At 35.9% G+C, this 71,613-nt stretch overlaps 6 protein-coding genes across 10 annotated transcripts in view; 2 read left to right on the top strand and 4 right to left on the bottom strand.

The window, feature by feature from the left end:
- LOC132312550 (large ribosomal subunit protein eL15) overlaps nt 1–205 on the bottom strand; it is a 3,034-nt gene extending 2,829 nt beyond the window's left edge. The window contains exon 1 of the mRNA XM_059810948.1: nt 59–205. Coding sequence (XP_059666931.1) covers nt 59–62 — 4 coding nt within the window. The 5' untranslated portion in view covers nt 63–205. The remainder of the gene's footprint in view (nt 1–58) is intronic.
- Nucleotides 206–10,092: 9,887 nt separating this feature from the next.
- On the top strand, nt 10,093–12,173 carry LOC132314495 (uncharacterized). Its single transcript, XM_059813356.1, has 6 exons — nt 10,093–10,267; nt 10,406–10,778; nt 11,414–11,661; nt 11,743–11,861; nt 11,952–12,013; nt 12,056–12,173. Exons 1-6 carry the CDS (start codon nt 10,093–10,095, stop codon nt 12,171–12,173), a joined length of 1,095 nt encoding a protein of 364 aa, XP_059669339.1.
- An 8,989-nt stretch (nt 12,174–21,162) lies between these two features.
- On the bottom strand, nt 21,163–26,250 carry LOC132312549 (splicing factor-like protein 1). Of its 2 annotated transcripts, none has more exons than XM_059810946.1 (2): nt 23,474–26,250; nt 21,163–21,480 (listed from the first exon to the last, which is right to left on the bottom strand). In XM_059810946.1, exon 1 carries the CDS (start codon nt 26,076–26,078, stop codon nt 23,508–23,510), a length of 2,571 nt encoding a protein of 856 aa, XP_059666929.1. In that variant the 5' UTR covers nt 26,079–26,250; the 3' UTR covers nt 21,163–21,480; nt 23,474–23,507. The 2 variants fall into 2 exon arrangements, with proteins under 2 accessions (XP_059666929.1, XP_059666930.1); XM_059810947.1 differs by lacking the exon at nt 21,163–21,480 and adding an exon at nt 21,487–23,384.
- Nucleotides 26,251–30,178: 3,928 nt separating this feature from the next.
- Nucleotides 30,179–45,879, bottom strand: LOC132312548 (autophagy-related protein 3). 2 transcript variants are annotated; one of them, XM_059810945.1, is made up of 10 exons: nt 45,477–45,879; nt 41,266–41,336; nt 35,858–35,974; nt 35,616–35,782; nt 34,987–35,072; nt 34,796–34,847; nt 33,750–33,815; nt 32,739–32,866; nt 31,822–31,925; nt 30,179–30,460 (listed from the first exon to the last, which is right to left on the bottom strand). In XM_059810945.1, exons 1-9 carry the CDS (start codon nt 45,635–45,637, stop codon nt 31,829–31,831), a joined length of 945 nt encoding a protein of 314 aa, XP_059666928.1. In that variant the 5' UTR covers nt 45,638–45,879; the 3' UTR covers nt 30,179–30,460; nt 31,822–31,828. The 2 variants fall into 2 exon arrangements, with proteins under 2 accessions (XP_059666928.1, XP_059666926.1); XM_059810943.1 differs by having other exon boundaries at nt 30,179–30,489; nt 45,477–45,878.
- Nucleotides 45,880–47,258: 1,379 nt separating this feature from the next.
- Nucleotides 47,259–55,013, top strand: LOC132312547 (8-amino-7-oxononanoate synthase). Of its 3 annotated transcripts, XM_059810941.1 has the most exons (12): nt 47,259–47,580; nt 47,691–47,965; nt 49,238–49,380; nt 49,483–49,590; nt 50,496–50,734; nt 50,841–50,882; nt 51,060–51,147; nt 51,655–51,788; nt 52,766–52,854; nt 53,437–53,587; nt 53,701–53,769; nt 54,752–55,013. In XM_059810941.1, exons 2-12 carry the CDS (start codon nt 47,707–47,709, stop codon nt 54,876–54,878), a joined length of 1,449 nt encoding a protein of 482 aa, XP_059666924.1. In that variant the 5' UTR covers nt 47,259–47,580; nt 47,691–47,706; the 3' UTR covers nt 54,879–55,013. The 3 variants fall into 3 exon arrangements, with proteins under 3 accessions (XP_059666924.1, XP_059666925.1, XP_059666923.1); XM_059810942.1 differs by having other exon boundaries at nt 47,259–47,965; nt 50,598–50,734; XM_059810940.1 differs by having other exon boundaries at nt 47,259–47,965.
- Nucleotides 55,014–59,241: 4,228 nt separating this feature from the next.
- On the bottom strand, nt 59,242–63,523 carry LOC132314494 (protein DYAD-like). Its single transcript, XM_059813355.1, has 9 exons — nt 63,415–63,523; nt 63,111–63,229; nt 62,329–63,014; nt 61,839–62,222; nt 61,539–61,598; nt 61,336–61,447; nt 61,173–61,226; nt 59,699–60,256; nt 59,242–59,445 (listed from the first exon to the last, which is right to left on the bottom strand). The coding sequence occupies exons 1-9, from the start codon at nt 63,521–63,523 to the stop codon at nt 59,242–59,244; spliced, it is 2,286 nt and encodes a 761-aa protein (XP_059669338.1).
- Between the last annotated feature and the right edge of the window lie 8,090 nt (nt 63,524–71,613).

Here is a 71,613-nt window from a genome sequence, read left to right as displayed (position 1 = left end):
AAAAGCTAACTAACGAAACGTTAGGGAAAAATAGGCAAGTAGATCGAGAAATACATACCCATTGTTGTCGAATTGGTGGAACTCTCCCTGGCTTCGGCAGAGAGTTGTTGTGAGGGAAGTAAAATGAGAGTCGGGCTCTCAATTAGGGTTTTAGAGAGCTGCGTATGAGTTTGCTGAAAAGACCAAAACGACCATTGGTTTTTTATGGAAGTTGCCACTGGCAATGGGCTAGGGTTGCTACATTATTAACCGGGCATAGGCTCAAAATGTGGGCCCTTTCTTGACAATTCTATTTCAAAATTTGTAGGCCTAGTTAATTCAGAGCCCACTTCAGTTGGTAAGCCAGCACGGCCCAATCTGACTGTGAATTAGTTGGTGAAGTGACAATTTTACACATCTAAAACGAAGTTTAGGTATTCACTGGGTTAGGAACGAATTTGAATATATATATCAATAACTACTTTATTGTTTGAATTTTGTTATTTTAGTGATTTTTATTGTATTTACAATTTATTTTTTTCAAGGCAAGAAATAAAATTTCATTGTTGAAAAAAATTACATATGATTACCAACAGGTCAGTGGCCTAGCGGTATCAGGCTTTTTACCTATCAAAGGTTCAAGTTTTAGTGGAGGCATGTGTGTGTGTGAGAGAGAGTATTAACTTCAAAAAAAAAAAAAAACTGCTACTTCGAGAATCATTCCAGAATATTATCAGAAAATATTTTAGCACCATTTTCCTTCAACTCAGATGACTCAATAAATGGGTTGCTAATTGAGTTTCCGAGTTAGCTTTTCTACAAACCCAATTCAAAGAAACGTTAAACTAGATAAGTATGAGTAGCTTAGAAGACTCTTAGATAAATTTTTAAATAATGAAATAATTTTTTTTTTTTTTTTTTTGAAGTTTTAGTGGTCGAGCATATCAATGTCATGACATGTCAGGTGCACTCAATAATTTCTCAAATAGAGATTCTCTGTTTTGATTTGTGAATCAGCGGTAATAGTCTACTATTTAAATACTTGGCAATTGTAAGTTTACTAAAGAATCACAATGTCATATTATAATGATTTCCATTTACAAAGTACTTTTGGAGTCATCTTTAGTGGCCCTTTTAGGATGCACGTGATGAAATAAATAATTTTATATTATAAATATATAATTTTTATATATTTAAAACTTTTTTTCTTTTTTCTTTTTTTTTTCTTTTTTTTAAATTTGAATGTAATTGCTAGAATGGTGCACTATACAATTTATTTTCATTTAAAACTTAAAATATTATTTATAATTGTCGAAAGATTGTATTATATACAATTTCTTTGTATTTTAAACTTGAAATATTATTTATAACTCTTAACTATACAACTTCCTTATATTTAAAATTTAAAAATATTATTTATAAATCTTGAAATGGTAAAAAAAAAAAAAAATCAAAATCCTTCTAGAGAAGTCTGGCGGTATACTTTTATCTTTTTGTCCTCCTCTCCAAGTAACCAATGATGACATTCTGGAAGAAACTATTACATGGTAACCATTAATTTTGGCCAATTAATAGTAGATAAGTTGAATAAAACTGATGAAAAATTATCATTTATTTACGTGTCAACAGATGATTGGTCCGAAAACGATAATCCAAAAAATATGTAATAATTTCTCATTGGGACAATATATGCTCAATCCTCACCGTCGGATAAAGTATAACAGCCTTTATTATCTTTGTCATTGGTATCATAAATGCTCAATACTCACCGTCAGGTAAAGTATAATATAAAAGGCTTGGATTTATCTAAAGTAGGTATACAGTAGGTTGGGTTTACCCACACTGATGGTGCGCCCACAAACAAAATCTAACAAATAAATTTTTATTTTAACAGTTTTTTAATCAATGAAATTAATTTCATTTTTTTTGTGAAGTTTTTAGTGGCCAGGCATATCAATGTTATGACACGTTGGGTGCACCCAATAATTTCTCAAAAAGAGATTCTCTACTTTGATTTGCTAATCGACGGTAACAATCTACTATTTAAATATTTGACAATTGTAAGATTCCTAAAGAATCACAATATCATGCTACAACGGTTTCGATTTACGAAGTACTTTTAGAGCCATCTTTAGTGGCCCTTTTGGGATGGTACATCAAAATCTGGGATTTTTTATTTTTATTTTTTTATATATACTAGCATAATGCACGTGCGATCACGCGATGAAATAAATAATTTTATATTATAAATATATAATTTTTATACATTTAAAAATTGTGTTTTTTTTTTTTTTAAAAAAAAAAAAACTTGAATGTAATTGCTAGAATGGTGGCTATACAATTTATTTGCATTTAAAACTTAAAATATTATTTATAATTGTTGAAAGATGTACTATATACAACTTCTTTGTATTTAAAACTTGAAATATTATTTATAACACTTAACTATACAACTTCCTTATATTTAAAATTTAAAAATACCTAATCTTGAAATGGTAAAAAAAACCTAAATCCTTCTAGAGAGGTCTGGCGATATTCTTTTTTCTTTTTGCCTCCTCTTCAAGTAACCGATGATGATGTTCTGGAAGAAACTATTGCATTGTAACCATTGATTTTGGCCAATAAATAGTAGTTAAGTTGAATAAAACTGATGTAAAATCATCATTTATTTACGTGTCAACAGATGATGGGTTAAGAAATGATAATCCCAAAAATCTGTAATAGTTTCTCATTGGGATGATATATGCTCAATCCTCACCGTCGGATAAAGTATAACAACCTGGATTTATCTTTGTCATTGGTATCATAAATGCTCGAGGGATGCTAGCGTCAGTCGACTAAGGCACTGACGCTAACAGTCGTGTGATGTGTCAACAGCCTATTAGCTGCTAACTTTTATTATTTTTTATTTTTTTGTTTTACGGGCCTTTCCCTTTTTTTATTTTTTATTTTTTTAATTATTTTTGCTGTTTGTGTCGGCCATTCTCTCTCTCTCACCCTGCTCTCTCTGCGTTTGTTGACCCAAAATTCCTTCATCTTCCCCTTCTTCCTAACCCAAAAAAACTTTTTCTCTCATACTTTCAGCCTCTTTCTTTCTCTACTCACCGGCGGGTGAAGAACCCTTGCTACTTGCAAACCCATATTTTTCTCTTCCCTGCTGTCTCTTTCTATGTTGAAATCACAGGCGGCGAAGGACCCCGTCAAGCCGTACCACCACCCACATCACAGGCACTATCGATTTTTGGCAAAACATTTGCCTTTCTTTCTCAACCCAAACTTTAGTGGTCACCCTCACTTTTGCAAAATCAAGATCCAAACAAACACACAAAACCTGATCTTTGCAAACCCAATATTTTGTAGACCCAAAATTGTAATACCCCTAATTTTAAAAAGGATAGTCATAGTATTTTGGTTAATATTTAATTGCATTTTTAATAATTTAAATTGTTTATTTTGCTTTTGTATTTGAATATTTGAATTTATTTGAAATTACTGCTTTATTTGCTTGTTATTTAGTGAATTGTATTTTAATTCATTTAATTGTTTAGTTAATTGTATTTTTGGTATTTTAATTCTTTTAAATGCTTAATTGGTTTAATTTAGGGTTTTGTTTTAGATGTTAGGTCTTGGTAGCCGACGTAGATTTTAATTAAGATTCTCCATGGGCCGGTTAGGATTCATTGTAGGGTTTGGCTTGATTTTAGGTTCTGCATAAACCTATAAATATAAGTATTAAGTCTACTTAGGGTTTTTTTGAAAAAAAACTATTCATGACAGTGGAGGCAGAGAGAGAACAGAGGAGGATTTCAGTAGGACGTTGCCGGAGAACGTAGGAAGACGACTATGCAAGGCTAAAGGCAAGTTCTATACCTAACTCTCTCCCATTTGCTCGTGTTCTTTACAGGTCTAATACAACTCCAGGAACATATAATGATTAAAATTAAACTAAGTTGCATGTTTAAGATACTGTAACTAGGACATGTTTTCAAGTTTTGTATTATTTATTTAAATGCTTTCTTGCGTAATTCTTGTTCTAATTCATGTCCATTGATGTGTAAGGAGATTTATTATTCTGGAACACCTTAGGAGAACACTAGATTAAATTTGGGTGCATAGTTGAGTTGTTTGAAACAGTGGGATTACGGTAATGCTAGATTTCTCGGATTAAATTCTTTTTACACAGTGCATGTTTATGTTGATGTTAGGAGTTGTAATAAGAATTAAGTTGTCCCATGGACATTCTAGAACCTAGTTTAGACATCTAGGAACCCTGACCATGGAGGACGGAGGTGGTGGAAGTCGCCGAAGATGAAAACGATGAAGGAAAACAAGCAGAGAGGGAGAAAGGAGGAAGAAGCGGCTCCACGCAAGGTGGAGCCGGCTCTAGGGTGTGTGGAGGCGGCTCCATATGGAGTGGAGCCGGCTCCACACAAGGGGGAGGCGGCTCCCCATGTGGGGGAGGCGGCTCCTTCCCCTTTTGATGCACTTTTCGACGAATTTTGCTTCTGAGTTGAGTTTTTGGTCTGTTTGGGACATTCAGGGACTGTACTTGAGAGATTAAATGAATTATGTGATTATATAAAGACTCCAGAGGGTGTGGGAAGGAATAACAGTTTACTTAGGGTTTATAGGATTGAACCGTAAACAGTTTATAGCAAGATATGCGAACTGTTCTTGAATGCAGGTGGATTAAATTGCTTAAATTGTTGTAAAAACTTTCTGTGGATAATTATCAGTTATTAATCATGTTTTTGTGATATAAATTAAGCATGTTAAAATTGATATATTTTTCCTATGCTTGCTATGGAATGATCGGTGCTTAAATTGTCTTATTTATCGCATCAATTGTTGGACTGAAATTATGAGTACAATAACTGGTCAAGATTTAATACACTTGCTGTGGAGTTAATTGATATAGACTTTCAATCATGTTCTCTCAATTATAAGGATTCTGGGAATAAGTTGATATTTACATATACTGTTGTACTATCAATTGTTGGATTATTTGGTTGAGTAGTGTAATGCCAGTATGTTAAAATACGTAACTTTATTGTGCTCACTTGTGGAACAATTGATGTTTAAATTTACTATGTTTTATTATCAATTGTGGATTTTATGGATTAGTTGGTAGTTATCATTCGTATTTATTCTATCAACTGCTAGATGTATTGGATTCTATGCACCAGTATGGGACTGTGACATACCAGGGATGGTTTAGTTTCACAAATACTAAATCCAACCTGTATTGGAATAAGGGAATGGATTATAAATAAATCCTACTTATATTTATACTACGTCAAAGAAGCTGCATGAGCTGAATGACTAGCTGGATTACTTGTTAACTGTGTTGAGTCAAAGAAGCTGCACAAGCTGAATGGCCAATTGAATTTCTTATGGATGGATATGATAGGATTTTAAATATATTTTTATGGCACTACGATATGAGCCTGAGTCTCAGAGTCGTTGGTTAGGGAGCATATATGCGTTGGGATGCATAGCTGGCTACGATGGTTGGAGGTGTACCCTATTTAGGTTTAGGTACACATGCCCACTTCGTGTGCGTTTTTGCATGTTACCTCTATTCAGGTTGAGACCGGTCTGTAGTCCAGTGAGAGTCCTTTAGTGTGATTATATATATACATACGGACTATTAGCTATTGTGGAGTTGGTTATAATGTACATGCGTATCGAGTTTCTGCTTGGGTTGTAGTAGGATAAAACTTGCTCGTGGGCCTGACCCACTTATATTTTTCAGGTACACGACAGTTCCAGACTTAGACGTGTTCGTGCTGAGCAGAGATTTTATTCACTCTACTGACGATGTAGGACTTCTCTTCGTAGCTTACTTCTGGATGTCTTATCAGTTGTTTTTATTACTGTTTGGATTATTATTAGGGGTCCACTAGAGATGGATTCCCGAGTTGTACCCTTGGAGGTTTTGGAATTGGATTATTTAATCTTTATTATTTGAGGATTTTATTTTAGGTCTTTCAGCTTAAACTTTATTTCTTAAATTCATTTTGTCATCTGTGTTTGTTTTAAATACTTTAATTGTTTGATATTCCCTAGGGTTTGGGCCTGGGCTTGATCAACCCGTATCTCGAATCCGAGGGGTATCACAAAAATTAGCCGCGATGTCTACAACATTTTGAACCTGGGTTTTACCCCTACTTAAAATTAGAAAACCCTCTATTTCTCTCTCTAAATCCAACCCTCTCCAGGTAACACACGAACGGAAAATGGGTTATCTGTTTCTTCTGTTTATGTTTGTAAAACTAGGTTTGTTTTGGTTGATTGCTCTTTCTCTGCTCTGCAGATTTCTGGGGTTGAGGAGATGCGAGTAAGAGAGGTATTGATTTGGGTCTGCTGATAAGCGTTGAAAAATGCGCATTTAAACCCCTTAAGCTTGAACGTTTTAGGACCTTATTTTATCTTATTTTTCCGTTTTAGTCTAATTTCATGTTATTTCCCTTTTCAGCCACTTATCTCCAAAATAAGTCAATTCAGCTGAATTAGAGTATAAAAGATGCAATCTTAAGTTCAGTGGGAAAAAGGACTAAAGTGGAAGCAAAGTGGTGAAAAATAACCTTCTTCGATCGATCGAACATTTTTGATCTTATCCCCACCTACCACTTTTGTCCTTTTCCCAAAATATTCCGAAAATATCTTAGCTTTGTCTTTATTCTAAAAAGGCGCCGCCTTAGTTCGATCGATCAAATCACCTTTGTGATCAATCGAACTTCCTCAAGTGCGATAAAAACAGAGTTCCAACCAATTAAAAGGTGTGCTCGTTGTGCAATCATTTGAAGGTCCTAGTGCATGAGGTCTCACCATTGGGTGTGACATGAAGAAGGAGATCATTTCTACCATGGAGATAGCCCTTGAGGGTTTGATGACAACATCAATGAATGGCTAAACCATTCTCTTGGGGCTAGAGATAGCCCTAAGCATGTCTCATAGATTTTGATGTTTTGTAATTAAAGGAGATTTGTGTTGTATTTGTTACCTTGACATCTTATATATATAAAAATCTTGTTTCTATAATGATTTTTGTGGTTAAATACTTTCACTTGATCATTTAATTCTATTCATATGTCTATGTACGCTAGGATGAATGTTCATGTTTTTATTTCTAGATTTTGTGACATTGATGCATGTCTATGTGTGTTGATACTATGAATCTAGTGATGGTCAAGGCATGATGCTTAAATAGATTATTCTTTGTGGTTTGTTTGATGGTACATGCTTATTTTTTGATAAATTATGCCTCATCTTTAGTTTAATTAGTTTAATTTTCATGTCACTAGCTTAGTTGTAGTGTAGTTGCCTTACTTCCTTAGATAGGAGGACAAACCATGCTTATTGTTTGATATTCCATGCTTATGAATGCAAGTAGTATATTTATCTAATTTGGTGATGTACATTAATTGTGGACTTAAATGAATGAATAATGACTTAATTTGATATGTTGTACTATTCACTAGTTTGGCTAGACAATGCATGCTTACTTGACCATCCATGTTTGAGAATTCAATTTATGGCACACACTCTCCTTTGCAACATATAATCCCCCTAATCCATCAAAAATTGAATGTCTAAGAAGGTGGTGCTTAGTGGTGAACTCTAAGTCCCAACACATTTCTCTTATATTCTCTACACTTCATTTACTCTAGTTGTTTCGCATAAATCGAGTTTAATTAACCAATCAAACCATCTTTTGAACATTCGACCTACTAATTCGACATTGATTTCCAAGCAAAAATACACTTCATTTCCCTTGGGACGATCCCTACTTACTCTAGCTACATTAATAATTAGTAGTGATAGTGACATTCTATAAATTCAAACTTGGCCACACTATACACTTCATCATCTTTTGCATGCTTTTGGTCCACGACACGCCATCTGAAAAATATTGGGTTTTGGGTTTGTTCAACATATTGTGATGAAGGGCAAGGGGGAAGGAAAACAGGGTGAGAGAGAGAAGACCAACATCGTGGTTGTCAAAAGCGCACCTGGGCCCGCGCCTAGGCTCAAGGCGCCTACAGGTGCAGCAGTTGCGCCTCACAATAGCCCAGGCGCAGCGACCTCCATTAGGCGCGCGCGTGGGCTGCGCCTTCAAGCTTGTATGAGGCGCGCCTCAGGTATTATGCAGTATATATTTTCTTTGTTTAACTGTTTGTAATTTATATTATTATATTTAGTATATATATATATAGTTTTGGAAACTTAAAAAGGCTTTGGAAACTTGGCAACATATCAAATCAATAAAAATAAGCTGCAGAAGAAACGTGGAATGCCACTAACCCAGTCAAAAGTAGGAAAGTTAAAACTCAGAAGTGGGAAAGAGAAGAGAGAGAAAGAAAGAAAAAAAGAAAAGAGAAGAAAAGAGAGAGAAGAAAAGAGAAGAAAAAGTGAAGAATCTGGAATCTTGCCTCTTTCCTTCCGACGAGCCCACTACCCAAGTCAGTTTTAATTTCATTTAAGTTCCCCCCCCCCCTTCTCTTCTCCTCTCTCTCTCTCATCTGTTTTTTATTTTTTTCTGGTTCTCCTTTTTTTATTCTTTCTCGGTTTTTTTCTTCTTCTTTATGGATCTCTGTTTTTCTTTCTTTTTCTTCGGGCTCTATTTATTTTTCCTCCTCCTCTTTTCTTCTCCTCTACTCTCTCTCATTTGGTTTTTGTTTTGTTTTTTGTTTTTTTTTTTTCCTGGCTCTTTTTTTTTTTTTTTTTTTTTTTTTCTTCTTTCTTGTTTTTTTATTTTTTATTTTTTTTGTTTCTTCTTTATGGGTCTCTGTTTTTCTTTCTTTTTCTTCGGGCTCTGTTTAGGGTGTCAGATTATTTTTTTTCTTCTTTATGGGCTCGGTTTTTTTTTTTTCCTCATCTTCTCTTCTCTTCTCCTCTCCTCTCCTCTTCTCTATCTCTTCTGGTTTATTTTATTTTTTAAATTTTTTTTAAAGAAAACATTTGTTTTTTAATTTTTTCTGCACTTTCCTTGAGTTTAATATTCTATTTGGTTTGCTTATACAATCCCTGTCTGTTTGATTTCCAAGAAATTTAAGGAAAGGAAAATTAAAAAAAAATAAAAAATACTAAGGTTAATATTATTCTACTGTTTGACTTTCAAAGAATAAATAAAAATAAAAAAATAAAAACCTTGAAAAAATAAAAGGGTCAGCTGAAGTCAATCGAATACTCAAATTGTTGTACTAGACTTTAATTTAACATTGGAAGAAGTATAAGGACTCAATTTCTTCCTCTCTTTTCCTATGGTTCTTCTGCAACCAAATTAAGATTTTATTTCATTTGTCTATTTATCTATTAGTTTTTTTATTTTTTTTTTTGAATTTCTTCAATATGAAATTTAATAACAATTTAATTTGATGTCCTTACTCAATTGCATGCAAGGTTTTGTTCAAACTTGTGGTTTACATATAAGTGATGATTCAGATATCTCAAACTGTGTTTCTTTTTTTTTTTTTTTTTTTTTTTGTGTCTCTGTTTTTATTCATGTAGGGCCTCTGTATATTTTTTTTTCCTCCTTTCTGAGTCTTCTGTTTGGCCTAAAATGCTGCTCTGCTATGATGGACTAAATATATGCCTTTTATCTAGCCACTGATCATGCCAATTTTTTTTATATATAAAAATGTTGCTATGCTATACTGCTGTGATGGACTAAATATGTGCTATTTTTTTTTCTTCTTCATGGGCTCTGCTTGCTAGAATTTGCTAGATTATTTAAATTTTGAATGTTTGTGCCTGAATGCTGTTTGTTGAATTGCTTGAATGCTTGTTTGCTGAATTTAACTTGGTCCATTGACTCCATTCTATTTCTCATTGTAAATAGATAGGAAAAAATGTCAAATGATCCTGGTTGGAATTATTGTCACCTGCAAAACCCTCAAGATAGGAATGCAAAAACGTGTAATTTTTGTGAAAAAGTTATGAAATGAGGTATTTATAGGGCTAAACAACACATTGTAGGGGGATATAGAAATGTACAAGCATGTAAAAAGTGCCCTGAACATGTGAAAGAAGATATTAGAGAATACATGAGCAAGAAGAAAGAAGAAAGGAGAAAAGGAACACACAAATTTGTTGCCTGAGTTTGATGACATGGATGATCAAGATGAGGATGATGTAACAATTATTGATGCTAAAGGTAAAAAAGTGGTAAGTGGAACTGGAAGTAATAATATTCAATCAAAAAAGAAAAAGCAGAAAGGTCCTATGGATTTGTATATCACCCCTCCTCCGGAAGTAGTTGTGCAAAATAGAAAAAATGACAAGGGTAAGCAAACAACAATTGATAATGCTTACAAGAAAGAACTTAGAAACTGAGTATGTCAACGGTTTGCAAGATGGATGTATGATGCTGTGATATCATTCAATACATTTAATTATGATAGTTTTGCACCAATTGTTGAAGCTATTGGCCAACATGGTCCAGGAATTAAACCTCCTTCTTATCATGAGGTGAGAGTTCCCCTCCTCAAGAAAGAACTAGAGCATATAGACAATTTAATGCAGGATCATAGAGAGGAATGGGCAAGATACAGATGCACAATTATGGCAGATAGATGGGAGGATAAAAGACGCAGGTGTTTGATTAATTTTCTGGTGAATTGTCCTAAAGGGACAATGTTCATTCAATCTGTTGATGCTTCCTCTTATTCAAAGACCGGTGAAAAAATGTTTGACTTGCTTAACAAGTTCGTGCAGCAAATTGGAGTATCAAATGTGATTCAAGTAGTCACTGATAGTGCCTCTTCTAATGTTGTGGCAGATATAAATTTCAATATGTACTTGATGTGGAAATTTTAGGTTTATTACTTCTAGCCTTTTATTAATCCATATTTTCTTTCTTTACAATAGGGAGAATATTGGAGGGAAGGCACCGACATTTGTATTGGTCACCTTGTGCTGCACATTGTGTGGACCTGATGTTAGAGGACATTGCTAAGATCCCAAATATAATGACGACCATAAAGAGAGCTATAATGTTAAATGGTTATATTTATAACCGTTCAGGTTTGTTGAACATGATGAGGCATTATACTGGACATAAAGAGTTGCTTAGACCTGCAACGACTCAATTTGCCACTTCATTTATCACGTTATCAAGCATCCATCATCAAAAGGATTACTTGAGGAAGATGTTCATTTCACAATAATGGATCTCCAGTAAATGGGCGAAAGAGATAAAAGGGAAAAATGTAGCACAGATTGTGTTGATGCCTACATTTTGGACAAGCATTGTGTACTCTCTCAAAGTAGCAAGCTCTCTTGTTCGTGTACTTAAGTTGGTTAACGGTGAGAGAAAGCCTCCAATGGGATATATTTATGAGGTTATGAAAATGGCTAAATAAGCGATAACTAAAGCTTTTGGTGAGAATGAGGAGAAGTATAAGGATATCTTTAAGATCATTGATACTAGGTGGAATATCCAACTCCATCACCCTTTGCATGCAGCTGGGCATTTCTTGAACCCAGAATATGTTTATAGCAATCCAAATATTGAGCAAGATGAAGAGGTGATGGGTGGTTTATATCAATGCATAGAAAGATTGGTTCCAACCACTGAAGTACAAGATAAAATTTCTTTGGAGTTGAGTAGATATATGAAAGCTGATGGTTTATTTGGCTCATCAATTGCTGTTAGACAAAGAAAGTCAAGGGCACCAGGTAAACAAGTTAATTAATCATTTTTTAGTATATTTGAATTTGAATTTTGTTAATTTTTTACTAACAATATGTAAATAATAGCCGATTGGTGGTCCGCATATGGTTCCACAACTCCTAATTTGCAAAAGTTTGCTATTAAAATACTTATTCTCACATGTAGCGCATCTGGGTGTGAACGAAATTGGAATGTATTTGAGCATGTAAGTTTGTAGTTTTAGTAATTTAATGATAAAAAGTTAGATTATAAACAGTTATACACTTATACTTATTAATTATTTGAATTAATACAGCTTCATAGCAAGAAGAGGAACCGGTTAACTCAATGTCGATTGAATGATTTGGTTTTCATCAAGTATAATAGAGCACTAAAATGACGATATGACATGCGTGATAGGATCAATCCCATCATTTTAAATGATATAGATGATAGCAATGAATGGTTGGTTGGAGTAATGGATGAAGATGTAGATGCTGAAAATGAGTTGGTGTTTGAAGATGACTCTTTGACATAGGGTGCAATTGTTAGAGCTACCGAGGTTGGAGAGTCCAGCCATAATTTAAGATCAATATCAGCTCCAAGGGCAATAAAGAGGACATCACCTTCATGCTCGTTTTCACTACAAATCATAGATGATGATGAGGCAAACTCTGAGAGACAGAAGAGGAAGAAAATGCTAAGGGTTACAAATCTTTTGATGGGGACGATGATGAGACTATGTTGTTTGGTGAAGAGGATGATATTTAGGTCCCTTAAGATTGTTTGGTAACTTTGGTTTTAGGAGTCCTTGTCAAAACTCAAAACTAAAAATAATATTTTGTTACTTGGTTTATAGATTTGGTAGGCTACTAAGTATTGACTATGATATTTTATAGATTTGGTAGGCTACCAAGTATCTTTTGATGAATCTATTTTGGAGTCAAATGATAGTTTTTGCTTAAGACATAAGTATAAATTTATAATATATGGTTAATTGGTTTATGTTTTGCTTCTTTTGAATCTTTCTTATGAATAAATAGCTTTATTAGTTTAATTGTTCTATTTTACTGGTTGCTTTATTAGTTTAATTGCGATATATTTAGACTAATTTAGTGTTTTTATTATTGGATGTTCATTGTTTAATTGTGTTATTTTTGCTAAGAATTATTGTTTTAAAATTTTACTTGTGCACCTTACATCACTCAGGCTCGCGCCTCGCGCTTAGGTTCCAAGGGACCTCTAGCGCCTTAGTGCACCTTGGGTTTTTAATAACTATGGCCAACATAAAATAGAAAAAACAATAAAAGAAAATAAAGAAAAAGAGACCAGCACGAAAAAAATAAAAATAATAAATAATAAAAGTCAAAAACCAATAGGTTGCTGACACATCACGCGACTGTTAGCGTTAGTCGACTGACGTTAACTTCCCTCATGCTCAATACTCACCGTTAGGTAAAGTATAATATAAAAGGTCTGGATTTATCTAAAATAGGTATATGGTGGGTTGTGTTTACCCACATTGATGATGCGCCCACAAATAAAAATCTAACAAATAATTTTTTGTTTTAGCAGTTTTTTAAATAATGAAATTAATTTCATATTTTTGTAAAGTTTTAGTGACCGGGCACATCAATGTCATTACATGCCGGGTGCACCTAATAATTTCTCAAATAGAGATTATCTGTTTTGATTTGCAAATCGGCGGTAACTGTCTACTATTTAAATACTTGGCAATTGTAGGGTTCCTAAAGAATCACAATGTCATGCTACAACGGTTTTGATTTACAAAGTACTTTTGGACCCATCTTTAGTGGCCCTTTTGGGATGCTATATCAAAATCTAGATTTTTTATTTTATTTTATTTTATATATTCTAGTATAGTGCACGTGCTATATATGTGATGAAATAAATAATTTTATATTATAAATATATAATTTTTATATATTTAAGGTTTTATTTATTTTATTTACAACTTGAATGTAATTGCTAGAATGGTTGGCTATACAATTTCTTTGCATTTAAAACTTAAAATATTATTTATAATTGTTGAAAGACTATACTATATACAACTTCTTTGTATTTAAAGATTAATGTTCTTTGTATTTAAAACTTGAAATATTATTTATAACTCTTAACTATACAACTTCCTTATTTTTAAAATTTAAAAATATTATTTATAAATTTTGAAATGGTCTTCTTTATATTTAGAACTTTAAATATTTTTTATAACTCTCCAAATGGTGGACTTTGAAACTTGTTTGTATTTAAAATATTATTTTACAATTGTTGGAATTGTGGACTATACTATTTCTTTATATTTAAAACTTAAATTATTATTTATATATATATATATATTTTCCACAATTCGTGTTGTATAAATGAAAAAATTAATTACAGGTGCACATAGGGCATACCTCATAATGGAGACAAGCAAATAGCCATTACAAGAAATATACAGAGACTAAACCCATTTTCCAGTACAAAAAGAATAGCAAAAATTAGGACCTACTATAGCAAATTTTGGAGTGAAACATTAGTAACATCAATGACCTCAAATAAACACTGCTTAGCTACCTCCTGGGGAGATCTTGAAGCTAAAACATGTAGCCTACCATTTTTCTCTTGCTATATACCCCACAATTAGGGATAACAATTTCCTCTGACTCGGCGAGTTTTTGCCCGATCTCGCCCCTAGTGGGGCCAATTAATTTGGTAACTCCCTAAATGGATTTGGGACGGGTATGGTAAAATAATTGAAAATTCGAAGCGAGATTAAGGTGGGGGCGGATTTAGTGATGAATCCGCCCCGATTATATATATATGTACTTTTAATATATATATATATATATATATAAGACACTTGTTACTTTGTTGGGAGTGCGGCTATTATATTATTATTCCATCTTATTTATCAGTTTAATTTGAGCATATTGGACTAGTTGTTTTTTCTTTTTCTATATAATAAAAGTGACATAACCCGCCTTGCTCCGCAATTAAACGAAGTACATGGAGCGAAGTTGGTACTTTATTTACCAGAGTAGGGACGGAGTCGTCACGGAGATGGTATACCAATTAAAAATCCGTCTCGGAGTAGAGGCGGAGTTGGTATGACGAATTTTCCAATGGAGCGAAGTAAGATTTAGCCAAACCAGTTCCAATTTCGCCGCGTTGCCATCCCTACCCATAATGCATACATTGAAGAGGCGTATTAGAGTGTCGTTTGAACCACACCACGAAATCCATAAAACACAATCGTAGAAAACTGATTCACATCCCAACCTAAAATTATTTATAACTTTTGAAATTGTGGACTTTACAATTTTTTTATATTTAAAATTTAAAATATTTTTTGTTAATTTTTTAAATGTATTGTAATAATTAAAAATTATTTATAAATTTTGAAATTGTGGACTTTACAATTTTTTTATATTTAAAATTTAAAATCTTATTTGTTAATTTTTTTAAATGTATAATAATAATTAAAAATGATTTACACTTTTAATAATACTATAGTGTACATTTGATATTTGATAAAAATTACTCTAAAAGTAAAGAAATATTTAATAATCCTTACACTTTCATATTAAGTTTAAATTTATTTTAAGTATTGATATAGATTTATGGTAAGAACGAAAATTGATATTTAAAAAAAAAAAAAAATTGAGTAAAAATGTATAGAAACAACAAAAATGTTTTCTTTGTATGTTAATAACAATATTGCAGTGTGTGTGTGTGTATATATATATATTAAATTCAGCAATATATATATATATGTGTGTGTATGATTTTGTTAAAACGTCGTCTTTTAACTCAAAAATTATAAAAAGGGCATAACGAAGTAACCTTGTATTGTAATGCAATAAAAATCCTATAATTAACACCATGTAAAACAGTTTGTATTGAACAAACATTTAATAGTTTTGGCCATTCTTGTATAAGAAAATAATTTTAAATCAACAATACAAATTAACAAAGAGAATAAAAGAAAAAAATACGCGGTCCCTCCTTTTGTGTTGAAATTTAAAATCTTATTTGTTAATTTTTTTAAATGTATATACTAATAATTAAAAATGATTTACATTTGTAATAATACTGTAAGTGCTTGATATTTGATAAAAATTAATATAAAAACATAGTAATATTCAATAATCCTTACACTTTTATAGTAAGTATAAATTTATTATAAGTATTGATATTGCTAATATTGAAAAACTTTCCAGTTGCTCTATAATATAATTCTAGATAAGCTCTGTGTTTCTTTGTCTTCCAACCACACACATTGGGAAAAAACATAGTCATCCATATTTACTGTTTATAATGATTTCAAGTAATGAATATTGTTTGCGTGCCTGGTTTAAAAAATTCGAATATGTTACAAGCTATATATATGATGGCTGTCAAAGCCTCTATAGAACAAATACCATGACAAGAGGGCACATAGTTTGGATCACTAAGAATTGACTTGATGGAAAAAAACTCATTCCTACCAAGTGCCAATCCATGGATTTTAAATTCCATCACCGGCACGAACACTGAGATCAACCGTCTATATGGGTAGGCAATTAAGAGTACTTGGAGTAGAAAGTGAGGGAGATGTAGAGTGAGTTTAAATAGAAGAGAGCAATTGCATGTAAATCCACCAAAGGGTCTGAGAGATATTGCTGTAGAGATTGATGGCGGTGAGAAACAACGGAGGTTCAGGTGGCACATGAGAGCCATGGGAGGAATGAGGATGAAGGGGGATAGAGAGAGAAAGAGGAGGCAATGGTCAAGGTGGGTAGAGAGAGAGAGAGAGAGGCATGGTGTCGGGAAATTAAACCAAATCCAAAGAAGGTGTCAGGACTAATTATTGCTATTATAATATTATTTTTTTATTTACCCAAAAGAAAAATGATACTTGAGCTAAGGACAAATTATTACTATTATAATATTATTTTATTATTTATTTTTGGTCAATAATGCTGATGTCAGGCCTCTTCCAACAATGCACATCTCAAAATATGATTAAAATTCAAATTCATGAACTCCAAGATATGAAGTAAATCTTCGCCATTAGGCTATTCCCCTTCCCTTGAGAATGAAGGATGACTTCAATCAGAAGTAATTTCACCTACAGGTTGCTCTGCCGAGGACTTTGCAAAGATATAATTTTCGAAAAGTAAATAATTATTTGAAATCTCATCTAATCGACCACGATTTGAAATCTCATCTATTCAAACCAGTTAGTATGACCGCAAAATACCAAACTGTTAAACACATATCACCTGGATACTCACTTGAAATTAAAACTTTAGGGTCTAACTGTGAATCTCAGAAGTAATTTCCAACAAAGCTAAAAATTATAGCACTGCTCAGATAGTTTTTTTTTGATAAGTGGCTCAGATGTTATTTGAAATCTGATCTATTCAAACCAGTTCGCAAGACCACATGATATTAATACATACAGCCCTGGATACTCAAGGGTCTCAAAACACCTGAAATTAAAACCTTTAACAAGAAGGAAGAAATGATCTCATATCACAATATAATTTCAACCACAATATAATTTGGACCTTGCTATTTATCCTGGAATTATTTTTAAACAATGCAACAGGACGTGTGCTTCGCGATCCAACCCAAAAATTTAAGCTGTTGGATGGGACTAACACCCAACCCATATATACCTATTTCACTTCCCATCTGGATCCGTGGAAAAAGACTCCCCTTGTAACACAAGACCAGTACCAAATATAAAAACAATGAGTCCTTGTGTATTTATAGCACACATCAAGTTGAAGATAGTTCCTACCACATCTACCAATAAAAGGGCGTTGTCCGCACAGTACAAAAACCAAATAAATCAATTATCATTCTCCTAACACAAGGAAAAATATTGCCACTTACATTTATCCTCACCCAGTACTCTGCAAAACATTCAGACAACAAAATTATACAACACACACAATATTGAAAAGTGCGAACGATATTATAGCCATTCTATCAGACAATCTGTCTAAATATCTTACCATGGAACCCCATGAATTCAATACCTGCTAGCCTTCCTAATGAAGGATACTTCAAATTCAACCAATTAAGCCAACCCATCAAACATTTCTTCCTTGGTCTTCCTTAGAAAACATTTATTGGCTTGCTTAGAAAACATTTACCTTCGAATATATAAATATAACCACTGGCCTGGCATAAATATTTACCAAATATATGTGGAAAGTATGTTGGGAGCTACCCTTCACCAAAAGAACCACCATGGGTACCAGGCACAGTCGAGGGTTGTACTAACCCAAACCAGGGAAAGAAAAAAAGTAGATGCATATGCTGGAAGCAGTAAAAATTAACTCTTCTAGAAAACCTAAAATCTCCATTTCAATAAATTATGCTAAGGCAAACCCAGGCTCCATAGAGCAGCAGACGAAATATCTAACTAGAAGAGAAGAAAAAGCCGCTTAACAGAAGAGAAGCAAGCCAAATAGTTTTTCTAAGTGGGGGAATGAAGCATATGCTATCTGGCAAATAATCCATTAAAATATCATGAACAACATTTGCTACATAGCCTACATGTAAGATACGATAAAGTTAAAAAAACAGAACAGTGAAGCATCACAAATCATGCGAGCACAGTTAGTTGGTAAATCAAAACAAATACAATCCAAACTGGTTGCTAAAGTACCAAGGCAGACAGTACTGCTGTCAAGTACCCCAAAAAAAAAAAAAAAAAAGAAGTGAAACATGTTGACGTGGTGATTGTGTAAGATATATCCTATAGGAAATACTACTAGTGGATATAGTTCAGAAAATCAACAAATGACCAACTATTAGGTACATAATACACACACACACACAAAAATAAAAAGCATAACCTGGAATTTTCCCCTCAACCAACCCCAACAAGCAAAGGTAGTTATGTGCTTGAAAAAAATGCATGCATGCTTATGTGTTCGTGAGAGAGAGAGAGAGTAGTGGTACACTGGAATTGAATACGATATGTTTGAATGAAACAAAATATGTCAACAATACCCATTCATCTTGAGAGATACAATATACACCAGAAAATGCCAAACTGACACCGCAGCCAGTAACAAAGTGATATAATAAGAGTTGTATGTAATAGATACCATTCTGCTTAAATAACCACGAGTTCATACAACAAGTTAATATAATGACCCGCTCTTAGGAAATCTAAAGAAACTTTGATTCTGGATTAAGTAAGCGTTACCCCTTCCCAAAAACTACTCTCACAGAAAGGTACCCTGAGGACAAGAAGAAGAAAAGAGGAGAAAAAGAGTGAGCACTCTCTATTCTGCATAACACACACATGGATGGGGCAGGGAAGCCCCTTTGAGCAAAAGGGACATGACACAGATAGCTAGAACCTCTGATATCTTCTTTGATGATGGCCCATGAAGCTTGTGCAGCAACAAGCACCTTGCAAAACTTCTAAAAATCTCTAAAAATCTTCAACACAAGGTCAGAAGAAATGTTAAAAAAATTAGCAAATATGCATTTGGAAATTCTAAGAGACGATTCTACTTTCAGGGAAAAGGTTATCACACATCTATATCAAATAACCGGATAAAATCGGAAACAAATCCATATAAGCAAGGACACCACACCAGATGAGTTGAAGTCATGCTTAGTTCATATGAGGATATTAGGATAAATAGAGTACTTGTTCACTTGTGGTTTCCAATCAATGAATACTCCGAAATGAACGAAATTGTAGAACCCCAGATTTCCACTGCCATCTGAAGACCCCACCAACATCTGATGCAGGCTTCAAAAAATAATCCACTTTACATTTCATAGAAAATAATAGGATTAGTTCAGGAAGCAGCAGCTGATCGTTCTTTCGTTCAGTAATCAGTATGTTTACAAAATCTAAGCTCACACGAAGTTGAAGTTTAAAATGACCAAATAGATCCTTTTTATTTGATGAAAAAGTGAATGTTAACAATACCTAAGGAAGCAATTGAATAAAATGTCCCACTACATTACCATTTTATTCATTGGCACACTTTTTTTTGTGGCATTCTATACTACCACTTAACATTTAAAATTCCATAACAATGGGCAAGTCTCATAGTTAGAGGAAGATCAAGCCAATAGATTTATTTATTTAATTTATTTTAAAAAAGTGCTCATCTCAACGGAAACTCTATACAGCCCAATAAAATTCTAAAAGATAACATAAGTGATAAATCTTGAAACTCAATCGACAACTCGCACAAGGCCAAATTGTCCAATAAATGTCTAATCTCATTATTGAGCTACCAGGTTAGTTGAATATGAAGTGGCCGTTTTTAGCAAGGTTATAGTAAATTTATCTTAAAAAGCAACTTCTCAAACCTATCAGTATCTCAAACATCGAATAATATCTTAATATGAAACCCCTATACTATGCCATCACTAAAAAGCCTAGAAAGTGCATTCAACATACTACAAATCCCTTCCACTTGCACTCAAAAATACATTTAGAGAGAGAATATTGACCATCAGAGGTGTTTCACATGAAGTCTCTTTCTTGTACATGTCTACCCCAAACACGAGTTTATGGTTAAAAAGGAAAACAATTATTCTGCCCAAAATCAACTACCAGCATATACCAACATACACCTATTATACAGCAGTATATAAAATCTGAAATATGGTTGGAATCCTACTCTACACTCGTCATTAGTCCTCATCAACTCAGCTCAATTCAACATAACATAGTCCAATCGGAGGCCAGTCACGTAATTTATATGTCGTAATTCTGACCAAGCCCAGATTTCTATTGAAGCGTGGGCCATCCCTCTGGTCCTTCCAATGGCTTCAACATATTAGTCCTCAAAGTGATTGATCAACTTCAGTTTTGCAATTATTATTGAAACTGAGTTCCTACGTAGGTGTTTAGTCTTCAGAGAGCTGACGAATGCAGGATAAATTTAAGAATGGGGTCAGCCCACTAATTGGTAAATTTTCCCCAAACCCAGCCCATGTGCTGGGAATCTGTACACTCCCCCCAATCCCACCCACCCAAAAAGGAAAGAAAGAAAAAAGGTGGTCCTAATGAGAGGTTTAAACCTGCCACATCCTCTTATGGGGATGGACAGGAGAAACGACAATGGGTCAATTAGTCCATGGAGACTCAATCCAATTCTCATAAGGCCAACAACAGCAAACATGGTAGTAGTTTCACCTGCCACACGTGAACTAAAAATAGAAATCAGGTTAACACTGTAAAATGCTAGAACACCAATAAATATGAAAACGAAAGTAGAACCATAATTACTAGCACATACCCCCCAATACCTTCATATTTCAATGCATCACCTTCTGGACAGGGCCGCAATAGAGGCATGCATCAGGTGCTTCGGGAACACAGCAGGAAGGGTAGCTTATGGTTGTCACAGTGAAGAGTAAGTATTATCAATTAAAAGCATACAAGCTAACAAAAGCAGTAAACAAAGAATTCAACCAGCCCACTGAATCAAGAAATAAAGAAAGTAAGGAGGAGGAAGAAGGAATAAGGAAGAAGGAAGAAAGAAAACTATAAAAAACACAAAGTATTAGTAACAAACCATTAAGAAAGTTCAAACTAATAGACATAAAATGTTAGAAACCGTAAGCTATAAGCAGCAAAAACCATCCAAACAACAAAATGAAGTCCTATAAAAGGTCCTCCAAATACTAAGAAGCGTCTGAATGATTACTCCAACATATTACTGAATCAACTGAACTTTTAGCCCAAGTCTCTGCAAATGGAATAACAGTACAGCAAGGTTAAAGATGTGAGTCCCAAACTTCCAACAAGAATGCATTGCAAGAGGTAAGAAATCAGGTTCACAAAGTGCTCCAAGAAATCATGCCTGTAAAAATATTACAATAATAACAAAGAAGAAGTGTTAAGAAATGTGATAACAAGAATAACGAAAAGTTATGCAGTGAAAAGTGAACAATGTTATATTTTTTTAATTAAAAAAAAAATGGTTTTTCATAAAATATATTGAAGAAGACAGGAAGACTACTCCAAGAAACAGGAGTAAATGCGCACTCTTAACATGGATAGGAATGCCCAAGCAGGAAGACATCCATAACTGCACAATACAGCTTGCAAAATAGTTCATATGAAGATAAAAAGATAATCTGTTGAACAAAAAACATATTTGGGAGAGAAAATAAGTACCAGCAGAAAGAAATAATGTTTTCACTATTAAAATGTGGTTAAAACTACATACATAGCTAGAAGGGATGTTGTTTCTCTGTGAATGCTATAATAATATAACCTATAAGGATGCTGTTAGTGACACACAAAACAGTCTCAACATCTGGTTGAACTGGATTTCTATATGGTCTGTAAAAGATGATCTTCATAATCTCAATTATAATCAAAGCTTAAAAAAATTTTGAACTATAATATGCACCGTGTACTTCGTAGGATTTTTCGGGGGAAAATTCCCAAAGAGATGGTAGGACGAGAAAGCTAAAATGCATCCCAAGTAAAAAGATGTCTGAAGTTCAATCTTATGGCTTTCAACACAATAACAAGACGAAGTTTTCCCTGTCTCTAATATTAGATCCCTTAAATAAGACTATTTTTGGACAATTTGTGGCAAAAGAGTTGAATGAACCACTGTGATGGTCCAGCAGACCATAGTAAATGGCATACACAATGTTCAAGTTTTTTGCAACAGTTATAAACAAATCTTGTAAAATCCAGCAATTCCCCCTCCTATCAGCTCCAGGCACAGAAACTAAAAAAACTTGATTTATGTACCGATATAGGGCCAAAAAAAAAAAGTAGGAGTAAACCAAAAAACAAAGCAAGTAATAAAATTCACCATCTTAAAAAAAAAAGTATATTAATAACTATCTCATAAAAAAAGGTTAGAAAAGTCAGCTCATAATTCAGTCAACTTCTCTCTTTGGCATTTGTACCATATAGAACATGTTGGGTAAACCATATCAACCGCAAAAGGATTAAACGGCTAATCAGCTGATTGAATACATCCTAGAAACCTTAACAACAATTATGAGATCAGCACAAATTTTTTGCCCAGGTTTTCAGTTTTGTAGTTAGACTTAAAAAGGAGTTAATCCATGAAATACTAATTTTAGACATAACATATGAGAATCTTAACTAACATAAATGATGGAATTTTACATTACCCTCAATGAACTTAGAAATTTATTGATCCATAAAAGGTTTTTGGATGTTTATCAAAAGATGTTACCATTAATTTCAGAAGACCATTTCCTTGGCATATGTTTTTCGGTACTTCCTATAACTGATATATATATATATATATATATATATATATATATATATATATATATATATATTATCATAATAACTACGATTTCATGTTAGCAACTACCAAAATATTCCACCCATGTATGGCCAAATATATTTGAGTCATTTGACATGACTCGCTAAGTAACGTCCACAAAATGAAATTCCTGGGAAAATAGAGGTTAAAGGATATGCAGGAAAAAGCAAAGGTTCAATTGCTAATGGAAATGCCTTATGCCTTCACATGACTTGGGGTAAAACTAAAATGATCCTTGTAGACACATTTAACCCCTCAAAAAGGGATGTCTTGTATTGTTTTTCTCTAAACTTCCATAAAAACATATAAACATTGAGCCTACATGTATTTTGCACAAGCGTACAACCTAACTATGAACAAGTAGCTAAAAAATGACCCAATCAGGCCACATGATTTAATGCGTATTTAGCATATTTCCAGCCGATACAGGTGGACGGAACTATCTGTTGGACCAACCAAACTGTCAAGTATTAGAAAAAGAATAAACAACAATGAAAAGTAAAGAAAAAGGAAGAGAAAGGAGTGGGCTCACCTTTTGACCCAAAGCTACTATTGACAGAATCACATCATTTCATTTCCGCCATGAACTTCTCATACTCAGCATCCGTACCAGATATTGTCTTCTCGGCAGATGGAACAGGTGGTGGAACTGAAGGATTTGATCCCCACGGCACATTTCCAATGCTCTGTGAATTATCCACATTTGACTGAGTCATAGTAGGAGGAGGAGGAGGAGGAGCTACACCATAGTAAGCTGGGTAACCGAATGAAGATGTTGGATATGCAGGTATTGTCGGAACTGCAGGTACAGAGGTCCCATAGATATTGGTAGGAATGGATTGAAGTTGTACAGATGTGTTACTTTGAGATTGCACTCCAGGTGGGTAACTCTGTTGAGCTTCACCAGAAGATACAGTCTGTGATGGGGCACCAGAGGATATTGTCTGGACTGGCCCAGGATATTGTATTCCATAACCCATAGGTTGACCAGGAACAGGAGTGTACATAGTTGGTCCAGGAGGGATATGTGTGTAAGGAGCATAAAGATGAGGTACAGGTGGTCCCCAAGGAACTGGAGCAACACCAGTACTCCCAGGAGGCATATTCCCAAGGGGTCCACCTGCAGCATACTGCTGGGATGGATAGGAAGCAGCAGCCTGATTAGGACCAGGATAGGTAGGCATTGTTGGAGCAGGAGGACCTGGAGGCACAGTGGGAGGCTTACCAGCAACTCTCACAGCAATTGATCTCCCATCTAGACGGTAACCATTCATTTTACCAATAGCGTTATTGGCCTGCTGAACATTAGAATACTTCACAAAACCATAACCTTTGCTCAATCCAGTAAGCCGGTCCTTGATAACCTTTGCCATCACAATATCACCAAAATCAGAAAACAATTGGATCAAACCATCATCATCAAGAGTAGGTGGCAAGTACCCAATGTACAGATTTGTATCATCATATTCTTTTGTGGGCTTAACTCCATTTGACCCTAAGCCTGGGTGTGAGGTGCTCCCAGCACTTCCAGCACTGTTACCATTGGCCCAAGGAGGATTGCTTCCTGAACTGCCAGAACCAAGAGCCAGTGTTCCCGAGTTTTGCTTGGTCAACGAATCAGGGACAGTCCCTCCCAACTCTGCCAAGAAGTTCTGATATTCATCATCCATTTTCTTGCCTGTTGTTCCCTTCACTGGACAATCAATAGTAGGGTGCCCACCATCACCACATATTTTACAAAGAACATCACTTTTGAAAGTCGAAAAACGAGAAGGACAAGCAAATTGTCGGTGACCAGGCTCACCACATAATCTACAGTACTCCTCATCTCTTATAGTTCCATTCAAAGCGGCAAGTTCCCTAAGTTGCTGCCTCTTATGCTCATTAAGAACTTCATCTACAGGCTGTAAAAGCTTCTCCACCATACCTGCTGCAGCTTCGAGAGCTTCTTGTGTCTCAGCTTCTACTAAAACATGTAAATCCTCATTTTCTGAAGGATCAGGTTTCAAGTCCCTTTTTTGTTGTAATCTACCTTCTTTCACCGACCCTTTACCCCGAATCACAATTTTCGCTCCAGTCTCTCTTTCCATTCTCTTCTGTGTGTTCCCCCTTGGCCCAATTATAAGTCCAATAAAATTATAACCTGGGTATTCTTTCATGGGTATATAAAGCTTTTTCTGAAGCTTTGGAGGCCGGTAATCAGCAGGGGGCTTAAATGCAGGGTTTTTCTTAATAATCTGTGATATAATTTCTTGCCTCTCTCTAGTCAACCTTTCACGGGCTCTATATTCTCTAGTGTTTATGCGAATTCCCATGTTATCATATATTGGTTCAGGCGAAGGTGAGCGAGCACCTTCAGGTCGGTCATCTAAGGGCAGACCAGATTGTAACTTTCTACTAATCTCAAGAAGCCTACTATTAAGTGCTTGGATTTCTGGGTCAAATTCAATACCTCCAGTGAAATCTTTCATGAAATCAGGCAGCTGAATGACCGGTTTTGGCTCATCCGCCCATCTCGACTTCCTCTTCCTCGGGCCCATCCCACCACCGTCGCTGCCAGCACCGTCATTTGATTCAGTCGGAGGAGGGTCCCAACGACTTCGACGCCTACGCCTACTGGTGGTTTCCTCCTCTCCACCCGAGTAGTCCTTGTCGGTGCCACTGTGTGTGTTGGTTAAACCATTTTCCGACAACAACGGCTTCAGAATCTTGATCTGAGTTCCATCCGATGACTTCTCTACGGTCACCAAATGTCCGTTATCGTTAGAAGCCGTTATTTGAGCAGAATTCTCCTCCAAACCTCTGGTTTTTGACATCGGATCTTGATTCTGATGATTTGAATCCAAGGTTTCTTGAGGATTCTGACCACCCGAATCTAGGGTTTTCTCCGACTGATGTTGTTCATACGAACCTAGGGTTTCTGATTCACTCTGCCCATAAGAAACTAGGGTTTGTTCCGGATACTGATCATGTGTAACTAGAGTTTCTGAGTGATTCTGAATATTACAAGAATCTGGGGCTAGTGGAGGGTTTTGATAATGCGAAACTAGGGTTTTGGATGAGTTGTGATCTTGGTTGTCCGAGGGAAGTACGGATTGGGGTTGCGAATTCAAAAGACTCGATTGAATAGCATCCATAGGGTTCTTCAGTATCAGAATTTAGACCGAAGAAGATAATAGAGAGAGAGAAAACAAAAAAAAAATTCTAAAGATGGGTGACAGAAATGTGAGCTTTAGAACATTTGTTGCAGACGATGGATCTTGAATTTGACGAGTTGGAAGAGAACAAACTAATTAATACGGGGTAATTATTTACGGGTGTTTGAGAAGGAGATTCAAACACGTACTCCTATGTTATCTAGGGTTGGATTCGGATCTTCAGGGATCTGGGCCTCGGCCCACTATAAAAGGCAGTTAGGCATTTGTTCTCTGGAGACGCGGTGGGCTGGTCTTTTACAATTTATTTATTTATTTTTGTTTATAAAATAATAAGGGTCCGTTTGACATGCGTTTTATTTTGTTTTTGGTTAACACAAAAACAATGTTTTTGTTGTAGGAGTGTTTAAAAAAATAATTGAAAACATGGGGACTATATTTTGCTGTGAAAATGGGGAAACAAAAACATGCAAAACATGTTTGGTCACACAAATATATATATATACCAAATATATATATAATTTTGGCAATAAATTATTTACGAGTTCGTAGTTGCAGAGAGCGGGGGGCAAGCTTGAGAGTTGAGAGACAGTGGGCCAGAGGCTAAAGCTTGCGAACGGCGAACCTTAACTAGAACAACAGGCGATGGAAACTGAAAGATATAGGTTTTGATTTTTTGAACAATCTGAAATGATATGCCGATATGAGTTTTGATATAGGTAATAGGTTCTGATTATATAGGTAATAGGTTTTGATTCTTGCAAACAGATACATAAACTGAAATTCATGGGTTTTGAACTTCTGATTCTTGTAGATTTTGTAGTTTGCAATTGCCACAGAGAGGGAGACCCGGGGGGGGGGGGGGGGGGGTTTGTTCAGATATGAGAACGAGAATAGAGATGGAGGCATTATTTATAGGTAATAATAGGTTTTGATTCTTGCAGACAGATAAATAAACTGAAATAAATGGGTTTTGAACTTTAGATTCTTATAGATTTTATAGTTTGCAGTTGCAGAGACAGAAAGAGGGAGTTCATAGTAGAGAACGAGAATAGAGATGGAGGCGATTGGAAATGATTTGCGACTCGCCCAAAATTGCCAAGAGAAGCTTCTCCAAAGAAAACCCTAGAAAATGACATTTTGCCTTTTATACGTGTTATACTTGCTACAGTTTAATAAGAGAATTGTTTCCTCCGCTATAGTAATTTGTAGCCCAAACAGTACTGAAACATGAAAAAAAACCAAAATGGTGTTTCAATTTTTGGGCCTATTTTTGAAATTATTTTGCAACTATTTAAAACACATTAAGCCCAGCCAAACATGTTTTGGGGTTGAAAGAGATTACTGTAGCAGGCTTAAAACAAAACAAAACAGATGCCAAATAGACCCTAAAAATTTAGAGGATTCGGATCTTCAGGAATCTGGGCCTCGGCCCACTATAAAAGGTAGTTAGGCATTTGTTCTCTGGAGACGCGGTGGGCTAGTCTTTTACAATTTATTTATTTATTTTTGTTTATAAAACAATAAGAGTTGATACAAAAAAAAATTAGAAAATTTTTACAGGTGCCAAAAAAAAAGAAAGAACTATTGGAGTTGATAGGAAAAAAAATCGAGCACCGAGAAGTGTACTCCCGCCCAAACTCACCTTCATTGTCATCCCCACTCATGTCAGATGCAAACAAAGAGGGTGTTTGACTTATTTTTTTTGGTCGAGTTTCAAGTATCCAGTTTATTACAATTAATAAATCCCCAATAGATTACCTTTTTTCGTTCAAATTAAACTTTTACATGTTAAAAAAAATTATTACTTGCACCATTGCATGTAAAGATTTCGTACATCTTGACCATGGTTCACCGTATCGTTTGATACACGACTTTTTTTCAAGTCCGATATGTGACTCGTATTGACCAAGTTATACTAATTTTATCCAAGTCCGTTACATCGCGACCACGACCACTAATGCCAATAATGATCTTAACTACAACAAATTTAAGTAGTTAATTTGCCTATTTTGTGCCTAATGCAATAACTTTACATCTTGAATGCAACAAATCTCTCTCTCTTTCTCTACCCAGTTTTCATTAGATCTTTTTCTCTCCTACCTCTCTCTCTACCCAGTCTTCGTCTTTTTCCCTCTGTGCCTCCCTTCCATGGGAGTGGGGAGATGATAGCTGCCTCCCACGAATGGAATAAACTCGACGTGTTTCAATAAGTGTGCTCTTCTTTTTTTTTTTTTTTTTTTTTTTTTTTTTTTTTTTTTTTTTTTTTTTTCGGCTAGATCTGCTCCTGTTGGGTTCATTTTCGGCTCACATGGGTGGATCTGTTATTTTCTCCGGCTAGATCTTCGATCTAGATCAGTTTTGGGTTTTCTCCCGCCTCAATTTGATCTTTTTTTCCTTGATTTGATTTTGTACGGAGTTTTGGGTGTCGGAGTGCCTTGTGGCTGTAACCTTGGAACTGTTGCCTTGAAGATGGCCTGACTTTTGTGTCACTTCTGCTGCTACGTTCTCTTATGGTGGTTCCATTTCAAAGTTTTAGATTTTGTTTTCTTTATAGATCTGGAGCCTGTTCTTCATTTTATTGCTTTGCTTTATGATTTGTATGCCTATGCCTTTTCTGGCTTGACTTTGTGCTTTCGTATTGCCGTTGGCTTGGCATTTGAAATGACAAAAAAAGAAAAAGAAAAGCAACAAACCGTTAATGCAAAAACTTTAAATTTACAATGAAACAATTATGCAAACACATTCAATTTAATAGTGCTATAATGTTGAAACACTATATAATACGTTGCATTGGTGTTGCATCTTCGATATAAATTTGTTATATAACTTTTACATCATTATTACATGAGCATTGCATTGTGTTACACCAGTGTACAACACAACTTCGGAATAAGTGCACATACAAACATTATTCGCAGAACACCCTTGTAATATGGTAGGGGTGTGCACGGTCCGGTTTGGACCGAATTTGGAGTATTTTGAGACCAAACCATTTATAACGGTTCCATCATTTTTGAAACCAGACCAAACCATAAAGTGTATGGAACAAAACCAAACCAAACCGCGAAAAATCGGGTTGGTTCGGTTTGGTTTGTCGGTTTCAGTTGATTTCCCTTTTATTATATTTTAATTTAGAGGGGGCAAAGTTATATATATATATCAACTAACATTGATATAACACGCCAAAAAAATAAGAATTTTAATAAGAAATAAAGGAAAGAAAATTAAGATATATTTGAAAGGAAAGAAAATTGAAAATTGAGATATATTTGAAAGGAAAGAAAATTGAGATATATTTGAAAAGGGAAATTTGACTTTAAAAAAAAGAAATTTAAGGAATTTAACGGACAAAAGAAAGAAAAGGGGCACGTGGGAACTTTACTTGATTTAGGTTTAGAATATAATATACATATATATATATATATATATATATATATATATATATATATATTATATAACATAATAACGGTTTGGTCCGGGCTGGTCCGGTCCGACACGACTCTAAACCAGGACCAAATCGAAGAATTACGATTTCATAATTTTAGGCTCACGACCAGACCAAACCGCTATATAGCCCAAACCGTCCAACTCAGTACGGTCTGGTCTGATTTTTCGATTTACCGGATTTTTTGAACACCCCCATGTGAGTATGATGAATATAAGCTGATATTGGAAGGATATATATGTGACTAATCACAATCCTTCTTTGCACATTTTCTAGCTGCATGCTATAATTGTTTCTATAGTATAGTTCTATTTTGATTAAGCCTAAGAATTTGAGGTACAAGAAAATCCTAAACGAACCAGACCTTTTTCCCTAGCCTTTTGGCTTTGGGCCTTATTTCAATCTCTTTGGCCACGGACTGGACTCCATGACACCGCGTTACACATTTACTCTAGTATGCCTATTTCCTTTTGCTGTGTGAAATCTCCTTATCTAAACAGCTTCCGAACGAGGGATTGATTCTCTTTTTGTGGCCCTGTGAGGGAATATAGGATGAGCTTTGCCAGTCTTAAATGTTTGCTGGGGTTCTCCAAAGATTATATGCACAATATCCATGATACAAAGATTATCAAACTTCTTCAAGAAATCCAGAACAACTAAAATTATCAACCGGACAATTCGTGTGAACATATTAGAAATTCAAGTGACTCGAGACCGACAAATGAAGCCACATGATACAATTACAAATTGTAATTTATTTCATAATATAAGAGAACATATGGCATTAATTACACTTCATGAAAAGTGAAGCTTTCAGGAGTTTGTTCTATTTGGATCACCATATGTACAAGTATAGATGGAGGGTTGCAGCAGCAGCAACAGTGGTGAACACCCCAGAATCAACCATCTGCTTCACCTTTACATCAACCACAAGCTTTTATATGGCTAAGCCAAAAAAGAAAATGTCAAAATCAGCAGCAAAAATTATCTAAGTACTGAATCACAAGGACGGTATGGAGCCAAAATAAAGAAAATGCAAACTTTAATTCAACTCACATGTTGCTAATAAATGAAATGCCAGGTAACGTTACCAAAAATGGAAGAGAAATAAACAAACAAGCAAAATAAAAGAATGGATCGATGCAAGGTCAGCAAGGTTATCAGGCCAAAAACAAAAAAGAACCAAACGGAGAAGAAATGAGGTCAAGGAACTTCATCCTTCAGTAACTCTTTTGCACTCAAAAGTTTTGGTGCCAACATCAACGGGAATATGACAATTGGAATGACCTGGTCATGGTCAATATTGCAACTCGATCTGTGTCATATATTGGTATCAGCCGATACACAATTTATTAAATACAAGTCCCTAAAAGTTCTAAAAGAAAAATTAAAAAATTAGAACCAACAAATGAAATCAATAATAATAAAAAAAACATCTGACATATATAACATGATCCAAATGATCAGTACAAGCATTACCAAATCAGTCTACTAGTAACATTATGTTATAGTTTAGTAATAAATATCCAATGCAATGCTAAAGGACACATGGGCAAAATAAAGAGCTACAATCATACAAATCATTCATCAGCCTAGTAGTTACTGCCATTGTCATTATATGACAAATTTACATAAGAGTACGTAACCATTCCTATTGAACCTGAAATTGAAATTAAGTTAGAAAAGAAAAAGAAAAACATACCCATCATTTTCTTTTTCTAAATTTTTCAACATCATCATCATCGTCGTTTTCGTTATTATAATTATTCTATTTTTTGGTCTTAGAGGAACCCAACTACTCAAGTAACAAGCCTTGATATGTGTATTTGCTGGACAGAAATTGAAAAAAAAAGGAGAGACTTTTGAGTGGCGTTTAATAGTTGTAAAGTAGAGTAGATAGACTGTAAGTGGGTAGGGAGAAAAAAGGATTACTGAGTCAAATGAGTGGCTGGGCAGTGCCAAATACATTTCTTTTTGCAGAAAGATGGCAAGACAACATTGCCTTGGTGAATCTTGTCAAGTTGAGTGAGTACGTCTTATGTGAGAGACAAGATGCCTCACTATACCTGGTGAGACAGGGTCATCCTACATATGCGTATTAAGTCGCATTACTGGTTTGACAACCAACAAGCTAACAGAACTTGGCTCATGGACTTGAACCCTGATGGACACCCACAAAAGGCGGTGGCAACTTTCCTACTAATGCAGGTGTTAGTAACATTCAAATGGAACAAAATTGAGGGACCAGGTAGCTGAATTTTAGTTGTCAGAATTTACCTGAAAATCATGTCCGGGAACTGCCAAGATCAAAGTCCATGGTGTAATCGTATTCAATAGTTGGAATCACAGAGGCCACAAACTTCAAGAATAAGAAGAGGTACCTACAAAAGTTGGTGTTTGAGATTAAAAATTAGAAATAAGAGGGGAAAAAATAGAGAGCAGAACCCGAAACATCAAGAAAAGATAAGTTAAAATACTGAACACAACTAATTTGTAATGAGTTACAGTGGAAGACAGAATCAATCACCCCAAATATTTAGCAAGCACCGTGTCCATGAACTGTACCAGAAAATGTTGAAATCTCATCCCTTGACCTTCCGTTACAATGATGGGGATTATAGTTAAAATCACTTTCAGTAAAGTAACCATTTAATGTTATATAACCTTTTCGATTCATTTTACTTTTGTTGTATTTATCATATGATTGTATAAAAGGAAGAACGCGAGGTAAAAGAAAACACAGAGTGCAACTTCTGACCCAACCTGCAGTCTCAAGTTCACCCAATGGATTGGGTTAAAATTAAGACTATGATAGTAAATATAGGTCTCCAACCAGACTTGACCTGACACATTGCCACCTCTAATTCAGAAGCAAGTACAAGTAGAATCACATTTACTTAGTGTGAATTAGAAGGCCTCATAAAAGGCATCAAAACAGCCGATTTCATACTCTTTGAACCCTGCTGTGAGAGGCAGATAACTTGTCTTAAAAGCCACGGGAATTGCGCCATAGAGGAAGAATGTTTGGTTGTGTAAAAGGTAGATGAGTTTGGGAGTTCTGCCAGTGGTAATTCTGGGAACGAGGTTAGGGACAGAGTAAGGGGAGACTTCTTAGTAGAAAGGCGGTTAGGGACTGGAGGGATGAAAAAGAAAACACTTGCCAAAAAAAAAAAGATAAGAGGAAAGAAAATTACTTGTCAACTTCTGGCTCCACTCCACGTGACATCAGAACATCAATGATTTTCTTCATCACAGCCCCATGTCGGCATGGATGAACAGATGCATGTTTGCCAGGCAAGTGTGGATGGTCTTCAATGGTCACCTGAGTTTAAGTTTAGAAAAAATTAAATATTGTCCAGAAACTCTATAAATAAGAATCAAATACAGTCAACGAAATAAAGAATTAATAGACAAACTAATCTTTTGAAACCCCAAAACTTGGCAGAAGACAACCTAGATACGGGTCAATTTTAATTAAAAAGGAAGTTCAGCCATAGAAATAAAGAATTAATAGACAATAATATTTTGAAACCCCAAATTGGCAGAAGACAACCTAGAAACGGGTCAATTTTAATTAAAAAGGAATTTAACAAAAGAACCTGCATGCTCAGTGTCGGCTAACATCTAACTACAATAGGAAGAATTACGGTTTTCTCTCTCTAGACTCAGTGTATGGCTGACACAAAAATGTTACACAACTGGCTGGGGCAGCAACCAAGACTCAGTGCATATGTAGAAGTTATAATCACTCTTTCTCATGATGTGAGACACTCTGAATTGCAGAACCATAAATATTACACAGAAATCCAGTTTCTAACACAGCCATGTAAGACTAAAAGAAGCATTTTTTCCTTTCTAAATTGAATTACTGAGATTCCTCAAACTTGGGTCACTCTGGACTGATTTCTTCCTATCATTTACAGGATGCTTCACCCAAATGTAATCTTAGATCACCCTCCACACTGAAATATAGAAAAAAGAAAAGGAAAAAAAAAAAAAAAAATTGAACTTCCTTTGTCATAAAAATGATACCGTATTGAAGTCATTAACACTACACATTTGTTTCTTTTGAAATTTTTTCTCATGTTTTTAAGTATGATCAACAAAGTTACAAAGTCATAGAAAAAAAAAGCCACTCAATATTACTTGCAAAGGAATTTTAAATGCAAATAAAAACATTAAGTAATCTCATAGGCATATCTAACCGTTTTGCGAGCATGGTCCTGACTAACATCTTCAAGTACAAGTTCTGGTTGCAAAAGCATCCTCGACTGTGACAGAAACCAATAGTGTTCAATAAAAAATATATATGATTAGTTCAACACTTACATCATTAAATGTTGAAAAAACAAAGTAAAATATAACTTTTCTTATAGCAAACTATTCGGATTTTCCTGAAGCAGCACCAACTGATAATAGTACCAAGAATAAGAAAAGGTTCTCAATGTTTGCGATATTTGAACATCGTAGACTCACACCTTGGTGCACAACCACGAAGGTTCAAGTCACTGAGGTAGTGTGAGGCACTTAAGATTGGCATGTCACACAAGTCTCATTTATTAAATGAAGGAAATTAACAGATGCAGAATCAATATGGGTTTATGGTAACACTGAGCTTCTATCTCAAGTAGTATCCATCCTTGCAAATGGAAGTTTGAGGGGTCAAGTCCCTTATGGGCAACAGTGTGGGTGTGTGTGAGAGAGTAAATTATCTAACCGAAAAAAAAAAAATTTGTTTATGATCAATTTCCCAGTTCTTGAGTTCATTTTAGATTTTATCAGGCATGCAAAAACAAAAGGCCTTAGAACTGATGACAGAAGTTTGAAAATGATCAGCCATATAACCAACCAAATCATCTTTTCTGCGGAACAAATTGAAAAATTATATTTTTATCAATAAGCAGCAAATTATATAAATTGCATAAACAAAAGGTGAGTGCATCCTCTGTAAGTATCATGGGTGAAAACCAACATCCAGGCTTATGAACCAAGACCGTTTGTAAAATGCTTTATGCACAAACAATCTAGAACACAAAACTGCACAACTATAAAGGGTTCGATCAAAATGTGATGTAATGGCTATTTTGCTTTGAATGCAAGGTAGATATGGTGGCTTTGATATTGTAACAGATGTCAGACTTGTTAGTTTGTATAGCATTAGTTAAATCAAATTCAATCCAGCATATACTACTAGTTTGGATAACCCCACCGATGTTAGCTACAAAGATGAAGTATAATTAGTGTGACCAACCTCATCATATCCAGTAAGCCACACACGAGGAGTTTGATAATATTTATCATACCTGGAAAAAGAAAAATTAGAAGAGAGAGAAAAGTAAAACCAGATCATAATGATGTACAGAGATTTCAGGGATTTAATCAATGGGCCAAGATGAACAAAATACAATGTTAACAGGAACTCTATGATTTATTTTTACTTACGTGATGCTGACATCGTACGTGCGTGTTCGTAGAATATTGTCATCATCAGGTTCATGAGCAACGAGATATGTAGCCTCAAGTGTTGCCTGCATTAGATAGATACGTAGATATATAATAATTATCAGAACTTTCAACCAAAATAGTACATCGACCAGTAGATGAATAGTACAGCACATTCTTGGGCTTTGAAACAACATGAGTAAACCAACAAAAGATCACAAAGAACTTAGTGTTTTCAATGTCATCAATTCAGAACTTGCTAAAACTAAATGAAATCCTTACTAAGTGAAACCTTTTAAGAAATTTGAATTATGAACTTTCAACGGTAGGGCTGTACTTGGATGTATTAAATTACATTAAAGACTAATAGAGTAGTAATAACATCCGGAATCTATATGATAACATTTGCTACAATCCACAATTACTCATTCAGGTGATATAAGAAGCGCATATTATTAACTCCTATATCAATCCATAAGCATTGGACACGATTCCACCATCAGTCCCAAAGCTAATTTTCCCAAGTATCACTCTCAGAAGTTAGAAGCATGCAAAACCCGAAACAGTTCAAAAATTATTACATTCAGACAAAATTTGATTTCAGAAATAAGGCGCATGCGATCACTTACAGGATCTGTTTCGATAAGGCTGTCAGATTCTTCATATTCTGCCATGTCTGGGATGTCTTCCTCCTCCTCACCTCCAAAGTATGAAGAGATTGACTGAATGGTATTGTTCTTGGTGATTTCTAAGGTCTCCATGGAAGGCAAGTTTTCCTCCTCGTCGCATTTGCTTTCTGTAGCAAATAAATGGCATCAAGCCAAAAATGTAAAATTAAATTTTAAATTATCAGCTTCAGTAAACAACAAACCTTTTGGTTTCCCATGAGTTGCCAACCAGCCATCATTGTCCTCATTATCAAGAAGAACTTCACCTCCAGCAGCTTCATATTCATCTTCTACAGATGCAGCTCTACGTAGACATGGAACTGAAAAAGGAGTTATAATATTCTGTAATTTAAATTCACACATTGGCAAACAAATTATAAGTATATTTTTTAGCAAAGAAACATTTGCATCAGTAAGTGGGTACAGGAAAGAAGCTTTCCTCCTACATTTGTGATACATAATTCATGTAAATGCCATCATTTGGTTTTGCCAACCTGTTATGGCCAAAATTTAAAAATGGATACACACACATCATTTTCTTTTTTGATAAGTAATACACATACAGCCTTGTAGTAGATTAATCATATAAATCCCAAATTGTATAATAATGTGACAGGCTAGGATTCCAGCTCCACATGTTGCATGTTTGTTTGCCACACGTACATCATAAACACAGACAATGACTTTTTTTACTGCCTTGTAGTAGATTTGTGTGTGTGTGTGTGTATATATATATATATATATAAACCTCAAGCTGTATAGTAATGTAATAGGCTAGGACATGTCACACGTTCATTCGCCACACATACATCATAAACATAGACAATGACTTTTTTTTACTTAATCTTGCATCTACATTCATATTTCTCTAAACCTAATGGAAAAAAATCTAATGCTTTGTGAAGATGACAGTCCCATAAAAAAGGAGAATATGATGATGATGATGATGAAGATAATTGTCATAATGCTGTTGAGAATGAAATTAGTTGAATGGTTGTGACGTATTTGTGCAGGAGAAGAGACAAGGTGGTGGCGAGAAAGAGAACTTGTTTTGTTCATAAAAGGAAGACAGTAAAAGTTTCCACGGAAGATAAGTTTCAAAATGAAAAAGAAGATTGTTTTCTAAAACTAAAAAGAGAAGGCAATATTTTATCACACAACTGAAATTCTCAAAAATATTGCAATCTTCTGCCTCCTTCCCACTCCCTTCCAACCACATTCTTGTGTGAAGCAAAAAAGGAACTTCCCCCTTCCAAGAACACTCCAGTTAATCTCGATCTTTTTTTGATAAGTAATAATAAATTAAAAAAGGCGTTCAATAAGGGAACGCGTCCCATGAACATTAGAGAAACAGGGGTCTAAGGCCCCAAAGAATCCAAAAAAATAAATTAAGTCATCAGAAGAGGAACAAGAGCTCCTGTTCACATAACTAAAGAGAGAACGAATAATTAAAAGTTTCAGCGACGCTGTAGACGACTCCTTCCCTTCAAACATTTTACTATTTCTCTCCTTCCAGATGCACCACCAAATACAATGTGGGACAGATCTCCAATAATCACGAACACTCCTACTCACACGACAACCTCTCCAAGCATGAATCAACTCCTTAGTAGAACGTGGCATTACCCAGCACATGCCAAACAGGCTAAGAATTAGGAGATGATCGACTGACTCCCCATCCTGCTTGCATATAAAACACTGATTAACAAGACAATTTTCCCTTTTCCTCAAATTATCAATCGTCAGAATCTTACCCCAAACGGCGGTCCATACAAAGAATGCCACCCTAGTAGGAGCCATAGAGCGCCATATGGTCTTCCATGGGAAATCATAGGATGCAAAATTAGACAAACATAAGAACAAAGACCTTACTTCAAAACGACCATGAGAAGAGGGAATCCAAATCAAATTGTCATAACCCCTGCCAATTCCTTCCTTCTGATACAATTGATCCAAGAAAATGCTCACCTCTTCCAACTCCCAATCTTGAAATGAACGCCAAAAATGAACATTCCACGTAATCCCACCATTATCAAGCTGATAACAGTTAGCACTATGGCATGTTTATCAACTGCAATCCTGTATAATCTGGGAAATGTACGACATAAAGGCTAGTTCCCACACCAAAGATCTTCCCAAAAACGAACGCAACTATCATCACGAACTCTGAATCTGATATGAGAGGAAAATGCATCCCATCCCTTCCGAATGGATTTCCAAGCCCCAACTCCTCCCGCAATAGAAACCGGACGTGCAGTCCATCCGCCAACATCTTCCCCATACCTACAAGATACTAATCTACGCCAAGGGCGTTGTCTTTCCTTCCCGTATCTCCACAACCATTTGCCCCCAGAAGAGCTTGATTAAAAAGAATCAATCGTCTAATACCAAGACCACCCAATTTTATAGGCTTGCATACTTGCTCCCATTTAACAAGGTGATACTTGAACTCTTCTTCCCTTCCTCCCCAAAGGAAATTCCTTTGAATTTTTTCAATTCTATCAGCAACGGAGCATGGAATTTGGAACATTGAAAGAAAATAAGTGGGAAGACTTGATAAAGTGCTCTTGATAAGAGTTACGTTACCTCCCTTGGACGAATATTGCTTCTTCCAACCTGCCAACCTCTTTGCATACCTATCAAGCACAGAATCCTAGCTCCCCACTATCCTGTAAGAGGCCCTTAGGGGCAATCCCAAATAAGGGATAGGAAAGGAACTCACTCTACACCCAAGAACTGCAGCTAAAGAAGAGATGTCCTGTACATTCCCGACCGAGATAAGCACACTCTTGGCCACATTTACCTTTAGCCCGGAAACTGCCTAAAAGCAAGCCAGTATGCGCCTTAGATATCTAAGTTGAGACGCATCTGCATCACAAAAAACTAGAGTGTCATCTGCAAATAGCAAATGAGAAATCTCCACCTGATGGTCAATATCTCTTCCCACCCGGAATCCCTTAATGAGACCAAGATTCTCCGCCCTATGCATAAGTCTGCTTAAGCCCTCCATAACAATAAGAAAAAGAAAAGATGACAATGGATTACCTTGTCTTATACCCTGAGAACACCCGAAGAAACCAGCTGGATAACCATTCACAAAAATTGAGAACTTGACAGACGAAAGACATGTCTCAATCCATGTCCTCTATCTACTTCTAAACCCCATTCTTTGAAGCAAATAGAGTAGGAAATTCCAGTTTACATGATCATAAGCTTTCTTAATGTCAAGTTTGCATAGAACTCTAGGAACACCACTACGCAACCTTGAATCCATACATTCACCGGCAATAAGAACTGAATCAAGAATTTGCCGTCCTCCAACAAATAGATCTCCGTCATCGCTTCTAAGAATAAGATGTGGAAGGAAGAGATTTATGGGATTTGTTCTATTTATGGGTTGATATGGTGAGACGTTAAGCTAATCTTACGGATTTGAGATATGAAGGTTATCCCATAATGGTCCTTCTCGTTCACTTACTCAAACCCAGAAACAAACCTACGACTTCATCTCTGTTTATAGTACGTACTCCCTCTAAAAGGAATGCGCCATAGAATAGTCGCCTTGAGCGGCTGTGATCAGACATATTGTTAAAGAAGTTCAAAAAGTCAAGTCAGTGGAATCAACAAGCAGGTCTTAAAATAAATAAAAGGGTCAACCAACTAATTGAAGTAAAGACTAACGTATCAGATAAAATTTTGGCACAGAAACATGCTTTCGTTACAAGTATAATTCTTGGATCATCAAAAACTATTACAATCACAGATTGTAATTTAGGTCAACAGGATGATAAAAATTGTGTTGGTGCCAACAATCACCAAGTGAATTCCTGAAAACTCAATAGACCATACACCTTAAAAAATCTAGAGAACAGTAGCCCAAAATTCCAGAAATGCTCCGAATCAAAATTGTAGAGCATCATTTAAGAATGTAGATGGCCAGTCATCTATTGTAACAATACAAGGGGAAATGAAATAAAACAAGGGCCTCCAAATAAGCCTATATTCAAGGTGACAATATCAGGTCTTTCTTCTACATTTTGGTATTACTTTGTGTTCGATGGCAGTTAACTACCCTAACAAGCATTTTCCTTGACATTTTGGATCAATGGAGATCCTACTAAAGATTTTTTTTTTTTTTTTTTTGATAAGTAAAAATATATTAGAAAAACGTTCAAAAGGGGAATGTGTCCCTAATACAAGAATAAAAAAAGTCTAAGGACCAATGGAATCCAAGAGATCAAAGAAATCATCAATCGAGGAGCATGCACTTCCTCTTACATAAGAGAACAGAGAACGAAGAATATGAATTTTTAAAGTAGCTAAAGACGATTCTTTTCCTTCAAAGGATCTGTTATTCTTCTCACGCCACAAGCACCACCACACACAATGTGGAACAATCTTCCAATAATCCCGAGCTTGTTCTTTGACAGGACACCTTTTCTAAGCGTTAATCAATTGAGAGGAGTGCTTAGGCATTACCCAAAAAACTCCAAACATGCTTAAAATAAAACTCCAACAATCAAACGCCACAAGACAATGCAAAAGAATGTGGTCCACGGATTCACTATGAGCTTTACATAAACAACACCAATTAACAATAACGTTGCCTCTCTTTCTCAAATTGTCCAATGTCAAAATCTTCCCCAATGTGGCAGTCCAAAAGAAGAATGCGATTCGAAGAGGAGCTTTAGAGCGCCAGACAGACTTCCAAGGGAACTCAGGACCAACGAAATTGGACAAACAGATGAACATAGAGCGGACGCCATACCGACCATGAGCTAAAGGAACCATCAGAATATCATCACACCCTCTGCCAACATCCTTCTGTCTATACAACGTATCCAAAAAAACACAAGCTTCCTCCATTTCCCAAAAACTCCTACTAAAAGGGCCGCCTAAACTCCTACTAAAGATTTTGAAGGAAAGTGATAGACCTCCATGCTTGATGTGCCTTAAAATATCTAGCTAACAGTTGCCCAGGTTTCTTGAAATGCTCTGCATCTAAGTTGTAGACCATCATTTATGGATGTTGCCATGTTGATAACCAGTTATCTATCGTAACAACACTAAGGAAAATGAAATAGAACCTAAGCCTCCAAATTAGGTCTTTATTCAGGTTGACGATACCAAATCTTCTTTTACATTTTAGTTTATACACTGTTTGATGCAAGTTAACTACCCTAATAAGAATGTTCCCTTACAAGTCTAACAAACAGAGATCCTATTGAAGATATTTATGGAAAATGACACGAATTTCATGCTCAGATTCACTAAATTGCAATTGGATACTCAATAATGCTACTCCTACAACGTGTATTACTTTATAGTCTACTTCGAAATATTGCCAACTACTAGCCGCATTTGCCATATTCAAATTGTTGCAACAGAGTATATAGGTTTCACTCGTGAAAACTTCTATAAGTAGGTGCATAACAACTCATAAAACCATAGGAAATCATGAAAACAACATATATAGCTGACTACTACATATTGAAGATAACAGCATTGTACATTATAAGATTAAAATAAGGTAACTACTTCGTATTGGACACAAGGGAACATAACATTCAGAAATATTAAGGAAAACATGGCCACTGACAACGGCACTTACCATTTCTAGTGATCAAGAATTGCTTTTCAGCGGGTAAATATGACTTCCTCTTGCTAGGTTCACCAGATTCCCTATCCACATCATACAAAAACTATAAATAACAAAAAGTGAACTGATCATTGACAAAGAGCTTCCTAACACAAAAAAACAAGCTGCATCTGTATCATAAATATTTATTTCACGTGAATAAAATGAAATGACCCGTTATATAAGAAGGGAAAACCAAAGCTTACTAGCTTGGATCAATATTCTAAGATCCTACAAGATTATGATCCTAAGTACTTTAAACGCCTAATTTTTGTTATCCGTCAGCCACATGTTCTTTCATTCATTAATTAGGTTTTTATATCCATCCTATGAATCCTAGAACTTCTAGAGTATGGTAATAAATACCCCCACCAATAAAGTGAAAGAGCATTCAAAAGGGAGACCCAGATTGCAAATGGAAGTGTCTTAACCACCATGTGTAAGGTATAACAAATTTTATACCTTATCAAGTACCGCAATCAAGAAAGTCACCCTATACTTAAGCTCAAATAACATGATAATTGGTAGATGTTACCATCCAACTTTTTTAAGAACATAAACTTCACTCTACAAATTCGCAGCTTCTAATCTTCTTCTTCATGACCCCATTTTTATGAAATCTAATCATGATTCATGACCACCATTTCTAGTTTCAAGCCAAAGAAATAGTCATCACTCCATCACTTTCACGGTTGCTATTGTAGCATCAATCGTGATGGAGATTCATAACCCGAATTTCAATATTGCCAAATATTGGCACATTTCACAAAAAATCAATCAAGTGAGCTTAATGTCACGCCCCGCCTATGGAGGTTGTGCCACGCAGGCGACACGCAGACGCTGAGGAGGACGCTGCATGGCAACTGCATGGCGAGTGGAGTTTCTAGAGTCTTTCGGAGTTGTCTAGAGTTGTGTGGAAGATTCTAGGTATGTGTAGTATATTCTAGAATTCTCCAGAATTGTGTAGAGTAGTATGGAGAGTTTTAGAATATTGTAGATACCTGTGGATAAGTATGGAAGTGTGAAGAAGGTGGGAGAAGATTCTAGAGAATCGATCTCCACCGTTGGTTAGAATGCATCATAGCCATCCATTAGGGATGGGGATGCCTATAAATAGGAGTGGGACTTCATTTTGTAGACAACAAGTCCTAGAAGTGAGCTTGACAGTCTTGTAGAGAGTTTGAGAGCTAGTCTTGTACAAAGCATTCTTTGAAGTAATAGAAGTGTTCTTTCCTTGCCAACTTAAGTGCCTTAGTGTTTGTGAGTGTGCAAGCCAAGTGAGAAGAGGGCGAGGGCCACTACAACACTAGTAAGCGTACGAGGGGAGTGTGTTGGCTAAGGGGTGCGCGGGAGTTAGGCTGACCAAGTACTTGCGAGAGTAGAAGCAACGTCTTGGTGCCGCACGGTAGTAGCTAGAGTGGTGCTGAAACTCTAAGCCCGTGACAGTTGGTATCAGAGCAGGTTCATCAAGGGAGTTTTGTTGGAGTAGACATGGCTAGCGGAGGAGACGACCAAGTCCACGTCTTGGAGCAGAGCTTGGAGGAGAAGCTCGCCACACACTTGGTCTACACGGAGACCAAGTTCAATAGGCTCGAGAGAAAGATGGCAGAGCTCTACGAGCTTATTGACAGCATGGCGGTCAATGCGCAAGAGAAGGAAAGGGACTTGCATGATCGGGTAGACGACTTGCGCATGGAGATTGCTGAGTGCAAGAAGGAGTTCTCCCAGGCGCGCAAGGTCGTGGTGAAGCCAAGGAAGAAGAAGGCGCCGGAGCCCAAGGAGTATGATGGGGCAAGGAATGCGCGCCAGATTGACAACTTCTTCTGGCACATGGAGCGGTACTTCGAGTGTATGGAGATCGAAGATGATGAGGAGAAGGTGCAGACATGCACCATGTACCTCACGGACACCGCTGCTCTATGGTGGAGGCAGCGCTTCACTGGTAGGGGCGCAAGAGCGGTTGACACATGGGAGGAATTCAAGAGGCAGTTCTACCCTGAGTGCGTCGAGGACCTCACCATGATCAACCTAAGGCGCCTGAAACAGAATGGCAGCATAAGGGAGTATGTGAAGGAGTACTCCAACCTGATGCTAGAGATCCCAGATATGACGGAGCGACAACGCGTGTGCTTGTTCATTGATGGGTTGCAGTCTTGGGTGGCCACAGAGCTGAGGAGGAGGGAGCCTAGAGACTTAGCATTTGCAATGGCTATAGCAGAGCACCTTGAAGACTTTAGGCGTGATGACAAGAGAGTCACGTCTCCCAGGAGGGACCACGACAAAGGTGGGGGAGACCGGCGCTTCAATTAAAGGGGCTCACCCAAGTCCAGCGATGATGAGCACAGCGACGAGGAGAGACGCCCACGCCATGACAAGAGCAAGGGCCAAGGAGAGAGGTCCAAGGCTAGTGGCAAAGGAAAGCGCCGCGACAAGGGCAAGTGGGAGCCGAAGTGCTACTTGTGCGATGGGCCGCACATATTGCGACACTGCCCAACAAGAAAACCACGAGCACCCTTGTGAAGGATAAGGGCAAGGGTAAGGAGGACGATGCGGGTAGTGATGAAGACAGGTGCATGGGGGCTATACAGATGCTGAGTAGCATGGCGCATGACACTAAGAAGAAGAGCAAGGCAAAGAAGGTAGCCGGGGTATGCTATGTGGATGCGCAGGTTGGTGGCAAAACCGTGCAAGCGTTGGTGGACACAGGCGCCACACACAACTTCATTACCCCGAAGGAGGCGCAACGACTTGGCTTGGAGATGCGCAAGACGGAGGGCTGGATCAAGGCCGTCAACTCCGAGGAGGCACGCGTGAGCAGAGTGTGCAAGGAGGTGGAGTTATGCATGCAAGGATGGAAGGGCAAGGCTGACTTCCAGGTTGCAGAGATGGACGACCACGACATAGTGCTGGGGCTGGAGTTCATGGATAGGAACAACGCCGCGCCACTACTGTGCCTTGGTGCGTTGATGATACTTCGAGGCGAAGAAGGCAAAGCCGCATGCATGGTGCTGCTCGTGGGCAGGAAGGAGAGTTTAAAGGTGGCAATCAACACGATGGAGCTCGTGAGGACCTCACATCTCCTGAAGGGGGCGCACAAGTTTGGGCCAAGGACATATGTGCAAGTGCTGATGACCTGCGAAAGGCTGGGTCAGCTGAAGAAACCGTGACGAGGGCGTCACGGAAATGGGTGGGGGAGAATGTCATGCCCCACCTATGGAGGTTGTGCCACGCAGGCGACACGCAAATGCTGAGGAGGACGCTGCATGACAACTGCATGGCGAGTGGAGTTTCTAGAGTCTTCCGAAGTTGTCTAAAATTGTGTGGAAGATTCTAGATATGTGTAGTATATTCTAGAATTCTCCAGAATTGTGTGGAGTAGTATGAAGAATTCTAGAATATTGTAGATACTTGTGGATAAGTATGGAAGTGTGAAGAAGGTGGGAGAAGATTCTAGAGAATCGATCTTCACCGTTGGTTAGAATGCATCCTAACCATCCATTAGGGATGGAGATGCCTATAAATAGGAGTAGGACTTCATTTTGTAGACAACAAGTCCTAGAAGTGAGCTTGAGAGCCTTGTAGAGAGTTTGAGAGCTAGTCTTGTACAAAGCATTCTTTGAAGTAATAGAAATGTTCTTTCCTTGCCAACTTAAGTGCCTTAGTGTGTGTGAATGTGCAAGCCAAGTGAGAAGAGGGCGAGGGCCACTACAACACTACTAAGCGCACGAGGGGGGTGTGTTGGCTGAGGTGTGCGCGGGAGTTAGGCTGACCAAATACTTGCGAGAGTAGAAACAACGTCTTGGTGCCGCACGGGAGTAGCTAGAGTGGTGCTGAAACTCTAAGCCCGTGACATTAAGCTCAGGAAAAATTAGTCAGAAGTTCGGCTAAATTCAGGAAATAACTAAAATTATAAATTTCGGATTGACTGAACAGTTATATCTAAACTGCAGCTCACGATCAACCCTAAATTCACCAACTACAAATTATGATCTTGATAATTCGTGATTGAAAAGTAGCATATTCCTCTAAAACAACCAAGATTTTAATTTCCCTCCTTCGAGTGCAAACTTCTTCGAATGTATAATCCAGAATTAAATTAAACACAATTTCAACAGACATGACCTAATCCACACCAGCTTAACAGCAAATTGAAAGAACTACGATAGTAATTGAATGTCATTTACCAGGACCAGGTCGGACACTTGGAGACGAGATTGTCTCCAGCGATGACGAACTCGCTGATGCTGAGAACGCCTTTCTCTTTGAAAGCAGATACTGTTCGAGGACCTGTGATCCTCTCAACCGTGCCTTTGAAGGCTTCGTGAATCTTCTGAGTCAGAACCATCTCTGATACGACAGAGACGATCGAGGAAACGAAAACACAATGGAATTGAAATTCGGTTGGAGACCTAGAAATTCAAAAGGGATCGAAACACAAACCCTAGAAACTACAGTGGAATTATATAGATAGCCTACTATATAATTCGTGACGATGTTGAAGTTTGATCGTTCATGTGTTGAAAAGTGTGTGTCAAAGAGAGAACAGAGAGAGAGACCTTGGTTGAAAAGGCCACTAGGCCGATTTTGGGCCTTTGGCAGCATCGCAAGAGGATCTGGGTTTTGTTGGCCCAGCTAAAAGGAGCCGCTTAAACGTCATTTAATTCTCAATCTAAACTCAAATATAAAAGCCTATTAATCGAATGGGCCCAATCTGGTCTTATTTTATAATCTCGATTTGATCTTAGGTTATGTTTGGATTTATCAAATTATGCACTTGTTCTTTTGGAAGGCTATTCAAACAGATAAAAACGTGCCACCAGAGGTATAATGGTTTTGACAAGAAGTAAGTTTTTAAAATCTCGCTTTCGAATCGCACTTCTAACTTGAATAGTAAGTGTGTTGTGGAGTCGATACATGAACTCTAATAAAAATAAATAAATAAATACTTAAAAAAAAACAAAGAGAACTTTTGAACGAAAGTAAACACGTTTAAATTTCTATTTTTTTTTAAAAGACCATCTTAATTTTTATTTATTTTATTTTAAAAGTTATGCTGATATCAAATATAAAAACAAGCCATCAAATGAGATTGTTATAAAATTTAGTCATAGAATTCGTTTTAAAAATATTGCTACTAAACAAAAACCATTAATTGTCAGACACCTAATATGATTTGTAGTTACTTCGTACAAGAAATTTATGGTTGATTGTAAATTTTTGTTGAGCAAATGTCAAAAATCAGAATACCTTCTTGCAATGGTTTCCTCGAAATGGTAACCAAATGGCGCATGAAGGCTATGTTTGCATATGCCTTTTCCATTGTGTAGTTTTTTTGTTTCAATTTGTGTGGAAAAAAAAAATATATCACCGAAAAAACCATTTTTTTATATTATTATTATTATTACAGCACTAATGCCCAACAGGTCCTTAGTCTCAAATTAAGTAAAAAATTGTTAGTTATTTTTAAATAATAACAATAATAATTTAGAATTAGCAATTCGATATGAATATAATCCGACCATCTCTGAGTTTAAAATTATAAATTTAGACGGTTTGAAAACTTGAAAAATAAATAAGAAGGCGAACACTTGTGATTAAAATTAAAATAATAAACATGTGTCTCAATTTTTGTTATTGATAGATAGACTGTTTTTGAGATAAATATGAAAGAGGTAGTCTATTTTATCTATTGCTTAAGTTTTTGTTCGTGGAACATTTAGCTCCTAAAACTGATTGGTCCGTATTCGACCTAACTACAAAATACTAAAAGGACAAAAAAAAAAATCTAATTTGTCATAAGAAAATACAAAAAAAAATTCTCATTGGTCTTGATGTCACATTTGCCTAACTTATGCCATTTGTTTTTTTCTTGTAGAAGCTACCATCTATTCAACATTTATTACCTACCTATAGCCACCGTTGACACATACTCAGTATATATATATATATATATATATATATATACACACACACATTAAACCCTTTAATGCCGCCCACGACCACCATAGACAGAGGAACACCTACCATTTCTCCGTGTGAGAGCTCCTCTCAGCTTTCTTCACAGACCATATCTATAGTTTTCTACCCTCCCACAAACACACACACAACACTCACAATCTCTCTCTCTTACCATTGAACCGGTTTCAGATATTCTTTAATCTCATTGAAGTGCCGTACAGAGCACATATATACTTGACTTGCCGTTACACGACACCCACACGGGCCACACACCTATCCACCACCTACCACCTACCACCCATCACCAACAACCGTCTCCAAATCACATGGGTTAGTAATTTCAGCTTACTTCACTCACCAAAAGCTACAAAAACTGTTCTTTCCCTCTCTGTCTAAGTTGTTCCATTGATGAACTTATAGCGTTTATTGAATTTGCTCAGTTATTTGACCGTACAAATGGGGATGAGTTCGTGGGACTACTGGGTTGAAGGGGCACTTTCAAGGTTGGAATCTATGAAAATCCGACGATCTCTCAGACCCATTTACCTCCCCAACATTGAGGAACCAAATACCTTCGAAAATGAATCCGAGAACGCTTCCAATTCTGATGCATTTGAGGTTTTTGATGGTTTGCGCCAATGGGATAGAGCGTCAGTGGAAATGCAGATTTCTGAGGCAACGTTTCAGAAATGGCTTGGAGACATTCCCAGTTTGGGTGCGTGCTCATATTAAATGGTTTCATTTTCTGATTCATCCTATTTTTGTGTGTGGATGTATTGAAATTTGAATGCTTTCTGAATGTCAGAATCTTAAGACATTGCAATGATTCTTGTTTTCTTTCCAATTTTGGCAAATATATATATACACATGTGATGAGTTTTATTATACAAACATGCATATGTATAATGAACATGTTTATATTGAAGAAATTCAGCAATATATAGTTTACTGCCAGAGTGAGGATGTTGTTAACAACCCATCATTAGAAAGTTTTTGGGAGGTGCAGTTGTTAGGCGTTCACTGTATTTTGGATCTTGTAGTGTTGTAAATTGTAATAGATGCACCTACAATAGGGCTATACAGTGGCGGAGCCAGGTTTTTACTTTAGCGAAGGCAACCTTTAATAATAGAGTTCTATTATTCAAGCCGAATATGGAATACATACATGTTGTGGAGAATTTTTCCTTACTAATATGCTTAAAAATAGAAAATTTTGAACCAAAACAATAAATGCAAAAATTAAAGTATAGATTGTAATATTAGGAGAAAAGTTATTGATCTCTTTTGAATTAGGAGTTAATAAGAGGTTTTAACAATTTTTTTAGAATATTGTTGGGTCGCAGTGGGGGCATTTTTAGGACTACTAAAAATTTTACATACAAAATCAAAATAATATGAGAGTCTAGTGGGGGCGGCTATAGTGACTTGAAGTTTACTAGGAAGATGCTAATTACTATTTCTAGGAAAAAGTTATCATGGGCCACCAGTTGAGGGGGCACACTAATACTGAGAGCATCCTTGTGATAGACTTACTATTGTTTTGAGCGTTATAGTTTCTTTATGATTAGAACTAGGAGTGCTTTTTTGTCACAGTAGAAAAAGCTTGTAAATAAAAGGTTTCCTTTTTTTGTATCCGAAATACATCTTTGAAGCATATAGTACCGTAAAATGAAAGATTATGCATGTCTGATTTGAGTCGATATCAATGGATCCACCACTATTACCAAGAGGAGAAGAATAGGTAGGCATTACATTGTTGGAACCCGTCAAATTTTTTATGCAGAAACAAACGTGCTACCTAGCGGTGTTACATCACTTTCAAGTCTCAACTGGTTCTCAGCGTCACTGTAGAGACCCTTCCCTGTTTTTGACAATGTTTTTATAAATTTTCACTTAATAAATCTTCTTTTCAGTATAAACCCCTAAAGTTAAGAATTATAGCATCTTTGATTGATACGTTGCATGTGCACCTTCATATTATTCGTAGGAGATGATACTGTCTGTAGCAATAGAGAAGCCGATGATGAAGCAGTGGCATGCCCTCAGAAGTTTAAAAAGCTGCTTTTGTTCTCTGGAAATGATTACTTGGGCTTGAGTTCACACCCGACAATTGCGAAGGCTGCTGCAAAGGTTAGTTTATGGGTCATTGTTTTTGTACTTTTTGCCTGCTTTATATGTTATATACTTTTTTAGTCTTCGGGCCAATATGTTTTGAACCTTCTTCTGTATCAGGCAGCCCTAGAACATGGAATGGGCCCAAGGGGTTCCGCTTTAATATGTGGGTATACAAATTACCACAGGCTCCTAGAGTCAAGCTTGGCAGACTTAAAGAAGAAAGAGGTATTGACTATATGTCGTTCATTGTGTCTGTTGTCTATTATCAGTAAAGATTATTTGCATGTTCCATAAATTGATGGTTCTACCATTTGTGATAAAAAGTGTTTGCTTTCGGCAACAAAATGTAATAACAAAGAGAGAATATAATATGCAAATATGAGCCGATATGTGACAGAAAATTGATCCAGGCTGTTGGATACTTTGTTGCAGTCAAGGCATGAACTGCATTCTAAACTTTATATGTGTTTCTTCTTTAATATGGTTTGATCTTAATTTCCAAAAATTATGGTTTGATCTTTGGGATGACTGATAACTTCTGAATTTGGCTTCTAAAGTATGATCACACTACGTATTTTGGAAGAAATTGTTTATTTCTTGAGTGTTCAGGTCCAGAGAAGTTTAATTTTGTTTACTCTTGGATTCAAGCTCAGGGCAATGGAAACTCACTGTCTTGTTCGACTCTGGGATTCTGCATGGCTTGTGGTTATATATGTAACTTATTACAAAATTGCATTATTCTAGTTTAAATTACTTGGTAATGCTGGTTTCCTTAGTTAATTGAAAAATGGATACTCCTGATTTTCATTGCAATGATAGAATATCCTATCTGTTGTCTTATGTCTTCAGATGAAATTTTCTTTTATGAACATCTTTATTAAAGTCAATAAAGTAATAGAGTGCAAGAAAGAAAAGAAGACATCCTACTTCAGCCATACGAGGCAGTAGCAACAATATTGCATTACAAAAATTAAAGCTCAAGTAAAACTTGAAGATTATAGTTCTATGGTTCCTTGGAGATCTTATTCTCTTTTGTTTTGTTCTTTTGGCCATGATGCCTCTTATGCTTGAGTTTTTCTGAAATTATTCGGTAAAAAACTATTCATTCTTGTTCTGCTATTATCTTCTAGGATTGCCTTCTTTGTCCTACAGGCTTTTCAGCCAATATGGCCTTGATGACTGCAATAGGAGATGTTGGCTCTCTATTGGCTGAAGGCAAAAAACCTTTGCAGGATGAAAGAGTTGCCATATTTTCTGATGCTCTGAACCATGCATCAATAATAGATGGTATCCGTCTTGCTGAGCGACGGTGGAATGTAGAGGTTTTTGTGTACAGACACTGTGACATGTCCCACCTTGATGCTGTTCTGTAAGTTATTTATTTTATCAATTATTACGTTGGGGTCCCTCACCATTCTTTTGGTTTATTTCTTTCCCCTGTTTCACCTCATAGCAATGAATTTATGGTCTGACAGATCAAGTTGTACGATGGAGAAGAAAGTTGTCGTGACAGATAGGTTAGTCATGTCACTGATACTGCCTTCTAAAATCAATTGTTTTTCCGTTACATTTGTTTTCTGTGTGTACGTGTTTGTGACATGGGCCTTTCTTCTTTTTGCTGTATTTCTTACAACTTGCTTAAATGTGGTTGTCCTGGGTTTGTTGAAGGGGCTTAATGCTGCTATTTTTACCAGCTTGTTTAGTATGGATGGAGACTTCGCACCAATGGTCGAACTTGTGAAGCTTCGGAGAAAGCATGGGTTTCTATTGGCTATTGATGATGTAAGTTTCTTGAATATCTGGGAGTTGAGAAGTTATTGGGTTCCCCGGGGGTAGCGGTTACTAAATACCCCCACCCAATCAAAACACCCAAGTTCCTATCTAAGATGCCGGAGAGATCTTTGCCTGGGGGTATTTAGTAACTGCCACTCCTGGGGTATTCTATATTTTTCCCTAGGAATGATGGGACTGCAAGAACCTTTCTGGAACCTGTCTTGTACATCAGGCACTGAAAGTCTCCCTTCTTTATCATAATCTATACTATTAATTTTCTTTAGGACAGCAGAGTCATGATACATTTTACACTCTGGAGGAAAAATGAGTATATTTATCACAGTTATCTTGTTAGATTGAGTTTTTGACCATCTAGTGATCCTCCCTGAATGAGTTCCTGTGTGTGGTAAATGCAAAGGGATAGTTTCTTTCTGTCCTCCCACTTTGATATTACTGCTGCTAATTCATTTATCTATGATAAGAACTTAAGAACTGCTCACTCTTGAGTTTATCCAGGCTCATGGAACTTTTGTTTGTGGTGAAAATGGTGGGGGTGTGCCTGAGGAGTTTAAATGTGAAAGTGAAGTTGACATATGCGTAGGCACTTTGAGTAAGGCTGCAGGTTGCCATGGTGGATTCATAGCATGCAAGTAAGCCAGTTAACCTGCTTGTTTTCTTGTACAATATTAGTGGTATAAAAACAGAAACAGATTTAGACTCTTTTGTACTTCCCATAGAAATTGAGTTGTTCCTACTTCCCTCATAATTTACAAGATGCCTGAATTTACTTTATACATAACAGACTGAACTTATATGTTTTCATTTCACTCTTGTTTAAAATGAGATAACTTTTGGATCTGAAGAACTGGCATATACTTTTCATTGTCATTTTAGGTGTTTTAAACTTAAAAACAGTATTCGCTATGTTATAATATCTCCCTTCAACCTTTGCTGCCATGTTCTCCTCAGCTTGTTCAAATTATATGAAATCACACCAAATTTTTATTTTTTATTTTATTATTATTATTTTTTTTATGTGAAGAAATTTTTTGAAAACTTCTGTGCTGATGAATCGACATAAATTCTTCTTCTTCTCTTCTGCTGCTGCTGCTGGTTTGGTAGTCTAAAATATTCTGTACTGATGATTAACATAAATTATTATTCTTCTTCTTTTGTCAGGAGTCAAGACATACAGTCCTTGTATATATTAATTGTAGCATGTAGTAGAAAATCAAATAAGTCCGTGATACTGCCACTTCAGTTATGAAATCTTGCATTGATGCTAGTTACTGATTTATTCACTCGCAGTTCTCATTTTTCACACTGGCTCAAATCACTTTGTTTGCCATCTGGTTGAAGAAATTTCAATTATTGCCTCTTATAAAATTAGTAAACAGATTTTTTTCATTCATCATTTGCGAGTAAAATGACTTGATGCAAGTCTTTCAAATTGCTAACTTTAAATAATCTCCCATCAATTTGTGCGTCATCAGGTTAAGGAAATGAATGAACTAATGCTTCATATAACATGAGTTAATTGAACTTAATCATAATATGAGTTCAACGGGTTCTAGACCTTGTTTTATTAGATAACCTCATACTTTTCATTTAAATGCTACATGAACAGCAAAAGGTGGAAGCAACTCATACAATCAACAGGTCGCTCTTTTATATTTTCAACTGCTATACCAGTGCCTGTCGTTGCTGCTGCACACGGTAAACTTTGACACCAGTCTCGGGGAGGGGATGATCCTTTGCACATTTTGTTCATTCCAATGTGCATATTTGATTTGGGATAATTTGCATAGCTGATTGGTTCTGGTACTCAACTGTGCTAGTTACCTTTTATGAATATTTGTGGCATTATATCACATGTGGTGCTTGTAGGAAACTACAGATGTGGTTTTCAACATTGTGGAATGTATTATGTGCAAAACATCTTGTGTTGGCATTTAGTAATTAAGACATATATATTTCAAATGCAAAAGCACATGACTATGCGTACCTACATGGCGGATTAGATGTCTCTTAGTTATATGTTCCATACCTGTGACTCTAGATTGTGAAATTTGGTATGTGTTTATTCTATTAGAATACTATCCAGAAGATTATTTTATTGTTGTGTGTATGTAAATTGTAGGTTTTGCATTTACCGTTGCTTACTTTCTGTTTTTAGTCAAATTATATAGTTTAACAGTTGCTTTAATTATGCATAGAAGAAGATGCGGTATGATAAAGTGTAGACTTTGCCTCCACGTGATTAGTTTCTGATTAGCAAAGTAAGTTTTAACTTTGCAGCTGCTATTATCGTGGCAAAAAGGGAGACATGGCGTAGAAGCGCTATTCGGAACCGGCTGCGAGATTTCCAAGCTCTCACTGGAATCCCCATTACAAGTCCCATCATTTCTCTTATTGTAGGGAGCGAAGAGAAGGCCCTGCAAGCTAGCCGGTCTCTTTCTATCTATATCTGTGCCCCCTTTTCTCTCTCTCTCTCTCTCTCTCTCTCTCTGTCTGCCTACATTTGTTATAGACTTTCTAACTGTCTCAATCATCTTGGAACAGGCATCTTCTAAAATCTGGTTTCCATGTAATTGCAATCAGACCCCCTACAGTACCCGCCAAATCATGCAGGTCTGTTGTGTTTACCCTCCTAATTTTGTTGATGACTTAATTGTGCCACTTTACTCTCAATGCTCACACACACACACACACACTACTCTCAGAGTGAGGATTGTAATTCCGACATGTTCCCTCAAATATAACTCTATTGTTCTGATTTCTGATTCCAAGGACTATTGGTTGCCATGTCTTGTAATATTCGTTTTTCATAGATTTAGAAAAATTTCTGTTCCTTGTCTGTGCTTTTCCCGTCTTCCTTAACAAGAAGAACCATCTGCCTGCACTTAAGACACAGTACTCCAGCTTCTACTTATCGTTCTTGGAAGAGCTCCTTGATGCTGCTTTTGCCTTCCCAATAATGAATTTTGGACATAATTAAATAAAAGTACATCCCTAGGATTAGGATCTACACTTTTGTCCATACAGGCATAGCATATTCATCCTCCTATATGAACAAGTCTTCTCATGCATCTTTTCATTAAGTAAATAAGGGTTATGTTGATGTAGAAGAAAAGACTGCCTAATGTTCATAAATATGTATACATTGTAGTGGACAAATGCATGACTATAGTGGTGCTCTCTCCCTCTCTCCTCTAAATTACTTTTCTTTTCTCTGTTTTTCCCTGCTCTGATCACACTTGGCTTTGATTCTACATTTCTATACTGTGGACGAGAGCTGACAATATTGGTCAAGTTTAAGTCACATTGAATTTAGCTGCTTCAAAACCCCAGACTTGTCAACTTGTTCATATTGAACAATTAAAGAACAATATATAGATAAATAATAAGCATGTTAACGAAACTAGTTTTGAAAGGGAAACTAAATTTTTGGGGCATTTATGGATCAAAGAGAGCAAACCCAAGATCAACCATGTATGGGTTTAGTTCCCCTTGGTTTGACTCTGGCCCCTAGCAGTTTGGTTTATGATTATTTCGGTTTGTGATTATTTCGGTGTGGACTCTTATATAGTTTTTATTTCATTTTTCATTTCAGGTTAAGGGTAACCCTTAGTGCCGCGCATACTGTGGAAGATTTGAAAAGGCTGACCGCGGCACTGCACCAATGCATCAACTTCCAAGCTATTGGCATCTACAACACAAATGGATATGCCAAGCTTTAGCAATTAATTTAGTACCTCTGTGAGATGTTCAAAATTTTCAGCAACTTTGGTTCTGTTTTCAGCAGTAGTTGCATTCATTCTGGCAAAACATTTGGACAATAAGCAGTAATCGAAATCATGAATTTTTGTCTGTTACCCAAGTCCCTAAAGCAATGTGAAGAACGCCGTTCCCACCATTCCCACTGTTTTCAAAGATTCATTTTGTCACCCAATTGCCTGGATAACTACATTCCTGCAGCATGTTACTGAGAGGAAAATCCCATCGAGTTCACCACCGAGCAAGGCTTTGTCATTTGAACTGTTCAAGGGTGCTTGGCCACTTCCAGGGACCGGTTCTTTTAACCTAAGTTTTATGCCATGAGAAGAACTTTAAGCCTACCTTTGATTGTTGTGGATGGAGGGCAATTCACAATGGTGGTAGTTTTTCAAGTACCGGGGTAGCTTGTGTATGCAAAAAAAATGTTATAATCAGGACAATAGTTTTGTTTTGAATGAGAGTGGATTTTTTTTACAAGGCTAAGAATAGATTAATGAAGTTATTACTTCAAATTACTTAGGTATAGAGTGGGAGCCAAATTCAATCTGTGACTTATTTATATATCTACTTCTCCTTTCTAATGATATCATCCAACTCAGACTACCCAATTCCAATCTTCTAAATTAGACTGCCCAATTCCAATCTTCTAAATTAGGAAATTATGAGAGATAAAATGTCAATGAAATTTATTTATTTTTCTTAAATATGAACAAACCACACAAAACATACTACATATCAGCCCGATCGAATTGCACCCCTGTTTGATACATTTTTTTTTTTAATCTTTCTAAATATAAATCTTGATATATCTTAAAGGCGTGCAAGAATCTGTCTAGATTTTTGTAGACATGTGACTAAATTGTACTAAAGATATTTAGCTATTTAGAAATGAGAAAATAATAAGCAATAGTAGACTATTTATTTATTTATGTAAAAATAGAAAAATCTAGAAAGGGTGAGGAGGTAAAGTTAGCTATAAATACCGGAACGAACTGCACATGAAAACAAAGTCACGAAGCTTTTCAATATTTACTTGAGAGCAAGTGCTCCAACAAATAAAAACATTTTTTACATTATCAACATCGTTTAGTGTTGTAAATACTCAAAAACATGGTTAAAAAATTAATTTTACTTTAGCAATCATTTCAAATTTCTACAAATTTAAGTAGCGGCCAAGGGGTGTGGATTTGGCTCGGGACTGAAGGAATTACCATTTGGTGGATTGCCTGTCCTGCAAGGTGAAGGGGTGGGAGTATATTTTGAATTCTCAGGCCAGTGTCCGTGAAAGTAGCTAGGTTCGAACCCCATTAGAATGTTCTTGCTTTTGCATCCCATAAGAATTTTAAATTATATGATGTGAAAAGTGCATGTAAAGCAATCACTTTTGAAAATTATGATAATTCAAACTATGTGTACAAATTGTCAAAACTTGTTCTATACTTATCAAAAGAAAAATAATAATAATCTTGTTCTTTGATTCCACTATGGGAAAGATTTATTTCTTTACGAAAGATTAATAAAAAATTATATCATTTTAACTAAACATAATCTCACAAACTTTAATATAACGTGAGACTATTACAAACAAAATAAAAAAGTACTTTAATAATTTATTATAGCTCTACAATGTTATCATTTAACAAGGGACAACTAAAAATATGACCACATATGATATCATTATTGTTATGGGCATTTTTGTTAACTTTGGATCGTGCTAATACTTTAGTTTCCCTTCTTCTCATTCTTCAAAAATTTCAAAAATTTGCAGATGGAGATTGACATATAACTTGAGGTATTGAAAACACAATTTAACAAAAGTGTTTGATAAGAAAGATTCATGTATCTTTATTAAAAGATTCATGTATCTTTATTAAACATGATAGAGTATACAATCTTCACTTTCTCTCTCTTAAATTCATATAATTGATATATATGATATAATACGAATTGCTATAATAATGAACTTACATTTTTATTTCACAAAATTGAAAAAGTAAGGCTAAAATATAAGTTATATATATTTCAAACTCATAATTTCTGGGGCCAATAAATAAGTGTCTTCAAAAAAAATCAAGGTGGAAATGAATTTTATACTTGAGTTTTGGGACTAAAAGTTGGACTTATTTACAAAATAATTATTTTTTCTAGGTATAAAACAAAAAAAATTACCTTTTTTTTGAAGGGGCCCCATCTCCCTCGGTTGCTGTCTGCAGCATGGTGTGACCTTAATTATTGCAATTGTTTTTAAGTTTAATTACTACATTAGATTTTCTCATGTTGAATATATTAAAAGTGACAAGACGTTAGCATTAATCGGTGGTTTAATTAGTAGAGCGTTCAGCTCTTTGAACAAATGTGTTCGTATCCTCCTTTATCAAGGATTAAAAAAAATGACGAGACTCAAATATACATATTTTAAGCGAAAAAGAATGTTCATATTTTAATACATATTGTAGTTGGCAAGTGCATGAGCATGACTATGGTGGTGGTCTCTCTCTCCCTCTCTCTCCTCTAATCACTTAATCTTTCTCTGATTTGCCCTGCCCTGATCACTTGGCTTTAATTCTACTGTCTGTACTGTGGTAGCTGGCAATATTGGTCAATTTTATGTCACATTGAATTTGGCTATTTCAAAACTTCCAGACTCGTCAACTTGTTCATATTAAACATTTAAACAACATATATAGATTAATAATAAGCATGTAATTAAAAACTTTGTTACTTTATAAACATACAGCATCTCCGAAAGTTAGAAATCTTGTTGGCTGTGGGCCTGACTGGTTTTGAGAAGCAAACTAAAATTTTGGGGCATTTATGGATCATAGAGAGCAAGCTTAACCATGTACGGGTTTAGTTGCACTTGGTTTGATCATGCGGATTTGCAATTTGATTTCTGATTATTTTCGTGTGGTCTATTGGAGCATTAGGCATGGAGAGCCAGTTTTTGTTCTACACTTTATTAAATATTGAAAGTCATGCAAGCCCATCAAGTTGACGTGGCTAGTCCAGCCAGCCAGTGTGGTACTGGCTCGCTAGTTAGATAATATTTTAATCCATTGACTAGTTGGGCATATAATGTGGCTAATCCCATACACAATCTCTTGGCTTGTCAAATGGTTACACGATTGGCCACCTTGCTCTCTACTTCTCTAAATATAGAGAGTCATGTCAGCCCAATAAGGTGACGTAGCTAGTCACTAAAATGGCCAGCCCAGTCAGCCAGTTTGGTGCTGACTCGCTACTTATATTATATTTTAATCTATTAGCTAGTTAGAACACTTGTAGTGAGTGTTTTGCTGGCAAGCATGTAGGGGCCACAATGTGGTGAATCCCATTTAAGGTAACTTGGCTAGTCAAATGAGTAGAAGATTGGTGTTACAAGAGGTGACTTGAAATGGATATAAATGGATTAGGTGTTAACTCTACTTAATAGCTGAACTTTTTGAGTTGGATTGTGAAACACCTAACCCATTATAATTGATATTAAATTCAGATTCAATTCTTACATCATGCTGACGAGTTCGGATAGAAAGAATGTTATAAAGAAATTTTTGATCGAATTGCGATTTAGTCAAAATGCTACTCCTCTATTATACCGAATGTTAGATTTGAAAAAGCTGGCCACTGCACTGCACTGCACTAATGCATCAACAGAAAGTTCCATGTAACTTTGCGGCTTTTGGATGACCGGCTCCTCAATAGTTAGCATAATTCTTGGAAACATCACATGATGTATAACATTAAAAATTTTAAAAGTCCCCTTGATCTCCTATTTTTGTAACGTTTTTATTTATGTATTTTTCGTTTCTTATTTATATTTCTTGGCGCCTCTAATTTCTTTAAATTTCTTTCTAAACAAAATCAGCGTTTGTTTTCCATATTTATCCAATGATTTATTCTGGTGGAGTCTAATTCAGACGAGTCATCATTAATTTTTGGAGCATTACACTTGGGATATAATTGGTAAAGTGCCTTATTATTTTTATACTAACCAATCATTAGAATATATTATATATGTTTGCGAAAAATTTGGGATGATAATATAAAGAAAGATAATGATTACCATTAAAATTCGTGATTCACCATTACAATACATATGTAGTAAATCTCAATTCCTGCCTTTTCAAGTTCTTTTTACATCACCAAATCAAAGTATCTAAAGTCCAAAAATAGGAACCCTAGCCTTTAGAGAACAAGACCAAAATAAAGACCAAGAGACCACTGGTGCTCCTTTAGCTAGACGGACATGTCACGTGACCTAAGTAAAGTAGGTTCTCTATTAACAAAAGACTACAAAAATAAACCATGATACTAGTAGGTCCCAATTTATCCACGGTTAGGGTAGTCCAATGCAGGGTTGGGAGAACCCAGAGCCAACCAGGTCCCCACTTGATGCTGCTTTGACAAACTTGAACTCTCCTTCTGCCTAGTGCTGTAGCCAATCTTATTATAATAATAATCCCCTCCAGTTCCATTGCTACTCCTAGAACTCCCATCCATCTCTGAGTGACTCATCTCTCTCATAGGCAACTGCACAGCAACCAAAATGAAGTATATATATATAAATATAAATATATATATATATATCAAATCAATGATGGGTCAATTTCTAAATTGCTACTTCAGCAGATAAATTAGACCCAGAAAGCGGGTAGATAACCCATGGACTAGTGTTTTGAGCGGTTTAAATATTACAGCATTTTTCTTAATTAATTGGATAAATAATATTCTTGAATGAATATAATGAAGTACTACAGAAAATATATAGAAAGAAAATACTCACAGGGTAATTAGTGGGTAACTCATTGAGGTTGATGAGGGTGGAGGTTGTAGTAGTGGGAGAGCAACTGTTGTCCTCAACATCAGACATGGGAGTTTTAGAGACAGTGGAGACTGTGACCTTGACGGCACGGCGCTTCTCGGCCAAGGTTGGGTGGTGGTGGTGGTGGTGGATCAGCTGAGGTGGGGTGGAGGAATTGACTGAAGGTGGGGTAGGGATCAAGACCTGAGGGGACAACATGGTGGTGGTGTTTTTGTTGTTATGGACCATGTTTGGCCACAGGAATGTCCCCTGAGGCTTGCAGATTCTGAACCCACTCTTCAGCCTTTGAAGCTTTGCTGCTTTTTCCTCTGCAGCTGTGTTTTCTGCTACTTCAGCTGCTGTATTTGTCTTCCTCTGATCACCTCCTCCTTGTTGTACTACTACCAGTGCTTTGCCGGCCTTATCTTCTTTCTTTTTCTCTTTTTCAGTACAGGACTCTGTGTACACCATTAATGCTGAGTCTGACTTTGTAGTAGTTGCTTCTTCCCCCTTGGAACTTATAAGTTTCCTTGTTTGTTCCTGCATCCACCAGATACACATAAATGCATACCATGCAATGCCACTCATCATTATCATGCTATTTAACTATGATATTCATGTGTATGCTATATATATATATATATAAATTCCACATCTTCTTGAGGTAATCTAATCTGAATCATACATGAATTAGATAAACCTCCCAAATGGGCAAGTACAAGACATTTGAATGCTAAAATAAGCAATACCAGCTGGCGACACAGTTGGTGCATTAATTAATTCATCACCAGAAAAAGAATATACATATATGGTACTTCTAAAGTATTAGTTGTTCAAACACTGTGAGTCCTGTCCCAAATTTAGATTTTACTTGTTCTAGCAAGTAGTAATTAAGAAGCTCACAAACATTGAAATTGACTTACTAGTTCAAACACACATACTATGATTTAATAATCACAACATCTTAACTATGAATCTATGGTATTTATTCATGTGTAAGCTATATAGCCTATATGCATATGTGTTATCCACATATTCTTGAAGTTGAAGTAATCTAATCTGAATCATACATGAATTAGATGAACCTCCCAGATGGGCAAGTACAGACATTTGAATGCTAAAATAAGCAATACCAACTGGGGACACAGTTGATGCATTTAATGCATCACCAGAAAGAATATACTAGTACATGGTACTTAATTCTAAAGTAATAATTTTTCAAACACCTGGGTGTTGGAGAGGCAGGATTAATTTCATGCACTAGCATGTATGTGAGTCCTGTCCCAAATTTAGATTTTGCTTGTTCTAGCAATTACTCCAAGTAGTAATTGAGAAGCTCAGAAACATTAAATTGACTTTGTATTTCAGAAACACACATATGATTTACTAATCATATAATCTTCTAACAGAAATTGAAGGAGTCATGTAGTAATAATGTCATCAATTTCTTAAATACCTTCATATCACTTAGAAATTTTGAAATGGTCATTAGTTGTTCCTCATACTTCTCCTGAAAAAATAAGTAAAAGAAAATAGTTAATGGAGAGCCATTAGTTTATTAGATGGATTTGAAGATCAGTATGCCTCATTCTAGCTAGAAATTAATCAACCATATGTACCAATGAAAAATCAAGATTCAACTTCTGACTGGTGACACTAGAATTTGAAACCACAATGGCTTGAGTACTTTGTGCCTTTTGCTGCCTATTTAATAGCATCTCTTCCATCTCCCTATTCAGGTAACAAACAATAAGGTCACATATATTCACTGGTAACACAAATAACAATTACATTTTCTTTATAAATTTTTTTGCTCTTTTACCTCCTTAGCTTGGCAAGTTCTTCCTCCAACTCTTTCTTGGATACCATGTCATCCATTTTTCTATTCATCAAAACAATTAGACAAAAAGCCAAAGGTAAGACCCACCCAAATAACAACTGTGTGTGTGACAAACATATACTTTTATTTTTGGTAAGTATATACTTTTATGTTAGGACGCACTTTGAACTTGAAATTGAAAGATATTTAGTCCGAAATTTTAACTAATTTTTCTTTAATTCTAAATTCAACCCGTGAATTTGGTACTCTCAAACATACTTTTATTGAATCTTATACTATTACCTTTCTACTTTGGAAGTCTGTTCCTTGAGCTGCTTCAATTCTCTGGCACAGATAGGGTCCTGGGTGGGGCAATCACCAGGCTTCCAACCTGGTGGTGGGTACCAAAAAGGGTCTTCAACCCCAGCCTCTTTCCTTATATTAGAGAGCTCAGCACTCTCCAACCAATACTCCATAGTTCCCTCTGGGTTGTGCCGCCTCCGGAACCGATCAGCACCACCAGGAGCCACCTTCCCGGCTATGTGCTTTAGGAGGTGGTCTAGCAGACCCGTGTCCCCTATTCGCTTGCGAGCCTCCGCTCTCAGCGCTGCCCGGAGAATTGGCTTCCCAAACACAGCACCCTTGGCCTTCATTACCTCCAGTAGATTTTTCTCTGCCAGCTTATACCTTCACAAAATCAATAATACAGTGCATATACACATTACCATTAGATACAAATTATCAAACTGTAAAGAACTAACTTGAATGTCTGCTTTTAGTAACTCGTCAGTACCTCTCTGCAGACCACCTGTGTTTGGGGTCACTGAGGACTATTTGTCTGCAATAGTTAATTTTACTCTTACTCTGCCTTCGATTCTCGCGTTTAATTAATTTCTTTGGCATTTGAACAAGGCTTGATCTTCTACGCTTTCTCTTGCGATTCTTCTTGGTCTCTTCTTCTTCTTCTTCATCGTCATCTTCTATCTCTTCGTCTTCTTCAGCTTCTTCCTCTTTTCCTTTCTCTTCTTCTTCTTCATCATCATCATCTTCTCTCTCTTCTTCTTCTTCAACTTCTTCCTCTTTTGCTTTCTCTTCTTCTTCTTCAACGAAGCTGTAAGCAGATTGAGATTGATTCTCTCTATGCTTGCCGATAAATGCGACTCGACGGCGAACACCCCAACGAACCATACCGTTGCATTTTAGCGCCGCAAAGCATGTGCCCTTGTTTGATAAGACATTATCCTCAGACTTAGAACTATTAGAGGCGGAGTTCACCAACCAGAACCCCTTTAGATGCTTATTCTGGGCAAATTCCTCAGGTGGGACTTGCCTGAAAAGGGCTTTTCCGGCGAGCTTTGTCCCCATAACGAACTTGTCGTCCAGTTTAGGGCACATCGACCTCTCTCTGATTCCGTTGGCGAAATAGTATTGAAGAGACTCAACGCTTGGATATCTCACTGACACGTTCAACAGATCAGTCTTCTCACAAACCTGAAAAAGAGAAAAAGAAGAAGAAAAACCCATCCAAATTAATGGTCCATTCAAAACTAACAAGAAATTAAATGATCAACACACAGATAGTACCATGACGAGTCGGATGGATCTGAGTTGAAGTGGGGTTCTGGTAGGTAACTTAGTATGATCAACCTCGTAGAAAGAACCCACTTCCACATCTTCAATTTCTGAATTGGTTTCTGTTGAAGCATTGAAGCACAAGTGATGAGCCATGTATATATTTTTTTATCATTTGCTTGAAAATTAAGCTGTAATTAAGCACTGATATATATATATATAGAGAGAGAGAGAGAGAAAGAAAAGAGTGATCAGGAGTAGTAAGACAAGGGAAAGGAAACGAGAAGATATATATGATATGCGTTACCGTTGGTGTGGTGGGTACAGTCGGCTGTGAGCAGATGGTGTCCGCCCATATTTGGGGTTTGTGCGGCGTCGACGCTGCTTTGTTGCTGATCCTGCCATTCCAAGTACATGATTCTCTGTCCCGCTTTTGTCTTCCTCTCTCTCTCTCTCTATATATATATACACACAGATATATTTACGTACATCACAGAATTCACACACTAAATCCCCATCACATAATCCACATGCACCCTCTCTCTAGAAAGAATATACATATTGTAATTACGATTTATATGCTCCGTCCGTGCAGTGCAAACAACGATCATAATGATTAAGTAACATTCATTCATCATTTCATTGCGTTCGTGGTGACAACAATACATATACACACAGAGACTAAAGCTAAACAGAATTAATTAATTAACACGCGCAGGAAGCGCGTGAAAGTGAAGGAGGGTTCCTCATATTGAATGTTGGTGTTTTTGTCTTACATGATTGGTTTTATTAATTCTCACTCTCAAGCAGCTAGCCCAGGAGGCGCGTGAACTAGGTGGAAAGAGTCGCGTGTGCGTGCGATAGAGACTGAAGAGAGGATAACAAACAGAAAAAAAGAATTTTGATAGAAAAGCATGCGTGGTTTAGAGAGAGAAAATAAAATATACTCTGAATTTAGAGAGAGAGAGAGAGAGAGAGAGAGAGCATGAAGAGTAAAAATGTTTAAATTAACAACAAAACAGAAACAGATGATACAGTGTAGATATAAAACAGATGATACAGTCTAGATATAATACAGATGATCATAAGTTTGATTTTAATTAATTTGAAGCATGAAAGCATTAAAAAAAATTCAGTTTTTGTAATAAAGGTGATAATTATGACTTTCTACATATATCGATCGCAGAAAAAAAAAAAGTTGGGTAGAACATCTGAGTGCTGTTTTTGGGGTTTCCAAATAAATCGAAAAGAATGTCTGAAAGGTTGAGTCTATGTATAGTAAGGAATTTAATATTGCCGCTCTTTGTGAAACAACAAGAAGAGAGAGAGAGAGATGTAATACAAGAACTAGCTTTCAGATCAAAACTCAAAACTGAGTTAAATATATGGAAAACCTAATACATATAATTATATGATCTCGATTTAGATTGAAAGGAAAATGAACAAGCTAGAACTAGAAAGTAACAAAAATGGTGATCTAAAAATTAGAGATATACTCTAGGAATCAATCCATTTTTGTAGAACATCAGTTCACTTAAAGTCGTTTTGAACTTTAAACAACCCATTTTTGCCCTAGAAATTAAAGCAGAGAAACGTAAATGGTTTGTACTGAAAACATACAACAAAGAAAAACCCTTTCTCAAGAATACAGATATGTATATGTGTGTGTGTGTGTGTATATATATATATATATATATATTAGATGCCTATACATGTGTACAAATGTAATTGAGATTAGCTAGAGAAAATACAAGAAAATAGGAGAAAGAATAATATATATACGTACCTTGATGCTTCAGTGGTTTTAGTTCAACCCTAGCTCAAACCAGAGACTCTTTGTTAGAGTGTTTGAAGCTCAGATTTAGAGAAATCAATCCCGAGAAAACGAGAGAAAATGAGAGAAACCGAGAAAGAAAATGTGAAGTGATCGATCGTACACCTTTAGGCAGAAATAAAATAACCTAAAAAGCTTGTCTTTTTCTCCGATTTTTTAGAGAGAGAAAGTGAGAGAAATGTTTTCTGCGGAAAGGATTGAAGAGAGAAAAGAATCGCAGAGCAAAGTAGTAGCACGTAGTGTAGGAATGAACCTTCACACGAATTAACAGAAAGATGATGATTGTGAGCTGTATTAACCACAATTCTCTGCTCCACTATATTCAAGCAGGTAATTTACAAGTAAACCCCTGTCCCTGCGCTTGAACGTGTGACTCTGTTATAGAGTTCTAATCTGCTGTAGCATCAAGCCTCGCTTTCCAAACGGACTTCACCAGTATCTGCTCGCCACGTTACAAAAGTCCTATTTTTATTTATTTATTTATGTATTATTATTATTATTTGGGGGATGCAAAAAAATAAAAAATTATTAAAATATTTGTTTCATGCAATTTATTTTCCATTATAAAGTGAATAAAAATTTATTTCAGCTTAAGATACATGTTGATGTTTCTTTGTGGAGAAAATTTTAAATCGTTTTGAAATTATTGATCTGGACCAATCAATTTTGACATGCAAATAAACAACTAAATAAAGTCTATATTTACATAAAAGTTTAAGCTGTTGGGTAGTACTGCATACCCACTTATTTATACCCAATCACTTTCTCATCTGAATTCGATGTGGACAAATAACCCTTATTACACTCTCTCTTACCCAAATTCGAAATGCCCTCGTTGCGGATCGGGTCACACTGCCTACCCGGTCTAGCTCACCTTGACGCCTTCCAAGACGGACGCTTGGCGTGACACAGGATTAAAGACTGGGTCTGACTCTGATACTAACTGTAACGGGTGGATAAGCATTACACAAATGCTTGCTTCTTATGTAATTCAGATTATGAGACAATGTACATGTTCTTCAACTGCAAATTTAGTTCTCACATATGGAGGTTCATAAAAGAAGCGAGCACAGGTTTCACATATCAATCAAGGCCTTGGACTGAATTGGTTGATTGGTGCTCCACTAATTGGATTCCAAGCAAATTTCTGGTGCACAAATTGCTCCTCTCAGCAGCAGTCTACTTTCTTTGGATGGAAAGGAATTCAAGAGCCTTTAACACATAATCTTTTTCTCCTCAGCACATTATCTCATTGATTAAATCCTCCACTCGTTCAAGGTTAGCTTCTGTAACTCTTAGAAGCGGCTCACAATTAAGACAAGTTATGTCCTTCAATGACTTGCAGAACCTCTACTTCAAGGGCTGTTCCATACATGGAGGTCACATCTGGCTGATTTCGTAGATGTGGATATACTTGGTCAGGTTGGTGTTTTGTTTGAAACTAGTACTTCAGTATATGCATGCTACAGGGGTAGCAGATGATACTCCTTGTTTCACCTTTTGTGGCATTATGCCTTCAGCCTGCTACCTTTTTGTGGCCTTGTGCCTGTTGCTTATTTTCTATTTGTGGCCTTTGTATTTGTTGTTGGGGACAGTTGTTCCTCATGTATATTCTTTTTCATATTTCTATATATACAGGCTTACCTTAAAAAAAGAAAAAGAAAAAAAAAACTATAACGAGTGGATACTTGCCCATTTACTTAAAAACTCAAATTGTTGGGTAGTACTGCATATTCATCCATTTATACCCAATCACTTTCCCATCTGGACAAGGGCAGATCCAGAAATTGTTAATGGAGTGGGCTAATATTTCTTTGGGTGGGCTAATACTAATAATAATAATTTTTTTTTTTTTTGGGGTTATGCTAAAATTAGGTTTTTTTTTTTTTGGTGGGCTTGAGCACACCCAAACCCCCTGGATCTGTCAGTGCATCTTGATCTGATGTGGGGGGAAATAACCTTTGTTACACACGTTCACGCAAACCATGTAATATCTTCTCTTCATTTTCACCAATATGTACTATTTTAATGAGACTAAATTACTTTCAAACAAAAATATATATATTGAATGATCTACTTTTATGGAAGGAATATAGAAAATTTGGTGAAAATATTTCAAGGTTTTAACTCAGTTTTTTCATTTCTATTTCATAAGGATATTTATGTATCTTTAGTACAAGTATTTAATAATTTATTTGTAAGTTCAGTATGACTATTTGTGAATGATGGATAATTGAACTGTCCCCTTTTAAAATTGCAAAGTTGTCATTTTAAGTTTAAATAGATATATTACTAACATAGATTTTTTGAAAAGTTAAAAGGTAAATTATATATGAAATATTTTATTTTATTTTAAATTTTTAAATGAGACCGTTAATTTGGGACACCTTAAAAAGGAAGTTGGACTATTTAAAAGGACTATTTATTTGTCTTTTTTCTTTTGATAGTGTATGTATAATATTTATTTATATTTTTTATTCATTAATTTGTCTACGTCACATGGTGATTGTTCTGGGACTCATGCTTTCTTGATCGTATAATAATTTCTTACAATATTCATCCCCTTTCTCAGGGTCATTTGGCAATTACAATTACTTTGTACTTTTGCTTTGACTCGAAGCAGCTTTAAATGTGTTCAATACGTACTATTTGGCAACGTATATCTGTCTTAAGATTTTTGGAAGTAAAAATATGAAAACGTGTTTGGTAAAAATATATTATAAGATTTAAAAGGTCAATAGATGGTTAAAATTGTCATTTTAGAGGGTTTTTATTTATTATAAGATTTAAAAGGTCAATAGATGGTTAAAATTGTCATTTTAGAGGGTTTTTATTTATTTATTTATTATTGTATAATGCTTTTGTCACAGTGCGGAAGTAATCAGAAACACCGAATTTTTTCTTTGAATTTTGGTCTTTTTTTCAGAAATATTTCGGTACTATTTAAATCACAGCAAACGTTACCAAACTTATTTTGTGCTTTTGCTTTACTACTATCGTACACCGATACAAACAAAAAATACAGAGCAAAATATGATGGGCAAATAAACAATATCTATAAAGTAAATTGGTGTTGATTTGGGGGGACTCCCACACTCATATTCACGTGGACACGAATTTCAATACGGAGCCATTACGTACAAATACTGTGGTATAGAGTGTGATAAATTGTTAAAATATTATACCTTTCAGAAAAAAAAAAAAAAAAAATTCCTGTTTGGTTCACTTTTTTTTTGGTGTTTTGTTTTAACCGAAGTAAAATATTTTGTTATAAAGTGATTTGCATAGTAATTGGAAGCATGTTTTGTAACATCCATTTGTTACATAATTTTTTGAAACAAATATATGAAAATATGTTTGGTAAAAAAGTATTATAAGTTTGCAAAATATAATGGTTAATTTAAAAATGTCATTTAAGAGTTTTTCAAAAAATAAAATTTTATTTTTTACTGTTTATCGCTACAATACCCGTTGTTACAGTGTTGAAATATGTAAAAACATCAAATTGGTGTTTCGATTTTTTGTTATTATTCATAAAACGTTTTAGTGTGCAAAACAAAATATTTTTTACCAAATATATTTTTCCACTATTCACTACTAGTAGCTACGATACCTGACAAAGACAAAAACACCAAAAACAAAACACATACCAAACAATGCCTTAAAACATTATCCTCTAACGAAATCATTCTTAAAACAAAAGGTAAAGTACAGCCACACCGGTCCCTTGAGGTTTAGCAAAATGACACTAAGAGGAAATTTACCTATTTTTTGGACAAAGATATCCCTTGAAGGTTCAAAAATGGACAAAGACACCCCTTTACATGAGAAATTAACCAAATTACCCTTTAACTGTTTATGAGACTTTTTTAACTTTACAATTCAATAAATTGGACCAATCCACCCTCATGAACAATTTATGCATAAAAAAAAAAAAAAACCTTCTCTCAATACCTAATACTTCTCCCTTTCTCTCAATAGACCAGACGGCGGCTATGGTCTGGACAACGCCACCTCCACCGCCCTCTTCCTCATTCATATACCCTGTATTATAGCTCCTTGGATTGGTCTGACATATTTTTTTCCCCTTTTATTGTCCAGTAGAAGTTACTTTTGAAATCACTATGGTTTTTGCTCTTTTATGATTCTACATATTCATATATTAATTAGTATTGCTATGCTTACAGGCATCAATAAAAGAGGTTGTGATACCCCCGAATTTCTGGATGCGGGTTGGCCAGGCCCACGCCCGATTACCCGGGGATATCAAACCAATTAGTAATAAATGAACACAGAATATAATTAAGATAAATAGGAATAAAATAAAAACTGCTGGAAAGAAACTAGAATGATAATCCAAAACTGAAAACCTCAGAATAAAATTTAATAAATAAAGAATTATTTTGATACATCTAACTTCTTTAAATCTAATACAACTCGGGAATCCATCTGGTGGACCCCTAATAAAACCAACACCGGAAAAATAAACCACCGAAAATGAATCTAACACTAAACCATACAGGAACCACCTACGTCATCGGTAGAGTGAGTAGTCGTCTCTGCTCAGCACGAACAAGCTCTAAGACCTGATACCGTCCGTTACCTGAAAATTAATAGTGGGTTAGGTCCACGAACAAATTCTATCCTAACTACAATCCAAACAGAGATCCGATACGCAGATACATCCTAGATTTCTCAATCATATCTATATAGTCCATAAATAGATATATACATATAACCACACTACAGGACTCTCACTAGGCTATGTTGAGGGTCTCAACCTGAATAGAAGGCAACATGCAAAAATGCACCTGAGTGGATATGACTACCTAAGCCTAACAGGGTATACCTCAACCAGCGTAGCTAGCTACGCATCCTACTGCATATACGCTCCCTAACCGTCGACTATGAGACTCAAGCTCAGACCGCGGTACCATAGTTTATATATATAAATTCCATCCAAACCAATGTAGTGCCGCTCAACAGTTCGTTGCTATGACACAACATAAAATTAGGATTTAAGTGTTTTAACTAAATCCCTATCCATTTTACTAACAGAAAATATAAACAACCATCCGTTATGTTGTTCAACTATTTTAGTTGACAGGACATGCATCCATGTAGGAGTTAGCTGTTTTAGTTAATCCATTCCGTATATATGAAGGGGTAAGACTTAACTTTTTGATCTAATCCATCCCTGATATGTCACCGTCCCATACCGGTACATATAATGCAAATGATTCACAAATGATGCAACATTTTATACAGTACATCAAACACATCCATATAATCCAAATAGACAATAAACAAAATCTAAACAGTTCATCATCTATAAACCAAAATCCATCCACGTAACTAACAAGACAAAGTTTAATAGTTTACCAAGTTAATTATCCAGCATCCATCCAAGTAATTGACAAAAAATATATATAATTAATTCTTCAATTAATTCTAGGCCAACACCCAATTAGATTGACAGAACCTAAGTACTAGTTCAGCAATCTAAGTCCAAACCCTAATCCCAATAATTGCAGTGTAGTGCTTAATATTTCAGCAATTAAAATCCCAAGCTTAATTCCACGTATCGCAGTACAAAATCAATATTTCCAACAATTAACATCCAAGGTATGCATAGATCAAACATGATATATAATGACCCTAGCATGCAACCAAAAATAAGATTTATGAATATGTATATAATCCGTTAAATTGCTAAAATTAAATTAGACAATTAAACTCATTCCATCCGTTAATAGCCAACACTGCTATATACTTTCCTACTGTTAAATCCAAGAGTACAAGACATTAATTTATTTAATGTGGCTCTAGTATAGCCTAATATCATGTTTAAAGTCCATACTTCAATCCGTAAAATTTTTAAAACAAGATTTAGCAATTTAGTCCTTCCTATCCGCTAGCATCTTAGAAAGTTCAATACTTTTATATTGTTTGTTCCATTAATTTAGAGGTCAACTTTAATCAATTTAAGATCTTAATAACAACCAAAATCAACTTCCTAATTCCTCTGTGAAATCCCAGAACCATTAGAACAGTTCCTATGCTCAAACAGTAACCACAGTTCGTTAAAAAAAAAAATAGCAGAATGTCCAATTCGAAGAGAGCCTGCTCCAAAAAATTTTGGAACAGGCTCAAAGTGTTTGGAGCGGCCTCAAAATTACTTTGGAGCTGCCTCCAAAAAGGGGGGAGCCGCCTCCAAACTTCTGGAGCCGGCTCTCTCCTCTTTTGAGCCTACTGTTCCGCTTCCTTCTTAGTTTCCGATGATCTGCTTCGACCCCGGCCATTTCCACTCCTTCTGTTTGTTTTTAAAACTCTTCTTAAGAGTCCTAAGTATGTCCAGAATCATCCCACCCCTTACTTAAGTCAGTTTGTTTTAAATAAAAACCCTAGAACTTTTACCGATTAACCATACTTAAGAAGAACAAACACTGTAACTAAACCATACTTGCATGAACTATAATAAAGTTAATTCACGCATACAAAATAATTGATTTAACATATAATAAGCATGTAAGGTTCAATTTAAAAATCAATTTAGAAACCCTAGAGATTATCTAAGGATGTACAGAACACAGGCCAACGGGAGAGAGAGAGAACAGAACTTGCCTGTGATTTCAATTATGAAATCTCGGCGTCGTGTCCACTGTTCCGGCA

The sequence above is a fragment of the Cornus florida genome, unplaced genomic scaffold (assembly GCF_030987335.1).
Source record: "Cornus florida cultivar Cherokee Brave unplaced genomic scaffold, ASM3098733v1 CherokeeBrave_3.0.0_Hap2_Chr06, whole genome shotgun sequence".
Classification (NCBI taxonomy): Eukaryota; Viridiplantae; Streptophyta; class Magnoliopsida; order Cornales; family Cornaceae; genus Cornus; species Cornus florida.
This window is presented reverse-complemented; position numbering and strand designations above follow the sequence as displayed.

Bases quoted from the DNA above. Each gene is read 5' to 3' on its own strand.
- LOC132312547 (XM_059810941.1), top strand. From the start codon at position 47,707: ATGGGGATGAGTTCGTGGGACTACTGGGTTGAAGGGGCACTTTCAAGG. The intron at 50,883-51,059 runs GTTAGTCATGTC...TATTTTTACCAG, and splicing joins AAAGTTGTCGTGACAGATAG to CTTGTTTAGTATGGATGGAG. The intron at 51,789-52,765 runs GTAAGCCAGTTA...CTACATGAACAG, and splicing joins GGTGGATTCATAGCATGCAA to CAAAAGGTGGAAGCAACTCA.
- LOC132314495 (XM_059813356.1), top strand. From the start codon at position 10,093: ATGGATGATCAAGATGAGGATGATGTAACAATTATTGATGCTAAAGGT. The intron at 11,662-11,742 runs GTAAACAAGTTA...TGTAAATAATAG, and splicing joins AAGAAAGTCAAGGGCACCAG to CCGATTGGTGGTCCGCATAT. The intron at 12,014-12,055 runs GTATAATAGAGC...CATGCGTGATAG, and splicing joins AATGATTTGGTTTTCATCAA to GATCAATCCCATCATTTTAA.
- LOC132312549 (XM_059810946.1), bottom strand. From the start codon at position 26,078: ATGGATGCTATTCAATCGAGTCTTTTGAATTCGCAACCCCAATCCGTA.
- LOC132312548 (XM_059810945.1), bottom strand. From the start codon at position 45,637: ATGGTTCTGACTCAGAAGATTCACGAAGCCTTCAAAGGCACGGTTGAG. The intron at 35,783-35,857 runs GTTTGTTGTTTA...TATTTGCTACAG, and splicing joins AACTCATGGGAAACCAAAAG to AAAGCAAATGCGACGAGGAG. The intron at 34,848-34,986 runs GTAAGTAAAAAT...TTCTTTTTCCAG, and splicing joins ACGTACGATGTCAGCATCAC to GTATGATAAATATTATCAAA.
- LOC132314494 (XM_059813355.1), bottom strand. From the start codon at position 63,523: ATGTACTTGGAATGGCAGGATCAGCAACAAAGCAGCGTCGACGCCGCA. The intron at 61,227-61,335 runs GTACATATGGTT...TTATTTTTTCAG, and splicing joins TGAATCTTGATTTTTCATTG to GAGAAGTATGAGGAACAACT. The intron at 60,257-61,172 runs GTATTTAAGAAA...TGGTGGATGCAG, and splicing joins AATTTCTAAGTGATATGAAG to GAACAAACAAGGAAACTTAT.